The 58749-nt window shown below is 41.8% G+C and overlaps 2 protein-coding genes across 6 annotated transcripts; both read left to right on the top strand.

Moving 5' to 3' along the window:
* Positions 1-8659: 8659 nt before the first annotated feature.
* Positions 8660-29928, top strand: BLM (BLM RecQ like helicase). Of its 2 annotated transcripts, none has more exons than XM_072148787.1 (22): positions 8660-8851; positions 12605-12703; positions 13284-13846; positions 14465-14612; positions 14754-14842; positions 14932-15058; positions 15337-15977; positions 16490-16678; positions 17063-17181; positions 18014-18127; positions 19252-19350; positions 20874-21022; positions 21911-22017; positions 22427-22587; positions 22686-22881; positions 24289-24479; positions 26684-26819; positions 26918-27117; positions 27918-28107; positions 29036-29158; positions 29248-29455; positions 29559-29928. In XM_072148787.1, exons 2-22 carry the CDS (start codon positions 12606-12608, stop codon positions 29764-29766), a joined length of 4056 nt encoding a protein of 1351 aa, XP_072004888.1. In that variant the 5' UTR covers positions 8660-8851; position 12605; the 3' UTR covers positions 29767-29928. The 2 variants fall into 2 exon arrangements, with proteins under 2 accessions (XP_072004888.1, XP_072004886.1); XM_072148785.1 differs by lacking the exon at positions 8660-8851 and adding an exon at positions 9198-9309.
* A 1593-nt stretch (positions 29929-31521) lies between these two features.
* On the top strand, positions 31522-54546 carry WDR76 (WD repeat domain 76). Of its 4 annotated transcripts, XM_072148783.1 has the most exons (18): positions 32857-32996; positions 33495-33774; positions 35233-35475; positions 36043-36213; positions 36921-37094; positions 38163-38238; positions 38323-38453; positions 38591-38680; positions 39196-39245; positions 40797-40914; positions 42521-42625; positions 42714-42754; positions 43372-43522; positions 45286-45438; positions 46648-46865; positions 51598-51753; positions 52603-52659; positions 53879-54546. In XM_072148783.1, exons 2-18 carry the CDS (start codon positions 33565-33567, stop codon positions 54120-54122), a joined length of 2388 nt encoding a protein of 795 aa, XP_072004884.1. In that variant the 5' UTR covers positions 32857-32996; positions 33495-33564; the 3' UTR covers positions 54123-54546. The 4 variants fall into 4 exon arrangements, with proteins under 4 accessions (XP_072004883.1, XP_072004884.1, XP_072004885.1 ...); XM_072148782.1 differs by lacking the exon at positions 32857-32996 and adding an exon at positions 31522-31567 and having other exon boundaries at positions 38163-38453; XM_072148784.1 differs by having other exon boundaries at positions 38163-38453; positions 46648-46772.
* The last annotated feature ends 4203 nt before the right edge of the window (positions 54547-58749 follow it).

Below are 58749 nucleotides of genomic sequence, written 5' to 3'. Positions count from 1 at the left end.
AAAATTAAACTATTTTATGACCAGTCACAGTCAGCAAGAGGCTCCCTTTAGTATGGTAAAACAAACTGTAATTTTGGAGAATTTTATTGGAGATAGATAGCTGATAGGAAGATTGATGGGCAGCACGGTGGCTCAGTGGTTAGCACTACAGCCTTGCAGCGCTGGTCAACATCTGCAAAGAGTTTGTATGTTCTCTCTGTGTCTGCGTGGGTTTCCTCCGGGTCCTCCGGTTTCCTCCCACACTCCAAAAAATTACTGGTAGGCTGATTAGACTTGTGAGGCCCATTGGGAAGAGGGACCGATATTTTCTGAAAGCAGACACTTGCCCCATTTTCAAAATAGCATCAAAGAGTTTATAGACACCTTCATGCAACTTTGATTCGAAATAAAACATTTTACAAAAAAATACTTAAAATTTCCCTTTGATGGCAAAAAATGTGCTCCAAACAGAAACTATTTACCTTCACATCTCCTAAATGTAATAGATGGACATGTGTAGAGTTCACAAATTTCCCATATTGATCTGTACACATAAATAAATCATCATAATATCACTAACACTGTAATAACTAGATATCTGCTTTTCAGCTAGAAAATTCACACAAATCTATCATTGTATGTTCCTTACACAATGGTCACCCAAATAAATAACTATATATCCATAAACCGAGCTAATGAGATAATAAGTCACTTTTAGATGTCGCCAGTGTATTAGCTGCACAATAACAGAACCCTCCGCGCTTCATAAGAATGAGAGTGAGAACGTCATAACATAGGTGTAAATAATGGAGGATGATGGGAAATAAAAACTTTATTCCAGAACATGTGTGTGTTTTTGGTGTTACATATAACTTTATGGACATGTTCTGGGTTTGAATGTTTATTGTATCAGTCAATTTTCCCAACAACAAAAAACTAGCACAAAATAAAAGGGAATAGGAGAGAAAGTGTGTTCTTAGATAGTTCTGCATAGAGAAGGGTTAAAAACATGAATATTAGTTGATATTATTCCTTCTCAAAATGTAGTAACATATAAAGTGAATATTTCCATTATCTGTGAGGTGCAGCAGCTCCTGTGTGCAGCAAATTCTCCCTGCAGCCTGATGGCTAAGAATCTGGAGGGGGGGGTACACTTCAGGGGGCTGTATCTCTGGCTCTGTGACACATAGAACCTCACTTCTTTTTTTCCTATGAAAGAACAGAGTCTCCTATTTTATATGAATCTAAAATTGTGTTTCTAAGTTTTAGGAAAATGGAGATACTAACTGTTGAACTGCCGTTGGGAGTGATTTTTATATATAAAAATGGCACCTGATATTCTCACTTTAAACCTGAATATCTCTGAATCCAGAGCACCTAGAAACAAAATTCAAGATTCATTTGAAAGAAGAGATTCTCCCCTTTCAGGGGGCCTACCCATAGCGCCGGCCCTGTGTGTGATCCTACTTTTCCAGGAACAGGGCAGCAACATGCCCATAAGTGAAAAACAGACTCACATTACACTACAGAACTGACCACTACAAAAACCTACAATATGCAGATTTTTGCTGCAGAATTTCTCTGCTCCCTCCTTGTACATTGCAATGGTTAAAAGGAATCTATATACTCCCATATAACCCCCACAGTTAGTATACTAGGGTACAGCACTTCATAAGCTTTCCACAAATTTGGGGGAGATTTATCGGAAGTGTCTGAGAGCAGAACTGTTCTAGTTTCCAATGGCAACCAATCATAGCTCAGCTTTCATTTTTCCACAGCTGTTTATAAAATAAAATTTAAGCTGAACTCTGATTGGTTTCCACTGGCAACTGGAACTGTTAAACATCAGACACTTTTGATAAATCTCCCACAATTGGCAGCAGAAATAACACACCCTGCAGCCTTATTTTGTACATCTAAGAAGACAAAACCAGATAAAATGAACCTTCCAGATTCATTTTAATATTGCATTAATATGGACACAAATGGAATTTTTTTCATGTGAATCTAATGCACATGATTTCACATGGTCTTCACATCCAGTTGTGTGAATAGGGTCTAAGAGTGGAGAGTCTATTAGAAGAGCAAGTGGTGGTAGAAGTATGTGCAGAGAATCTGACATTTATATGTAATGTAAAAGTCATTTATATATTGTCCACCACAAATATATAATCATAAAACCTTTTAAAAGGTGTTTTCTGGTTTTTAAAAAAATTATTTTTAATCCCCCAATGTACTTTCAAATGGGAAAAGCAAAGTACTTAATAATAACATAAATTAAACAAAAACCAAATAAAGGACACTATGATAAGCGTTCTTACGTTATTCTTTCTGTGGTAGAAGACACTACGGGGGGCATTCATCAATTGTGGTCCATGGTCCATTTTGTTGGCACGCGAGTTGTGCAGTAATTTATGTTGGGATGTTAGATTTTGGCGCAAGGGGTTAATAAATTGGTGCACAACCTAAAGGGTTCTGAATTGTCTCCACATTCATGAAGTTGAAACAGAACTTGGTAGACCTGTCTTTAGCTAATCTATATCTCTGCCAAAAGTTGTGCCAATAAAGTGTCGGGGTTACCAAGCTGCGCCCAAATTAAGCAAGCAAACATTTAAAAAAAATGTATGAAAAGGACCAATATTGTAGCACCTACACTCCATAAATATAGTGCCCAAGGCGCAGCAAGAGAAAAAAACAACAACAAGAAACTTGGGGAAAGCCAATAATGAATGCCCCCCCCCTATGGGTATCCAGATGCAGTCATTCTCACTGCACTATTAGATGCTATGGATATCCAGACACAGTTATTCTCTTGGCGTTGGCAAACTCTATGGTTATACAGACGTGGTAATTCTCTCTAAAGGATGGAGTTTAACAGTATGAGTATAGAAATGAGTAACCAGAAAACATTTATTTGCACTTTGAATTACATTGACCAATGGCATACAATGACAGCGTCAAATATACATTATATAAAAAATAAACAGAAATGGGGTCAAGGCAATATGTAAATCGAAGAGCACATCTGAAAAACAAGCATGTAAACCAAGAAAAAGAGAAAGGCAGATGTGATGAAAATTATTGTCGATCTTTATTGAATACAAATATGCATCATAAAACCAATTAAAAATCCCTTATAGGAAAAGACAGAACAAAGATTCCCCTCAGCCCAGTTAATGTAATAGAAATGAATGAAAAGCGATGTAAAATGTAACAAAGATAATTACTACCCGACTAAGGTAATGTTGAGGTACAAGGTATGCTACAATCGGTAAGTTCCCAAATACAATGAAGACAATAGTGCAAAAAAATTAGGTAGGCTACATTTACCAATAGGAGTCAGGCTTGGGAAAACAGGAGATCACAGGTGCCCCACGCGTATCGCCCGCCAGGCGGGCTTCCTCAGCGGATGCTAGGCGAGACAAGCTCACCTCCTTAAAGGAAACCTACCACCACAAATCTACCTATAAAGGTAGATCGGGTGGTAGGTGAATCAATGGGACGTGAGGATAGCCCTTTTAAGGGCTAATCCTCACGTCCCCGCACTTTTTTGTAAACTTTTATTACCCTGATATGTTAATTTTGTTATGCGGCTACTTGGACGTGGAGTAGCCGCATCTGAGATTACACGAGGCGGCTACTCCACGCCCCGGTAGCCACTTTACCCTTCCTACTCACCATGTTCGGCGCGCAGCTGCTCGTAGCTGCGCGCCCTCGTCCGCCGATCCTGCCGTCTGCGCATGCGCAGAACAGCAGGCCCGCGCCTGCGCGGTCACTGCTCCGAAGCCGGGGCTGCACAGGCGCGGGCCTGCTGTTCTGCGCATGTGCAGACGGCAGGATCGGCGGACGAGGGCGCGCAGCTACGAGCAGCTGCGCGCCGAACATGGTGAGTAGGAGGGGTAAAGTGGCTACCGGGGCGTGGAGTAGCCGCCTCGTGTAATCTCAGATGCGGCTACTCCACGCCCAAGTAGCCACATAACAAAATTAACATATCAGGGTAATAAAAGTTTACAAAAAAGTGCGGGGACGTGAGGATTAGCCCTTAAAAGGGCTATCCTCACGTCCCATTGATTCACCTACCACCCGAGCCCTTTAAATGTGTGTGTCTGCTCTGTCACGGCATGGACGCTGAACAAGGATCCGCTCACTTCCGTCCGACCTTTACACCATTTTTTTTTTCTGAAGATGGAGACTCACACTCCCCGTAGCCCCATCCTTTGCAATACAGTTTGAGTATGACACACCTTGTGTATAAGAAATAATTGTGTCCTTCTCCGTGCCACATTCAATGACAATAAAGAAGGTGACTCCAACACTTTACCCCATTCCTCGTCCGTAAGGTCTACCACCTCTACTTCCCACTTCCTTCGTGTATCAGCCATCTGGTCCCCCAGCACCTTGTCTGATATCACTTTGTATACCAAAGATATCAGGCCCCACATATTCTTTGCTTTCACTGCCACTGCACTATTACACAGTATGATTATAGCAATGCAGTTACTATCACTGTACTATAGGACGGTATGATTATAGCAATGCAGTTACTATCACTGTACTATAGGACGGTATGAGTATAGAAATGCAGTTACTATCACTGTACTATAGGACGGTATGAGTATAGAAATGCAGTTACTATCACTGTACTATAGGACGGTATGAGTATAGAAATGCAGTTACTATCACTGTACTATAGGACGGTATGAGTATAGAAATGCAGTTACTATCACTGTACTATAGGACGGTATGAGTATAGAAATGCAGTTACTATCACTGTACTGTAGGACGGTATGAGTATAGAAATGCAGTTACTATCACTGTACTATAGGACGGTATGATTATAGCAATGCAGTTACTATCACTGTACTATAGGACGGTATGAGTATAGAAATGCAGTTACTATCACTGTACTATAGGACGGTATGAGTATAGAAATGCAGTTACTATCACTGTACTATAGGACGGTATGAGTATAGAAATGCAGTTACTATCACTGTACTATAGGACAGTATGATTATAGCAATGCAGTTACTATCACTGTACTATAGGACGGTATGAGTATAGAAATGCAGTTACTATCACTGTACTATAGGACGGTATGAGTATAGAAATGCAGTTACTATCACTGTACTATAGGACAGTATGATTATAGCAATGCAGTTACTATCACTGTACTATAGGACGGTATGAGTATAGAAATGCAGTTACTATCACTGTACTATAGGACGGTTACAGTTACTGTTAAAGTTACAGTTACTGACAAAGTTCTGCATTATGTTTGGCCAGGTGTAGAACTGCACCATAGCTTATGCCTGAATGGATGTGAGCTTGTCATGTAGATGGCATAAGGGGAAAACCAGGAATTGTGCCGATTTCAGGGCCTACAGGCTAGTTTTTAGCCATACAATCCCTTCTTAAAGTGCCCCATAGTTTTTCAAAAGGTTCTTGCAATTGCTGCCACATTTCTTTGTGTTTTGTGTTTGCAATTTAATTTAATGGCGATGATCCACTCCCTCTCTGCATCTTGGCAGTTAAGTGCTAAAACAAGTCATCATCAGGATACCAGTGTTAAGAGGCTGCTGCTAGGTGTGTCTAGACACAGAACAACCCAAATTATGACAAATGTCATACCTCCCAAATTTTGGGCAAGAGAAAGAGGAAAGAAAGTCCCTTCCCCTTTTTTCTAAGCCATTTCCACTGCCCCACCCGCATAGTATAATATTGACCTTAATGGCTCCCACATAGTATAATGCCCCCTCCCCTTAGCCAACTGCCTGTAACCCCCCCCCCCCCCCCCCCATGGACCCATATAATACAACCCTAATTCAGCTCGGCAATGTATAATACTCCTCTTTAATTTTATCCCTTTATATTTCGTCCCCCACTTTTATTTATCTCCCCCAACTAATAATGCCCAAGCTTTATGTACTCCTACCCCCACCCCTCCTCACATAGTGGGGTCCCTGTCCTCAATCCCCTTCATAGTGTGGCCTCCTGTCTCCCATCCTACCCCATATCATAGTCTCCTGTCCTCCATCTCCCTCATATTGTGGCCTCATGTCTTTTACCCTCATATTGTGGCACCTGTCCTCCATCCTCCTCATATTATGCCCTCCTGTCCTTCATCCTCCTCATATTGTGGCCTCCTGTCCTCCATATACTGTGACCCCTTATCCTCCATCTTCCTCATATTGTGACATGCTGTCTTCCAACCCGCTGTCCCCCTGCAGCAGTCCCGCTTCCTCTTCTCCCGGGCTCTGACTGTGACTCTGAGGAGGCGCTGGGCCAGCCGAATGGAGGAGCTACCTACTCACAGTACTCCTGTACTCGTGAGGAGTTAGCAGGGAGCTGATCCCACCACCTCATCCTGGCCCCCGAAGCTTTGGATGCTCTGCAACTGTAATGTACCTTGAGGAGACCAGACATATCGGCGGAGAGAGGGGTGGCCGAGGCGGTGGGACAGTGGTGAAAAACCTGGACTGTCCTGCTAAATCCGGGATGGTTGGGGTCCCGCTAAATCTGGGATGGTTGGGATCTAAAAATGTTAACAATTAAAAAATATAATTCAAAAATGTGTATGCCCTTCCAGTAACTAATGTTACCCTCTACATCACCAACTTACCCTGAAACAAACATGTGATATATTATAATGTCTGATTTAGGGTAACACTTTGTTACAGTCATAAAAAAAAATTCTGAAATCGAAAATAAAACATACACTGCACAAAACAATAAAGGGAACTCTCATATAACCTTAGATCTGCATGACCAAAATAACAAAAAAAATCATCAATGGAACTCAAGTTTATTAACTAATGGAGGCCTGGATTTGGAGTTACCCACAAAATGAAAGTGGAAAAACACACTACAGGCTAATCCAACCTTGCTGCAGATGGTCTCCTGAGGGATCTTCTCCCAGACCTGGACTAAAGCATCCGCCAAATCTTCGGACAGTCTGTGGTGCAATGTGACGTTGATGGTTGAAGCAAGACATGATGTCCCAGATGTGCTCAATCGGATTCAGTTCTGGGGAACTATTGTGTCAGTCCGTAGCTTCAATGCCTTTATCTTGCCACATGAGGAATAGCATTGTCCTGCATTAGTAGGAACCCAGGGCCTACTGCACCAGCATATGGTCTCACAAGGTGTCTGAGGATCTCATCTCAGGTTACCTCTGGCAAGCACATGGAGGGCTATGTGGCCCTCCAAAAAAATACCACCCCAAACCGTTACTGGCAGCAGATCGCTCTCCGCAGTGTCTCCAGACTCTGTCACGTCTGTCACATGTGATCTGTGTGAACCTGCTTTCATCTGTAAAGAGCACAGGGCGCCAGTGGCGAATTTGCCAATCCTGTTGTTCTCTGGCAAATGCCAAGTGTCCTGCATGGTGTTGGACTGTGAGCACAACCCCCATTTGTGGACTCATACCATCGTCATGGAGTCGGTTTGTAACCGTTTGTGCAGACACATGCACATTTGTAGCTGCTGGAGGTCATTTCGCAGCGGTCTGGCAGTGCTCCTCCTGTTCCTACGTGCACCAAGGGGTGGGTAGCGGTCTTTAAACGGCCCCCTCCACGTCTTCTTGTGTAAAGGCCTGTCTCCTGGTAGCACCTCCAGCCTCTGGACACTACCAAACACATACAGCAAACCTTCTTTCCACAGCTCTCATTGATGTGCCATTCTGGATGAGCTGCACTGCCTGAGCCCCTTGTGTGGGTTGGAGAGTCCGTCTTTTGCTACCACGAGTGTGAAAGCACCTCCAACATTCAAAACTGCCCAAAACATCAGCCAGAAAGCAATGGTATGGAGAAGTGGTCAGTGGTCCCCTACTGCAGAACCACTTCTTTATTGAGTGTGTCTTGTTTATTGTCTGTGAAATTTTCAATCAGTGCTGCTTCCTAAGTGGAGAGTTTGATTTCACAGGAGTATATTGTGTTGTTTATTTCTTGAGCAGTGTACATACCTTCCCAATGGTCCCAGAATAGTGCAGCAGGACAATAATGTTTTTTGGGCTCTGCCCCACTGTCCCGGCTTCACTTTCATATAGCAGAAGGAGAGCAGGGAGGCGCTGCTCCCGGGGGAACAGGGAAAGGTGAGTATCTGTGTTCATTATTTTACTGTGGGTTCACAATTAGAGGAAGAATTGCTGGGGGGGGGGGGTGTCACAAAAAGAGAGGGCACAATTTGAGGGGGAACTGCTTGGGGACAAAATAAGAGGGAAAGCTGCTGTGGAGGCACAATAAGAGGGGGCTTATGAGGGGAGGGGTGCTACAATGTGACAGTGAGCTTGGGGGACACAATTTGGGAGGGAGATGGAGGTAACTGAGGGGGTAATTAAACTGTGTGGGGGTGGAGTAAGGGGCGGAGCAAAAAGTGCGGCATAGGGCAAAACAAAAATGATCCCTCTTTTTCTGGTTGGGAGGTATTTTTTATAATAAAATTCAGACCAAAAAAATAATTAAATAAGAATCACGTATTTGTCTCTGAAAAAAGCTGCAACAATCTTGTCATCAGCCTCCCAAAAAATAAAAAGTTATATTTAGAGAGCACATGCAAAAATAAAAAAAAACAGTAAGATTTTGCCCCCCAAACTGTATAAAAGAAAAAAAAAACTATATTTTAATGCAAAAACATATCTGTATTAAATAAAGGTGTATCATGTATATGAACCCTCTCTATGTCACTATCAGGGGCGATATGCTATAGTCAGGATGTGATGTAGATGCTGTGCGCCGTTGCTATGTCGCGTTGCTGCGGACGGAGTCGAGGGTTGATGACGTCATTGCGTTTGCTTGGAATCGGCGGGAAAACAGAAAGTGGAGTGTGGAACCCGGTGACTGGATGTGCGATGTGACAGGACCGGAGCGAACCACAGGTACCGGGAGAGGGGGGAACGCTACTGTACATGGCACAGCAGTGTGACTGTCACGCTCTGTACACGGGGTCAAATATTTCGGGCGTACAGAGCAGACCCCCTTCTATACCTCCCTGATATTTCCTATTGTTATTGTAAATATACGCGTCTCTTTCTTCTTTGTCATGTTAGAGGGGGCTACTATGCATTGTGCTGTGACATATATCCATATTACAGGGGTCTATGTCACTTGGAGCATGTGACACGGTGCTGAATTTCGATTGGTCAGATTGTTTAACACTTTATAATGGTTGTGTAGTTTATATAAACAGTAAATATAATAATAAAACAATTGAGGGTCGCAATTCCAGCAGCCACTGCAACCAATCACTGGCCTTGTCACAAAGCTGCGGATGTCACATGACTCAGCAGTGGTCACCTGACCATGGACAGGACATGGCTTCTGGAGGGGCTGAAGGGTAAGTTACAATATGTCTGTACCTATCTTTGTTTTAGCCTCATACATGGACATTTCTGAGGTAACAACTGCAAGCAGCACAAATGTGAAGGCAGGAGCAGACATATTGTCTTCTGGGAAATATTAATCATATGGAAATAAATGTTTACATCACATTGTTATACATATTACATAAAGAAATTAAAAAAAAAATTACTGAAAAGCATAGCTATGTATTTTAAGTAAAAAATCTCCATTTTATTACAGTTCAATTACCCAAAAATTCATAAGTATATATCACATTATTTGGGACAGTCTAAACGCAGAGTAAAAATGTCCTCAGATGGCATAGGGTGACCAAAAAAATACATAAGCCTCCCCTAGTGCGGGGGGGATGCTGGGGTGTGAGCCGAGGTCTGGACAGGAGGGGGGGATGATGGGGCGTGAGCCGAGGTCTGGACAGGGGGGGGGGGATGCTGGGGTGTGAGCCGAGGTCTGGACAGAGGGGGGGATGATGGGGCGTGAGCCGAGGTCTGGACAGGGGGGGGGGGGATGCTGGGGTGTGAGCCGAGGTCTGGACAGGGGGGGGGGGATGCTGGGGTGTGAGCCGAGGTCTGGACAGGGGGGGGGGGATGCTGGGGTGTGAGCCGAGGTCTGGACAGGGGGGGGGGGATGCTGGGGTGTGAGCCGAGGTCTGGACAGGGGGGGGGGGGGGGGATGCTGGGGTGTGAGTCGAGGTCTGGACAGGGGGGGGGGGGGGATGCTGGGGTGTGAGTCGAGGTCTGGACAGGGGGGGGGGGGAATGCTGGGGTGTGAGTCGAGGTCTGGACAGGGGGGGGGGGATGCTGGGGTGTGAGTCGAGGTCTGGACAGGGGGGGGGGGATGCTGGGGTGTGAGCCGAGGTCTGGACAGGGGGGGGGATGCTGGGGTGTGAGCCGAGGTCTGGGGGGGGGGGATGCTGGGGTGTGAGCCGAGGTCTGGACAAGGGGGGGGGGGGATGCTGGGGTGTGAGCCGAGGTCTGGACAGGGGGGGGGGGATGCTGGGGTGTGAGCCGAGGTCTGGACAGGGGGGGGGGGTGGATGCTGGGGTGTGAGCCGAGGTCTGGACAGGGGGGGGGGGTGGATGCTGGGGTGTGAGCCGAGGTCTGGACAGGGGGGGGGGGGGGGGATGCTGGGGTGTGAGCCGAGGTCTGGACGGGGGGGGGGGGGGGGGGATGCTGGGGTGTGAGCCGAGGTCTGGACGGGGGGGGGGGGGGGGGATGCTGGGGTGTGAGCCGAGGTCTGGACAGGGGGGGGGGGATGCTGGGGTGTGAGCCAAGGTCTGGACAGGGGGGGGGGGGATGCTGCGGTGTGAGCCTAGGTCTGGACGGGGGGGGGGGATGCTGGGGTGTGAGCCGAGGTCTGGACAGGGGGGGGGATGCTGGGGTGTGAGCCGAGGTCTGGACGGGGGGGGGGGGATGCTGGGGTGTGAGCCGAGGTCTGGGGGGGATGCTGGGGTGTGAGCCGAGGTCTGGACACGGGGGGGGTGCTGGGGATGACGGGGGAAGGAGGTCTGGGGCGTCAGCCATAGTCTGGTCTGTAGGTTGAAATTTTTTAAGGAGACAAAAGAAAAGAGATTATGCCCCATTATTTAATTCATGATGTCTAATTAATATAATTGTCTCAATTGGCTATTTATTTGCATTACTGAAAATTTCATACTCCTCCTCACCTATAAATAATCCTCAAAAATGGCCAGAGGAATATTATTACCCTTCTGGAAAAATGTTAGTGCGACCTCTGGTGGCGTCCATGCGCAGCTGGCTTTTACTGTAATTGGCGTCGATCGAAAGGTTAAGGTTGCTAGCACCGATCACTGGTGTTACTGGTGGGTGTTTTCTGCATATTGCAACAAACACCCAGCTTGTATGGAGAGGGCTCAGACCGTGAGCCCTCTCCATACACCCGCAGCCGTTGAATAACATACTAATGTATCCAACTCGCATTGTGTACTTGCTGGAACGTCCGTCTCGAACACTCTGCAACCAAACCTGAACTAACATGCTGAGTTGACTTCCGGTTGAAGTGTGTTCAGGCCGGACACTACAGCAAGCAGATAATGCAAGTTTGATGCATCAAACTCACTTGTGGGCTGTAGACCTTAATCAGACGCAGTACTGCTCTGCCCCCACAGGGGTTTGTTTCTCCCTATATCGATGTTACAGTTGAAAACTTGTATATAAAGAAATGAATAAATCTTTTATGACCTCACAGGGATTAAGAAAAAATGCACACTAAATAAGAATGAATATATAGAAATACACAGTACCCCTGACCACCAATACGGGTTCTTAAGTCTGTCTCCAAGGGTCCTCAGGCTAAGCCGACGGGTTTCATCTCATGGTTTATATAGCAGAGACATTTGCGGTTGAGTGTAATTTAAAATCATGCGGTCATTGCTTTAAAATGCCATTTATTTAGATTATTGTATGTAGCCAAAAACTCAAAACTCAGTTTACACGTTCACAGATGAGGAAGGATGACTGATGACGGTCCGTTTTTTTTCCCTGGTGATGATGGGTGACCAGGTGTTATATTTTCTTACCCATGTTAAAGGGAACCCGTCACCAGGGACCTCATTTTCACTAAAGACAGGTTGCAGAAGCCCATCACACCTGCAGTGCAAATATTACTTTTCTAAGAATTTGCCTTATAATATAATTGTGTGTTATAACTCACCTTGCATCCTGACATAATCCTAAGTCACAGGGGTTGGGTTTTGATTTGGATTCACATAAAATACATGTGACTGTCACTGCTCAGCTCTTTGCCCCCACCTTTGTGCTCCTGTACAGCTCCTCCCTCCCCTACTGATGTCTGCTCACAAGGCTGTAACCTCTGTGAAGGAGCAGGAGGGAGGAGCTGTACAGGAGCACAATGGAGGGGGCCAAGAGCTGAGGTGTGAGTAGCACAGACAAGTCACATGTTGTTTTTTGAAATGCATCCAAAACAAAGCCCAACCCCTGGGACTATTCTATTGTAATCCCAATGCTTAGAGAAAGCAGAAAGGCAAATTTGCAATGCAGCTGTAATGGGCTTCTGCAACCTGTCTTTAGTGGAGATAAGGTCCCTGGTGACAGGTTCCCTTTAATCCTTCAGGTTTATTTTTTTGCAGACGTGATAAGAAAACGTAAGAGTGGAAGCATAAAGGATGTGAAAAAAAAACTGATCTATTGTCAACGGACACATCCTGTGTGAATTAGCCCTTACTCTGAAACATTATTAGTTATTGCTTGCATGATTTATCTTTTGCTCATGTGTTGTCTACTTCTTTCCAGCATGGCTGCTCTACCACAGAATAACCTCCAGAAGCAGCTGGAATTATTCTCTAACAAGGTTGCCGGGAATAAGCTTTCTCTGCAGAAAACTAAACCTGGGTGAGTATAACAAGAATATTACAGATATACACATACCAACGTAACCTGCTACACAACCACACAGCACATTATCTTTTACATTTGCTTTAAGTGTCACCCCCTTTTTTTTTTTGACAAATCAGAAAACTGCATGGAAATAGTCCGACTTCCCGAACTGCAAATGATAGAATAGGCCCCATGACTTCCTATGTTTGCAGCTCAGGCAGTCATCTTCTACAGTGTTCGACTAGCGAGCAGACATCATACAACACTGACACGCAGACCACGGACCTATATTTGTGGCCTAAGAATGATAGTGGGCAGTTAGCCTAAGGCTACATGCACACAAACGTATGCCTGCCCATACAGCCGGGCGCAGTATAGAGAAGGGGTGAGTGCTGCTCTCCTCTCTCCATAGAGAAGGGCGTGGCCAGTGCCGTAGTATGGCGAAATATATGACATATCCTATATTTTTCCATGCATAGTAACCGTGCAGTGAGACAACATGTGCTCACCATACTGGGACTGGGCACCATAGATATTTATGGGGACTGATATCTAAATGTTTGTCTTCTTCTTTTTTTTTTTTTTTTTTTTGAAGCGTTTTTACCTTTAAAAAGAAGAGTTCTCCCGATGGATCCACAACTAGTGTCATTCAGTCAAAGCAACAGGTTCCTCTTAAGGACAAAAATGTGTTTATTACAGTAGATGACCAAATAAAAAAGCAATTACCTGTTTCATCCTCCAAGGACAGTGGTAAAATCAATGGTTACTTTGCACCCAGCTTCCCAAAAGTGTCAGAATCCACCCCAAAGCCAACCTCCATTTTCCATAATGCAAACAATAGGAGTGAAAGTGTTCCTCAAGACACCTCAAAGACAAAAACAGACTGCAATACCTCCATCAGCTCGGTTCTCAGCCTGGAGGATTGGGATGACATCAATGATTTTGACACTTCTGTCTCGCCTCCAATAAGTCATACAAGGAAACTGGGAAAGACACCACAGAAATTTGGCAAAATTCAGACTGTGACATCTTCAAAAACACTTTCTCCAGAAGTGGAATCAACGATTAAGAACTCAAGTCCTGATAGATCTGTTTCTGTCTCTAAGAAGCCGGATGTTGTATCTCCTCCAGTCTGTAGAGATGTTGTGGTGCACGCAGGTTAGTTCTGTAAACTAACATTATGGTTTCTCTGATCCAACCAGCCTCACAATATTTTCACCGTTGGATTGTTTCTATCTTGTAACACAAGAAAACATTTCTACATGTCAAATAGTTCCAAATTGCTAAGTATAATGTTTATGTGCACTGCTTTAGATGATTAAATTGGACCTACTAACCAATACTTACCAAAGGGACATAATCCCCCCTCCTTCCCCATGGTCAGTGCCATATGAAGGTATTAATAAGGTAGATGTCTTGCCCTGCTCTACCTACCTGTTCTATATTATAGACAGATCGCTTGCTATCAGCGAATGAGAATAAATCTTTACTATCCTAATGTGTGCCAACAGGTTCACCAATGTTTGCCAAATATATAGAGTTCATTGCACATTTCACACCTGCATACTGAGTGAGTTATTCATATTCTCCTGCAAGAATTGTAACATTGATTTAGATTTTTGAAGATTTTGGACTTCAGCCTCTGACTGCAATTTTGAATCAATTACATCTAAATGATAATGTTATGGGAGCTAAAAAACTAAGCATATCCACCACTTGTAAATAAAAGGCAGAGACATATCTGTTGACACCCTTTGTCCTATCCATTTGTATTAGATGACAATGAAAAGGATACGCTGGATGTCATTTCTGATGACATTGATGAGGAGGTGATACCTGTTGAGGATGAATGCGATGAAGATTTCGTTCCTCCGTCTCCAACAGAAAGTAGCGTGTCCTCTCCACCTGTGCTCAGGGGTATCTGGTAAGTAGTATCGGTTGCTGTGTGGATGCAGCGATTATAGTAAGATGTATAGTAAAAAGTATTTCATTTATTCCTGAAATAGAGGAATGCAAACATTGACATAAAAGCTTTGGATGTTTTGAACCTGTATTTTCACTGTAGTTCTTTACGGAAGTCATCAATAAGCCCTGGAACTACGGAGGGGAATAACACAGAACATCTACGTAAGGACTCTGTATCCTCAACACAGGGTATGTAGCATCCTAATGCTGCTCCCATTATTTAATGTTCTTTTGGTTGAGATCTAAGTTATTTTTTTTTTTTTTTTTTTGTGTTTTAGGACATTCGGTATCCCCTGAACTCTGCGCTGTCATGCTTGATATTTGTAAGCTAGTTGATAGGATTCCCACCACTGAGCTGCTGCTCCTGTCTTGTGGCAGAGAACTGCAGAAACACAGGGACATTTGGTATGTATTCAATAACCTCACTGCTCTGTCCTTCACCTTGTGCCTCCATCTACCCTCACGGCAGGGTCCTCCTTCTGCATTTTTTGACCGCTGTAGTTTTTGTGTTTTGTACTTGCATTTGTTCTGGTCTTAATGTAATGTATATGAATTCCTTATTGATCAAACAACACCATGGAATTAATGGTGCTCTATAATAAATATGTTAATCATATGATGATAACGACATTCATGTTATGTATCTGTTTTATTAACCTTTTTTGTGGCCTTTTATTTGGCAGGAAAAGGCTTTCTTCAAATGATTCTTTGCCAAAATCTTCCCCTGTTGAAGCTCCTGTGTTATCTGGTGGTCCAAAGACATTGTCCTCTAAAATAAGTGACTTGACACAAGACTGTATGAGTACTCCAGTATCAGATGTTTCATCTCTACGCCCATTGGGAAAAGTTTTTAAATTTAACTCTCTAGCTGCTGAAAAGCCCAAAGCAAAGGACTCATCTATGGATTGTGGCATTGTGAGTGAACCTCCGGGAGAAAACAAAGGCAGATTTTCCTTTAAGACAGCAAGTTCTATATTAAAAGATTCTAGTTTCCAGGACTCTGTTTTAAGTGTCAGTTCTTTTAATACACCATATAGTGAGAAACCACTCACTTCTAGTACTTGTGCCAAGCCCTCGTTACCTCAACCAAATACCAATGCCTCAGATATTGATGACATTTACTTTGATATTGACAATTTTGACATTGAAGACTTTGACGATGACTTGCAATGCATGGACAGCCCAGGACCACCACCTGCTAGTAAACCATTACCATCAGCACCATCATCTTTCCCCGCAATACGGGAAGCACCACCCATTACTAAGAGCAACAGAGTGTCTTTACCATCTTCTGCTAACAACTCCAAAACCTCTGGAACGTCAGGTAAATTATTTTTATTTAAATGAAAGTTATAAGTGGGGGACAGGTTTCTGATACCCCAAAGAATGGAGGAAGAGTTATGGACTGCTATGAAGGACCCCCTATATACATGTGCTAGTTTATTGGACTGTATGTTCACTTCAACAAGCTATGCACCATCACCAGCAGGGAATGATGTTAGGCATTTTTTAGTTATATAATTTTTTTTTTTTTTTTACAGAAACTTTTTTTTATGATTTGCTCATCTTCTTTGCTCCTCATTAGAGATGAGCCGGCCAATGTTCCCATACTGTTTCCGTTGCATGAGCTTGACACTTTGGAAGCCGAGCAGCCAATCCACTAAAATGATGCAACTAGCCATGGCTATGATTGGTCAAGGGTATATCCCTGGGCAATCAAAACCATGGCTAGTTGCTAGTGGCATAAATTTGCTGTATCCACTCATCTCTACTCCTCACCTAATTTTTACATTCTTGTTGATCTGGAAATTTTATGTGCTCTCATTTCTTTCATAGACTCTTTTATAAAGCCACCAATAGAGAACCCTGCTCATGAAAGATTCCGGGGCTTCAACTTTTCGCATTCAAAAGAAATGATGAAGATATTCCATAAGAAATTTGGGTTGCACCGGTTTCGAACAAATCAGCTGGAAGCCATCAATGCCACCTTGTGTGGAGAGGATTGTTTTATTCTGATGCCAACAGGTATTTTAATATATTATCCAGTTGTTTGAAATTTGTGGCTTTAACTATTGGGTAACCCAATGAATCAACATTTTAATCACTTCACCGTGTGGAGGTTTCATTCCCTACTATTTAAACTTTCTTAAAAGTTTTAACCAGAGACCAATTGATTAGAAAGTAATTTTTCTATGACTTTTCCAACCAATTTGCATTTAACCAGAATATATAGATTTCATAATCCATAATAAAATAGAGGCCAGTTCACATATAGGTTATTTCTCTTTGTTGTAGTCATTTGTTACTTTATTATTCACAGGCAGAGCTTTGTTATTTTGGTAGCAGACATTGTTTTAGTTTTAAGGGATGTTGTGCTTAATTTATATTATATCACTAATTTTCTTTCAGGTGGCGGGAAGAGTTTGTGCTACCAGCTGCCCGGCTGCGTGTCTCCTGGTGTTACTATTGTCATCTCTCCCCTCCGTTCCTTAATAGTTGACCAGGTTCAGAAGCTTACCACGTTAGATGTAAGAATCTTGTCTTTTTAAACATTAACCTCTTACAATGAAATTTGTGTAATGCGCTAATGTGGCATAATGTAGCATAATTTACATCCATGAATAGAACCACCAAGTTGCCAAAGGTGGGGATGATAAGAAAACACTTCCTCATTCTTTGGAGACACATCATATGATTTCAGAGAGTCAGAAGCTCTATGGTGTAATGCAGTATGTAACTAATGCTTCAAAGGGATTTTTTGGGTCTAGGGCATGTGATCCTTTTTTAGAAATGTTTCCCTCAACTTCACAAAATTGTTTAACACCATATTGAAGTAGAAGAAATAAATGGGCTAGATGTTGTACTACACATGACTAAAAATTTTTGGGGTGTGGAACAAATCATCTGCCTTTCAATGATTTCCTATGGGAATTACTATACTGCTTGCTTTGCTACATGAGCGATTTTGGATTGCAAGCATGTTCCCAGAACAAATTATGCTTATAATCCAAGGTTCCACTGTTATATGTATTGTAAATTTTACATTCATTACCCCAGCTCCACAATCATTTTACACACTGAGATATCTGGCATTGGGATAACTAAATGTCCGACTTTTTTTTTTTTTCTTCCCTTTTTTTTTTTTTTTTTTTCTTCCTCTAGTGGATTTGTGGGTCAACTAATGCAACTAATGTCTATAACTTGTTTTAACTGTGACATCCCAGATTCTCTGATTTATAAATCTCACAATTGCTTAGACATCCCAGAATAAGGATATATATATATATATATATATATATATATATATATATATATATATATATATAGTTGTTATATTAATGTTTAGTTGGTCTTTTCTAGATTCCAGCCACATATCTCACTGGAGATAAGACAGATGCTGAGGCTTCCAGCATTTACTTGCAGTTATCTAAAAAGGATCCCATTATAAAGCTGCTGTATGTCACTCCCGAGAAGGTAAATGTGCATCTGTACAAATATTGTTGGAAAATAAAACCTGTTTAGATATTTATTATTATTTTTATATACTGTATGTATTGAAAACAACAAAAATGCTGTGTTTTATTATGTTTTACCTTTTTTTTAACATCTGTAGACACAAGTTCTAGCAAAAGAGCTCTAGAAGCCCTAGTGCTGGCTGAATTTCCCCATCCTTGTACATATAACAATAATGTATATTAAAGGGATTTGTCCCAAGATGTTATCATAGGGAGTCCTGACTGCTGAGATCCCACCGATTTATACAAATGTGTGTCCTGAAGCAGTAGGTCAATAAACAATTAGGACTCCTACCACCTACCGTATATACAGACCCAAGTATAAGCCGAGGCCCCTAATTTTACTACAAAAACCTGGTAAAACCTATATTTTTTTTTACTCGAGTATAAGCCGAGTTTGGGGTTTCAGCACATTTTTTTTGTGCTGAAAAAGTAGGCTTATACTCGAGTATATATGGTAATTGTTTATTCATTCTCTATTCTAGTGAATATCTAGAATAAATATGGCATGATGTGGAAGGACACCTGTAAAACCTGCTGCTTCATCAATTAGTTTGAACAGGACCCCCATTATCAAGATTAGAGATGATTGGACCAGGTTGACGGCCAAACAGCCAGTTCAGCAAATTGATGCACCTAGCAAATAGCCTTGGCTAGGGGTGCATCCTAACCAGTTGTAGCCATGGCTTGTAGCTAGGGGTGTCCATTTGGTAAACTTGAATGCAAATGTTGGGTTCGCTGATATCTATTCCTATTCAATGGGGTTCCCAGCCGTCAGATGGGCTGTAAGGATGAGACAATGGAATAAAATTGGAAGTGAATTAGGAAGTTGTTATTACTGGTTAGCAGTACAAATCTCCACCGTCAGAAATGCCTCCGAATTCTGTATTGTTTCTGTACCAAAGTTTAGAGCAACTTTTTCTTCTTCATTGTATTTGGTTTTTCAAAAACACTACAAAGTAACAATTACAATGTACATGCTTACATGAGAGTTCAGAATTTTTTTTATTTTTTAAATAAAATGAGTCAATAACACTGTGAAAGGTGTAATTTAAAAACATTACAACTTTGTCTTTCTTAAAGGTGTGTGCAAGCGCCAGGCTCATAACCACTATGGAAAACTTGTATGAACGTCAGCTGCTGGCACGTTTTGTTATTGATGAGGCTCATTGTGTAAGCCAGGTAAGTCGTGCTTACAATTTAGCAAAAAAAATTTCAAAGAAAGAAGAGTCTCCTAGTTACCTTATACTCTCTGCTTCATTTGAATGGGGTCTCTTTTTCTAAATGATGAGCAGGACTCTGTGGGGACAAATGATTTACCCCTTGCAGTAAGTTTTGGTGAGCTCTGGCAGCACTGACCTCTTCTTCCCCCAAGTTATAGAGCCCTGACCTTGAGGCCTCATGTACACGACATCAGCCGAAAGCTAGCCACACAAACTACAGCTAAGTCCCTGCTCTATTGGGCACTTTCATGGTGAGGGCAGATGTATGCCAAGCAGTCTTTTTTCAGGTGACATCGGCGGTGTGAGCTGATGTCAGGCGGGATGCAAACAGGTTGTGTAGATGAGGCCTTAGGGTACATTCACACGGCACACGGGTGACCCCCTCCATAGAAAACAGCGCCGCACGTCTGCACACACTGGGAAAGATCTAGCTTTTCCCGGTGTACGGTGCGGAACGGTGAAATGCACCCTTAGGCTTCATGCACAGGAGTTGCTTACCCCCACCCCTGCCCATAGGGATATATGGCGCACGTTGCCATATGCCGAGAAAAGATGGGACATGTCCTATGTTTTCACGGCTACTCTTTCAACCAGCTCCCATGCGGCGCCGTGCGCTCATTGCCTGCGTGTGGGGGACGTATACCTGATGTATGTACGTCACCGTATATTTGTCCCCCATACGGCCCTTACTCTGTACTTCTGTGCATCTGACTACTACTTTAGTGCTCTATGCCACTCATCAATGGCACCCGTCACGTTTATCAGTTGCCAGGAAAAGAAGTTAGCTGCTTTTTTTTTTTTTAATTTGCAATTTTGAATAATTGAATAACCTCTTTAGCTGCATCCTCTAAGGCAGTGATGGCAAACCTTTTAGAGACCGAGTGCCCAAACTACAACAAAGACCCGCTTATTTATCGCAAAGTGCCAACACAGAAATTTAATTTGTGATTTATACTCCCTTCTCTGTCACAGTTTTCATTGATACCAGCCCCTGAGGACACCAATAAAGCAGAAAATAGTCCCAGGTAGAGCTGTCACTTTAACATACCTCTGTGCACAGCAAGTCCTGGGCTGTCTGGGACTGCAGGAAGATACCTTGAGTCATCTCTGGTGATGGCCTGAGTGCCCACAGAAAGGGCTCTGAGTGCCACCTCTGGCACCAGTGCCATAGGTTAGCCATCACTGCTCTAAGGCAAATTTACAAAACTTGGCCGTAGCTGTTCTTCTCGGTGTTTCTCCACTGCGTTTTAAAGGGCAGACCAGGAGCAGTCAAAGAAAGAGGCAACTCTTATCATTGTACTTTATCTTGGTATTGTTTTGTTTGTAAATGATATATTCAGCTTTGCATCTTTAGTTACGAAATATGACAATAGGGTGGGATGTTAGGAAAGAGGTTATTCATTTATGAGATGTCCGGATCAATAAGAAAATTTGACAGAGAAATTGAAATTGTAAGAACCTTGTTGTGTTTCCCTTTAACAGTGGGGCCATGATTTCCGTCCAGACTACAAAAGGCTGAACATGCTGCGTCAAAAGTTCCCTTCTGCTGCAATGATGGCTCTTACAGCAACGGCAAATCCTCGTGTTCAGAAAGACATTCTCAACCAGCTTAAAATGACCAAACCTCAGATGTAAGGCTGGTTACGAATTGGAAATTATATGTGTTTGCTTGAAGAAAGAAGTGGGACCCAGACTTTTTTTATTTGTGTTTTTGTTATTTGGTTTTGGACGTAGTAGTAGGGTATGACATTTTTCATGTTATCATTTTAAGGTTAGCTCTGTGCCTAGGTTATAAGAAAGGGGGAACTTCGAAAGGTTTTCACTTAAAGGGGTTGGCCACTTTCAATAAATCTGTTCCACTAGACATGTCTTTACAGGTGTATGTATACCACTGTATCTTCTCACAGTCTGTTCTTACTGAGAGACTCGAAGAGGGAAGCCGTAACTCTCCTGCTACAGGGTCTGCACACAGTACAAATGAAAGAGTGGCCAACCCCTTTTAAGAAATGTTATACAGAGCCTTATGAAAAGCAATAAAGGTTTTGTATATAGAGCCTTATGAAGTGCATATTGTGTATCCCTGTGCAGGCAGCAGCTGCTTCTCCAGAGACAATGAGGGAAGTGGCTGCCAGGAATTCAGAGAAACTCATGGCACACAACCCTTAGGCTACTGTACATTCACACGAACGAATGCAAACGTCTACCGTGATGGAGAGGAGGAGTGGTGACCCCTCTCCATAGCGATGCACGACGCTTTATCACAGGGAAAGATGAGACATGTCCTATCTTTTCCCCGTGTACGGTGCCGCACCGCATCGCTCTGTTCGCCCATGGCCAGCCTATGGGGGACGTATGTACAGCCGCAAGCTTATGGGCGTATATACTTCCCCCTATGGTTGTGTGAATATAGCCTTAGAAAGTTGGCTTTTTTTGCTTTGCAGGTTAATTCATTCTGTGTCAGATTTTATAAATATCATCTCTTTTTGTGTGTTTGTTTTTGTTTTTTTTTTAAATTATAGATTTTCAATGAGCTTCAACAGAGACAATCTGAAATATGAAGTTTTGCCCAAAAAACCTAAGAAGGTGGCTTTTGACTGTGTGGAATGGATCAAGAAAAATCACCCCAGTGAGTGTCATACTGGTTATGTCATAGTAATTACTCTCTCTTATAAGACCACAATCACACAGCGGTGAACATTGTCCATTAGGTTGCCTTATACCTGTGTTATGTAGTCACATTCCCTTTGCTGTGTACAGCTCACCAGTTGAGGAGGAGGAAGAATTAGTTGTAGGAAATGAGTATAGGTTCTCCGTATCTAAACCATGATGTGAAAGATGAGATTCGGTAAAATATGATTTTATGGATAGAAATACTAATTGATGTAGAGTGTGAAAATATTTTTCGTTATCAGTTCTGTATAGTTAAAGGACCATTAAAGTTAGTCACTTTACTTAGGAAATAATACTTCAGTTCTTAAGATGTATGTAGGATGAATTACTTGTATTTGTTTTGATGCTTACTTTTTATTTTTCAGATGAATCCGGGATCATTTACTGTCTGTCACGACATGAGTGTGACACGATGGCTGAAATCCTCCAGAAGGAAGGCCTGGCAGCACTGGCCTATCATGCTGGTCTCAGTGACTCCAACAGAGACTATGTGCAACATAAGTGGATCAATCAAGATGATTGTCAAGTAATTTATTTTATATTTCACATTAAAAAAAAAAAATTCTGTCATGTGAATAAGCCTCAATTTTTACAATGCTTCTTATTTGTGTCTCCTGGCTGTAGGTGATCTGTGCCACCATTGCTTTTGGAATGGGCATTGATAAGCCTGATGTTCGATATGTTATTCATGCTTCTCTGCCAAAGTCTGTGGAAGGATATTACCAGGAGTCTGGAAGAGCTGGGAGAGACGGAGAAATGTCTCACTGTCTCCTCTTCTATAGCTACAGTGATGTGACCAGAATCCGCCGTCTGATTCAAAGTACGTATGTTACCTATGTTACATTTCCTTTCCTCATCCATTTTATAATGAGGAAATTATTTTTCCACGTGTGCACTTTGTATATTACTCCTATCATGAGATTATTGGCATTAGCTGGCTTAAATATGCACAACATTTTTGAAGTGTAATTTATAATTCTAAGCTGATTTGAAATTGAGTTATATTCTTCTGCTTGGACAATATTTGAAGACGCCTAATGGTATCTGGAATAAATTGACCATTGTGTTATGGCTTTAGCTTTTGTGTGTGTGATAAAAAAAAAAGAGAAAAAGTATTGCTCTCCTAAGAACCCATTTTGCATTACTTGTGAAAGAAGCTAGGTCACACCTTCTAGCTGTCACTGTAGGTCTCTGTACTTGGGCTCCCAGTATGTATTATTAGTGGATATATCTAGTTTATTTATTGGCTTATATGTATGATCATATTTAAAGGGGTTGTCAGCAAATAATTGATATGGTTTTTGTAAGGAATAGTTATACAATTATCCAATATACTTTCTGTATGAATTCCTTGCAGTTTTCTAGATCTCTGCTTGCTGTCATTCTATGGAAGCTTCAATTGCTTTCTTCCAGTGGATAGAAATCTGTACATTGTGATGTGATCTCACGCAGGTGCATGAGCCATTGGCATGACACAGTAATCAGAGCTGTGTGGTATAATGAGCTTCACCTGTGTGACATCACATGACTATGGACAAATTTCTATCCACTGGAAGCTTTCTATAAAAGGCCAGCAAGCGGAGATCTAGAAAACCATGAGGAATTGATACAGAAAGTTTATTGGAAAATTGTATAACTTTTCATTACACAAATAATATCAATTTGTTAAAACTTTCCTTTTGTTAAATACTACCATCAAAATCCACCATGATACACCAGGGACACCTACTCATAGATCCAGGCATCGTGACTGTGGTAATCTTATATTTGTTATCCATGGCCTCCTTCCTTCTAAAATCTTTAAAAAAATATGCTAATGAGACAGAAGAACTAAGGGAGGCATCATTACAGCCACTTCGTGCTGTAGCTTCACAAACTGTTACACTCTGCAGAAGCACAAATCACCCTCCCCCATGCAAAGAAAGTTCGGTTGCACAGTGGAAGGAGGGAAGTGCTCCTGCACATTGTAACAGCCTGTGAACAGCATGGAGAGGCTCTGGGCTACTCTGGCTAATTAGCATAATATTAAAAGTAGATTTTAGATGGAAGGAGGATAACAAATATAAGATGATTACCATAGTCACAGTGCCTGGATCTATGAGTAAGTGTCCCTGGTTTATCATGATGGATTTTGAGGGTAGATATTTCCTTTAAAGCACTTTTTAAATTTATTAAAATTTAAATTTTAGACTTAAACTTTAAAATTATTGTTTTGCTTTTCTATCAGTGGAAAGGGACGGAAACAGTCAGACAAAACAGACCCACTTCAATAACTTGTACAGCATGGTGCATTACTGCGAGAATGTGCTGGAGTGTCGTCGGATGCAGCTCCTTGCTTATTTTGGTGAAAATACATTCAATCCAAAGTTCTGTAAGGAGAATCCTAGAGTTGCCTGTGACAATTGCTGCAGAACAACGGTGAGAGCTTTTTATTTTGTTTTCATCGTTTACATTTTTATATTTTGCCAAAATAATGTTGGAGTGTTAGGCGGTTACCGTATATACTCGAGTATACGCCAAGTCTTCTTCTTAAACTTGTTATCCATGACCTCCTTCCGTTTAAAATCTGCTTTTAAAATTGTGCTAATGAGCCTGAAAGGGCCCTGGGGGGTGTCACCAGATCCATGCCATGCTACAGATTCACAGGCTATTAGTGTGTTCAAGGAGCACTTCCAACTCCCAATATGTGCTGAAATGACCTGCAGTGAAATGACTTCATGCTGAGGGGAGACAGTGTAACATGTGAAGCTGCAGCACAGAGGGGCTCTGGTAATGCCCCAGTCCTTCAGGCTCATTGGCATAATTTTAAAGTTGATCTACGAAGAAGTGTCCCTGGTTTATCTTGATGGATATTTATGGTATTTTTTTTCTTGAAAAATCATTTATTAAAGTGAGATAAATAAGAGGAAATTATAGGGACGTTTTTTTTTTTTTCTCTTTTCCATGAGCTACAATTTATTCACCAATTGCTGGGACCCTCAACAATCGGCATTCCCAACAAGTTCTCCTAATCTGCCCCATATATCCAACCCTGATGTCCCATAGGAATCCTTGACAAACCCGTATTGCAGCCTATTGACCTCCATTGGACTTTTAGGAAGAGTTAGGATGTGTTTAAAACGTGGTATTAACATTGCGTTTTGAGGCGCAATGCAACAGCTGAGGAGAGGAGATTTGCCTGATCACATTGCTATTAACTTTTGCATTTACAAAACACTATTGTGTTAACATTCAAACTTTGTTAAAATGTTAATGTAATTAGGCAAATTTCTTCCCCTCAGCTGTTGTATTGCACCTCTGAACACAATATAAATGCCATGGGGAAAGGCAGCCTAACAGGACAGCCATTCACAGAACTCCCATGTAGTGTCTGACAGCTCCCCCATACTGCTGAGCACCTACTTCATTATCAGAGCTTTATCCTGTTGATAGGGAAAAAATGTATTGGAACATAAATCCTCTTTTCCCTCAGTTCGCTCACGGTGTCCTGCTCTGACAACTTCTGGCGGCCTGGCGCGCCCATCTGTCCCTATGTCCAAGTGGCTGCTACAGGGCTCGGAAGTGGTAACTGGCTGCCACAAGGAGACAAAATAGATTGTCCTAGACAGCGGACTGTTGCCACATTTAGGCGATCTATTTTGTTCTTTTGGATAACGTGGACACTATCAGTGTTACTCACAGCCTGGCCCCGCTGCATCTGCCTGGCAGGGAGATCTCTCCTTGCCGGGCAGTTTAACCCCTCAACTGCCACGATCAAGCATGATAGCTGCAGCTAAGGGGAGAGACCGAGGGAACAGCACAATCGAGGGGTTGCCATGGCAGCTGGAGGTATGACGAAGTCCTCCATATCCGCTATGTACGGTGGCCTATTAGACCTAGTCCTAAGCAAACTGTTAGTAAATCGCTGACCGATACAATATATTGCAGTACAGAAGTCCATAGCGACCTTGGCCAAGCAGATAACATTACTAAACCCGTATTGTAAAGGGTATTGAAAAAAATGTAAAAACCCTATTACAAATTGCAATTTTAGTGCTTCCTACTGCTCAAAAAATGTAATAGAAAGCGATCAAAACATGAGATGTACCCTATAATAGTACCAATCCAACATTACTTTTTCCCGCAATAAAAAAGCCCTAATAATCCTCTTTTGATTGAGGAATAAGAAAGTTTTAGCTCTCAAATTATGGCGACACATAGGCAAATGTGTTTTCCTTAAAAAAGTGTTTTATTTGCTAAAGTAGAAAAACATAAGAAAACCTGTACATGTTTTAATCGGACTAAGCTATAGAATAATTTTATCATGTTTATTGTATTGTGCGGTGAACTGTGTGAAAGTTTTAATTAGTGGCAAAACAGCTGTTTTATTCTGTTCTGTTGCAGAAAAGAGTTAATAAATTTTAATTGTCATGCTATTTTTGACCATCAAAATTAACCCACTGGAAAATACAAATCGTACCACAAAAAAACAGCCCTAATGTGTCCATGTCGGATAAAAAATTATGTCTTTTGGAATTTGAGCAGGGAAAAATGTGAAAAAAAAGTTATGTATCCTGAAGGCCCTTTCAGGCCGTGTCCTTAAGGTCTTAAGTTTAAATTTCTATGTTATATATTGATTTTAGGAATACAAGTCAAGAGATGTGACGGATGAGGTGAAGACTATTGTGAGGTTTGTCCAGGAGCATTGCACTGCTCAAGGGAGGGGAAAAGGAGCCAAAAATCGTTTGACTCTTAACATGATGGTGGATATATATTTGGGTAACTATCCTGGAGGTTACAGACTTTTACAGAGTTTTAAAGCTGAAGGGGAAGATATAAAGATATAATTGAGTTTTATTTTTTGTTTATGTTACCAGGAAGTAAATCTGCAAAGATCCAGACAGGATTATTTGGAAAAGGAGCCGCATATTCCCGTCACAATGCAGAACGATTGTTCAGGAAACTGATTCTAGAAAGAGTCCTGGATGAGGAACTATATATCACAGCTAATGACCAGGCTGTAGCATATATGAAACTTGGAGAGCGATCTCAGTCCGTGCTGAGTGGGTTCTTAAAGGTATGTGCCTAGGGTAATGTTACATTGCATTGTAGCATTAATACATTGAAGGGAACCTGTCATCAGCAATTGACCTATGAAACCACTACCAGAATATTGTTAAGCAGTGTAACACCTTCTAGTTAATGTTTCTTTCATTTCCCAGGGTGGTGGCATCATCCAGAAAATCAACTTTGAAGTGAGCGGTAAATTGGTTGTGCAAAGTCAAGGAGGAGGAGAGCTTAACACTGAAGTCAAGGTGCAGAGCTCTGAACGCCTCCTCTTTATACAACCGATTTACATCTCACTTCAAAGTAGATTTTTTTGGATGGTGCCACAAACATGATCTGGAGAAACATGATCTGGAATGTGTTCAGCTGCTTGACAACATACTGGTAGTGGTTTATTAGGTTCATTTCTTCTGACAAGTTCCCTTTAATTAATGGGCTATGAGACATCCCCTGAAAATAAGCCCTAACCCATTTTTAGAGTTAAAGACTTATTTTTTGGAGAAACACGGTACCCGATTTACCATCTCAGTCTTTTGACTCGCAACTAACTAATGCTGTTAAGGTAAACCTAGCTGATAGATCAAATCCTGTCCTTTCTACTTGTCCTATTTTCCTAAAAGCATTGTAACAGAGAATACATGAGGGGCATGAGTGAGACTTAAATCGGTAAATGTTGTCTAAATTATTTCTTATGATGTGCACACATGCTTATTGATTAGAAACACGCAGCCAACGCAAACTAAAAGAGGATGTTTTAAATCCTACCCCAACAATGCAAAACTAAGATGCAACTTTTTATTATTGACTCAGATTCAGTTCCAGGACACTGAAAATGCAAGTAGCCTCAGGAAGGCATCTGTTATGGCAACCACTTCCAAGAGAGAGGAAATGGTCAAGAAATGCCAGGCTGAGGTGACCGAGCTATGTAAACGCCTGGGAAAAATATTTGGGGTTCACTACTTCAACATCTTCAATACAGCAACCATCCGTAGGATTGCAGGTTTGTGTTATATGGCATATGTAACTTCACTTATTAAAGGGACAGTCCCTCATTAAAGGGAACCTGCCAGCAGAAACTAACTAAATAAACCACCACAGGTACATCCAGGGGTACATATAGGTTAGTTTCTGTGAGTGTTTTCTTAAGTTGAATTTGTATGTAAGCTGGAAAGGAAATATTTTACAAAAAAAAATTGCTAAATTTTGGGTTGTTATGGGAAAAAGGATTGAATAAAGCTTCCTTGTAGACACCTTAAAGTTGATGATTGCAGTCTGGGATAAAGTTTAGTAACTTACCAGAATCCAGAGAGCATCACCTGAGGTCAGAATGGACAGAAAGATCAGCCTGTAACTAGGGATTGTCAGTAAATCAGGTGTCCTTAAGTTGAGAACTGCCACTTACACACACATTAATGAAAACATGAGGTTGTGGGGGGGGGGGGGGAGATACTAGGTAATTTAGCAATCTACATCATATAGACACATAGAGATCACATGACCCTCCATCTGCAGCCATTTTATGGACCGGAAATAAGGAGGCTTCACTTTAAATATCAAGAAAGTGCAGTAGAATTTTTAATAGTTTGGTAAATTAGCTAATAAAGAGGTTGAGTGGCCAACCCCTTTAAAGAATGTAAGCCTTCATTTGGGTCCATTAACAAAAATAGTTATTGATGTTACAAAGATTTTTGGCAAACAAATGTTGGTGTTTTAAATCTTAGTAAGGATTGCAACAAATTGTAAATTTGCCTCCACTATTGTTTCTTCTGATTTTTAGAAGGGTTTGTAACTACCTATGCATAAATCGGGCACCATTGCCAGGTTGGGGGCACTCACATTCCAATATTCTAATAGTATATAGGGGCAATGGTTTTTTCCATACATCTAATACTGTTGGTTCACAGTTTGTCTATTTTTGTGCATTTCAGAATCACTGTCTCCAGAACCTGAAGTTTTACTTCAGATTGATGGAGTGACGGAAGATAAGCTGGAGAAGTACGGTGCTGAGCTAATAGATGTTCTCCAGAAATACTCAGAATGGACACTGCCAGGTGAGACCCTTTATTGTAGCACATGGATGGGTGCGTGTTCCCCGTTTCTGCATGTTTACATTGTCGTCTCAATTTGTTTATGCTTACAGCAGAGGAAACTTCCCTAAAGGGTAACGGCTCCACAAACCACACCGCCAGGATTCATCATAGCGACGAGGATGAGGAAGATGCAGAAGCAACTTCCTCTTATTTTAACTCGTCCCGGAAAAATGGCACAAAGAGGAAAAATTCCACATATACCCGTAAAGCCAAGAAAAGAAAAACGTGGGGAGACGGTCAGCAATCCCGGGGCAAAAGGTAATTGTAGCAAGAGGTCTTCATTTAGTGTCATAATGGGCTTAAACATATGTTTCTAGTGAATTATGTTCTGTTATTCATGTTTTTTTTTGCTTTTTAATAGTGGAAGTAACGCATCATACGGCAAAAACAGCGGAGGTAGCGCTTCATACGGCAAAAACACTTCTGCTGCGGCTAAAACTGGCAAGGGATACAATGCAAATTCCAGCAGTGGATCCAGACCTGCAGCAGTAAACCGACCAGGCTTTATGGCGGTCCCGATGCCACAGAATAACCGGCGCTTCCTGAAACCCACCTACAGTTTTCTCTAATAGCGACAGTCTTTGTGAATACGTTTTTATTCTTGTTTGTAATAAAGTCTTGTAATATTTTTTTCATAGATCCAAATATGTAATTATTTAATTTTTCTTACATGTCTAAGTTTTTTTTTTGTATACATTCTGACTAGTGCAAATATATATATATATATATGTTCTGTTTGTACAACTTTTTGTGTATCGTTTTCCATATTCCTATTTGCGTGCTGCCTATGAGAGGGACAGTGCTGTGAATTTTTGTACAGTTCACAGCCACATCTGTATATACGTCATACATTATTTACACTGAGCTTCACTATTCCAGGAAACGCACCAGATACACAATACCCATTGACATTTACTTTCTATTACTTTCGGCCTCTCCAAGGCTAAAAGTAATAAACAGGTTTCCCCAGGAGAACCATTAGATCTACACTGGGACAACCAGGCTGCTGGCCTCGGCTCACGTGAGCTGAAATGTCCCAGTGCTTATACACTGATACACGTTGATTATTTTATTTTCCACGTGGAAAAAAGTGCAGTCTTCATTACTTAAAATCACATTCTCTCGAAAACCACATTGATATTTCCAAAAGAAAATCTAAGCAGAAAATCCATTATTACTAATCTGAATAAAAGCTGCCCCTTATAAAACCAAAGACCCACTTTATGACCACAATTGCATTGAAAGACCAAGTTGGCCCCTGCTTATTTGCAGATTGGTGGGAGTCTCAATAATGGAAACCTCATGGATCAAGTTGTCCAAAAGAGTGGAATGGCCAGCCGCACATGGTTGCTGCTGCTCCATTCGCTGCCTATGGAACTGACAGCTCAGCTATTTGTCAGCTCCACAGAGAGGAATAGGACAACAGGTTGCATGTGCGACTGGCCGATCCATTTATCTGGCGTACAATGAGGTTACAATAGTAATGAAACACATTTACTGTATGAACGAGGGCTTACACTTATTTCTGCAGCAGATTTAGAGTTTTTTGAGTAACCAAAAGCTAATCAGGCTGTCAGATGGTTGGTCCTGGGTGGGAGCTGATAGCCTGTTTCTGCCCATCTTATAGTAGTGATCAGAAAATGCAACCGTGTGGGTGAAAAAGAAATTTCCAACTGTGCCAGAATCCTTGAAATGGACCCTATGAAATGAAATCAAATACATGGCTATAGTGGTTTTAACCCAAGCATACTTACATACTGGTATGTGTCCCCTGGAAAAGGATCTTTAAGGCTTACTTTTTGTGTAAAATGAGCCTCAGGGCCACAGAACCCCTTTCTGGCTCTGTTGACTGCTTAATATTCATGCCTTCCTTCTTTGCTTATGCATCCTCCCCTCCCCTGCAAGAGAGCCAGTGACAACCCACTGAGCCAGAAGGTGCTTTTGGCTCATATTTATAAAGCAAATCTACCATTTCATTTCATACAAAAACATCTTGTTTAATCTATGATTTGAGTGGTTTTGCTGAAAACACGATTATAACATTCAGGACCTTGGGAAAGCTGGATTGCTTCAGCCTGCCATTGATAAACACATTACACTGAGCTTTCTAAACAGTCCAGACTGGACTAATACACAGCAGCTGGGGGATGGTGCAGTGATTGATTACTTCTGCCTTCAGGCACAACCCAGTGATTACATCATTCTCTGGTGCAGTGCATACTTAAAGTAAGAGGAGAAGCCCTGGAGCCAGGCACAGAAGTGACCTAATTATCATAATTTTATAATTGTTTTTTTTTTTCAGTAAAACCACTCAGGTCAGGGGTTAGCCAAGATATGATCCTGCATCAGTGTAGCTACAGCAGTCTCAAGGTATGTTTGCTTCATAATGCATCACATCAAATGGTAGGTTTCCTTTAAAAGTCTTTTTACACGAAAAATAAGCTGTTAACTAAATGAAGAACAGATCCTGTTTCACAAACTGATTCCCAACTGTAAGTTTCAATAATTTTACATCTCCTCAGTAGTGTAGGGAACTGGTTTAGCTAAGAGGCTTTTGACTTGGGTCAGGAAATAAGAGTTCTTCTCTACACTTTACATGAAGACATGAAACAGTGCTTCTGGAATAGATCTACTGGTTTAGCTCTAATCCTGCATCATGTCATTAGGCCTGGTGTTGAGGGGCTGACATACACTAAAGCAGTGATGGCGAACCTATGGCACGGGTGCCAGAGGCGGCACTCAGAGCCCTTTCTGTTGGCACCTCGGCCAGCACACCAGACAGGACTCATAGATTCTTCCTGCAGTTCCAAGCAACTTAAAAGATGCTGCTTTCAGTCATATTTTGATACCTCCATCGCTACTTGGGACTGTGGGAAGAGGGAGAATGAGTAGACAGGGCTGAATTACCTTTGGAGGACCTCCTGCTGGCCCCATGATTCTCTGTGTACAGAGGGCCACTGGAAAGTAGTTAAAATAATGTAAATTTTCCATATTTATACTGTGTTGCTGTCCTCAGGAGGCCAATATGATTCAAAGTTGTTGAAGAACAGGGAACAATAAGTTACTGCTTTAATTTTTGGTTGGCACCTCGCGATAAATAAGGGGGGTTTTGGGTTGCTTTTTGGGCACTCGGCCACTAAAAGGTTCCCCATCACTGCACTAAAGCAAAAAGAAGCGTGAACTTTCTATATCCCATCCTGGAAAACCTATTTGCCCATTACCCAACATTAGTTTAGTGACTTTAGTGAGAAGCTGCGCCATACTGTGCATCACCCTTCACTCAGTAAATGCCAGGGAGACGGCTACAAATTTTTTAATAAAATAAAGCAAAATGTGTTGGCTCAGTCTATAAACAATGTGCTATTCCAACTCCACATACATTATCAAAAATGATTTTGAATCATTTATTTATTTTTCCGAGTTTTTCAAGGGCTAAAGTTGAGGACAAAATTGAGCGTTCTGACCGCTCCAAAACCGTCCCGACTATGAGGTTTTAGAAGGACAAGCTATCAGAGGCAGGAAAGAGGATCATACATTTGTGTTGAATGTGAAAAATAATAGCGTGAAAAATCGCACAACAAACACCGCTGCGATGAAATGACATGTAGTAATGTATATAAACTTTAACTACGACTCTGTGACTAAGCCCCGCCCTCGTACTGGTAAAGCAGCCTCTGGCTTCTTACTGGCGAACGTCACTTCCGCTCTGGGGAAATGACGTCATTACCTGGGCGGGAGTCCGCTGCTTGTCGGGGTTCACTCCTTTGCTGTGTGCGTGAGGTGTTCGGCTCTTTTTCGGGTAAGTGTCCCGTGTAGTGTTATATACAGAGCTCGCTGTACAGTGCTGTATATACAGTGACAGACTGGACTTCTCAATGGAGCATGTAAAACCTCTGTTATTTCCCCTGAAAATATAGGATAATTAAACAAATGGGCGTTACCATTAGGGGATGGGCGGTCCTTACCCATGTCGGTAGCACAAGGGGAACGGTGACACCTACTTGTCAACATACATTTAATAGGGAAAATTTTCAGAACTGTCTGAGGTAAAACTGTTCAAGTTGCCCAGAGAAACCAATCAGAGCTCAGCTTTCATTTTAAAAACAGCTGTGGGAAAATGAAAGCTGAGCTCTTATTGGTTGCAATGGGAAGGTTTGGCACAAGACCTCTATTCGCCCCATATTTCACTTGTCTTCCTAGCCAGGGCTATTGTAATTGTATTGGCATCTTAAAGACATCCATACAGTTGATTATTAAAAGACATTTTCGTAACTAATACAGTGTTTTTGTTTCCCAGGATCTGAAGGTGACAGAACCTCCTCATCCTTCATATTTCTTCAGTACATCATCCCGGGCCTGATAAGATAATGTCTCATCGCAGGAAGCAACCCTTAGAGCAGTATCACAAACAGGAAGAGGCCACGGCCAAGAAGAAGCGCTCGTCCCTAGTGTCAGACTGTCTCATGAAAGCTCCGATTGTTCTGCTCAATGACTTTCAGTTGGAACTTGTCCATCAGAGTAAAAAACCGAAAGAAAAGAATCCTGGGATAGGAGAACACTCTCATCAGAAGAAACAGGTTGGAGCAGTTTTTTTTTTTTGCAGAACTGTCAATATTCTCATAGTAAGGGTTCTTCCCACCATTCGCGGCCAGATATCAGTCCTCATTGATGCCTATGGTGCCTGGTCCCTGTGCAGTCAGCACACTTTGTCTTACTGCACCATGACCGCGTATGTAGGATATGTCCTCTATTTCACGGTGTTACGGCACCGGCACTGCGCATAGCTATGGAGAGGGGAGCACTGCTCATCCCTCCTTTGGTCGGGCAAGCACAAGTTTGTGTGAATGTACCCTAAGGCTATTTACTATGAGAGCACACAGAGGAGGAGTGAGCACTGCTCTATCTTTTCTCCATGCACAATGCGATGCCACCCATTTGTGTGGCACCGTACCGCCACTAGGTGCTATATAGTCATCTATGGGGACGTATATTCGCCGCCGGGTATAAATCCCCACAATATCAGTGTAAATGGGGCCTTAGGGCTCATTCACAAATTTATATAATTGGCAGATTTTGGTTTACTCCTTGTATTATAAACATTCTTACCTCAAGATATCTAAGGAGGCTATAGAAAGGGTTATTCTTCCCTTATCCATAATTGGCTAAAATGAGAATACTTGCTGTTAAATTGTGGTCTGGGTCAAACAATGGTGGCTGAACATTGGGTCACTGCTGTGGGTTTGGACCCTGATGAGCTCTATCCTAAATATTGGGGCCGCCTGCAGCCGTTTCGATGTTCAAACTGTGTTCTAAGCGGACACAATGCTCATCTTATTTCTTTGTTCTAATTATAGATCAGAAGGGAACCTGTCACCAGGAAAGTCATCTTTATCTGGCGACTGGTTCCAATGGCCTATGCTATGTTGATTTTAAAAATGCTTTTGTCAGCATTCTGATTCAATTATGTACTTTATAACCATATAATTCTACAAAACTGCCATTGGCAGGCTGAATATCCCATATCCGGACAGAACAATATATACAATAAAACGTCACTTTTATTTTTCAATTTTAAGAGATTGTTCGTAAAAAATAGAAGAAACTGCTTAGTGCCCAGGGAGATGTGTGTTAAAAACACAGTAAAAGTGTATCTGAAGTTATTGTCAGCTATCCTTGATGTAAATTATGGGGCTTTAGACTATGTAAGCCTATAGTGTGGATAGAAGTATCAAACCACATCTAAGCAACAGGGTTGGAGCCACTATGCAAGTGATATCTCCAAAGTGTTATTGTATATATTGTTTGTCTGGATATGGGATATTCAGCCTGGTAGTTTTGTAGAAATATATAGAGAACCCCCTGCTGAGACAGTGGGTCCATTTTTGTGTAAAAGAAAAAAAAATATATAACCATATAATTCACATTACCTCGTTCCCTACCAGCAATGTGTGGCGAGTCCCTGGGGGAAGGGCCAAGTGCAGCCTGTGTTTGCCTGTGTCATAAAGATTCTTATTCTGATTTCACTCACTAAACAGGGACCTAAAACAGATGGTGACTTCTCTGCACCTCCTCTTGCACAAAATGAACTTTCTGAGCTGAACATCACAAGTAAAAAGCGCCAGCAGCAGGTGACTATAGAGTCCACAAGCTGCACATCACCGACAAAGGAATGTTTAAAGATTCCTGTAGTCAAACTGTACCGCTTGGATACTCAGCCTGAAACTTGGGAACGAGGATCCATGAGTGACTCGGACAGAGAGCAACATCATCTCCACCAGGTATTAGGTGATTCTGTGTGTGGGACAAAATGGGGGCTTCATAAGGCTTTTATATTTGAATGACACTACAGGAATTGTGAGCAGCAGTGCAAGAGAGATAACATGACACTGTCTGTCACCATAGTTTACGGGAAGGTGTTCTACATGTGATGGGATCTGCTCTACTGGTAACCTTGAGCAAAATTCTATTCTTTATTTTTACAAGTATTACAGGTAGTCAGTCCCCGGGCTACGTAGAGGATAGGTTCTGTAGGTTTGTTTTAAGTTGAGTTTGTATGTAAGTTGGAACTGTATATTTTATAATTGTAACCCCAGCCAGAAATCTTTTTGGCCTCTGTGACAATTGGATTTCAAAAATGTTGGATTGTCATAAGAACCAAGATTAACAATACACCTGTGATAACTGTTACAGCTGATCATTGTAGCCTGGGGCTAAAATAGAGTAAATGACCAAAATCCAGAAGTCTGTTTGTAACTATGGGTCGTCTGTAAGTTGGGTGTTCTTAAGTAGGGGACTGCCTGTATTTTGATAAAAAATGCTTACCTTTTGACCCTCTTTTCATAAAGGAGCTTCAGATGACAGACCAGCAGGAAGGTCCACATACGAGAAATTCACCCACATCCCATACAGCGCTCTGTAGGAGTAAGCAGCCGGTGGTTAAGTTATCCCGCTTGAAAAATACACCGCTTCAAGACAAGCAAATGAGGAAACCCAATAGTGTTGAAGATTCAGATCAGGTATGGGTCTTGCACTATATACAATTCTGTTGCTGTAACCTGAAGGCTAATAACAATAACCTATGTACGTTATTTATTTTTGTCAGTCAGTTTACAGAAATATCAAACATGTAATCGTTTTTGTAAAGATAAATTTATATATAATAGGATTTTACTCTTTTGGCCACATGAGATCTGTAACTTGAGTTTGTGAGGGGTAATTGAACACTTTCCATATTGGCTACAGATTTTTGTTACACGTCCAGAGAAGGTGTAAATGTTGCAGATGTTTTTAGTGTAACTTTATGTGGTATGAATTACTAAACCTGCAACAAAACGAACACGTGTTTCATGTGGATAATCTACTTGTCATTCCATACGGAAAATATACATCACATTCATTACTTTGTACACTTTACTCTCATTTTTGGCATTTGATTAAAGTCTGTTGTCCACAAGAAAGTTTATTCCTAGAAACTTGCTCCGTGCACTTGTGGGATTGACCAGAATGGCTGAACTGAATTCGGCATTTCTGTTTAATTCAGTGATTCAAGGTTCAGTCTGGAAAGTTCTGCAAATGCACAGAGCATGTTTCTAGTCCCAAATTACCTTGTAGATATCAGGATTGTAAATTGACTTTTCCATATCCAATGTATTTATTGCCTAGCAGTTATCCACTTTGTTCCCTTTTGACCTTCTTCTCTTGAAATTATACTTTTATGATGAAGGAGCTTCAGAAGAAAGACCAGCGGGAAGACCCATGTGTGAACAATTCAGACACATCCCATAAAGCCATGTGTAGGGGGAAGCAGCCAGTGGTTAAGTTATTCCGCTGTAAAAATGCCCAGCTCCAAGAAGAAGAGCGAATGAGTAAACCCGACAGTGATCAAACTACGCATCAGGTATATAACTATGAATCATGATTTCATTCCTGCACTGCTATTCTGTGGGGAAGCAGGGACTCTTTGTATCATGTATCACTATAATTCTCCTGTCCTCTGTACTGTAGTTCATCCATGAAATACACCCGCCAACCAACCAACCTCTGTGATTCACATCTTGACCACGATTGTATGAAAGCCCATAACGATATTTTTATATTTGGCTATTTTTACACAATAAAATGGTTTAATCAACTTTTTAGATTTTTACGTGTAATAAAAAAGGTGATTTTGTAATAAAGAGATGGATATACAGGCAGTTCCCCCCCTGTGCCAGGGAGACCAAATGTCACTGTGGGTTGGCAAATGTCACTAGCTTGCTCAACCCCAATATCTCTGGATACAGCTTGGATATATGACAGTGTATGGCACACAGCTGTATTCAACGCATATTTTAAATGTTCCTGGAGGTTTCTATGGTTTGTACAGGAGAAAATAGGGCATGCGCTATGTGTGTGTGTGTGTGTATATATTAGTGCAATATGGCCATTTAAATGAAAGGCCGCAATGGCTAATTGTACTGAATGCTGTGCTGTACGGTATAGTACATGACCATTTTAATACATTTGTGTGAAAGGGGCCTTCTCTGCGTGACATGGACAAGATCGTACCAGCCGGTAAGTATAGAAGAGAGCCTGTACACCAACACTCACAACCTTGGCCTATGAACAGGGAAATTAATTTACATGAAGCTAATACGAAATTGTATTTTCTGTAATGTGGTAGATGCAGATTATATTTGTGGTTTAGTTGGGAGGTAGTAGACAAGCTTTGTCCAGAGTTTGAAAAAACATGACTGCTTTCTTCCAAAAACAGCATCACACCTGACCATGGTCTCAGCTGGTATTGCAATTCAGCTTAGGAGGGGAATGGAGCAGAGTTGTAATACTGGCACAAACCATGGTCAGGAGTGGAGCTGTTTTTTTTTTGGGAGGGGGCCCATATTCTTCAACCTAGGGTGAACTCCTTTTAAAGTATAAAAATAATACTGATTGAAAGTTACTTCTAACCATATTATTATATGAACAGGTAGCAAGCTGCAGCCAGACTCCTGACAGAACACATCTGTCTCCGGTACAAGAATCAGAGTCTACACTGAAGAGTGGTAAGCACAAAGACCAACTGGAAAGGGACACACTGTCGGCCTGCTGGAAGCAACCCATAGTTCGTCTTATTCGCTTAAATGTAGAACCCAGAAATCGATCAGAAAAGCAAGTCATGAACAAAGAGAGTTCTGAGCATCTCGGGGATCATTTACAACCTGCAAGTCCACAAGAGGACCCCTCCGATGACTCTGACAGTGACCAGTTTGATGAGAAGGTACACAAGGGGTAGACCCCTCCATCCGCCAGTGACACAGCTATGTGTATGGAAAAAGCCTTTAAACTAAATTCCAGAAGAGGACTACAAGTAAAAAAAAAAAACAAGCTGTGAAATTTCTTTTTTGCCTTTTTCAGGATCTTGAATTGTTTTCTGAATATGAGCTTGAAAGGCGAAGGAATATAAAAAAGAATGAAAAGTTTCTAAAGTCCCTGAAGTTACTTGATGTATGTTGTGGTTTCTTCTTCTTCTTCTTTTTTTTGAAATATATAGTATTGCTATTGTTTGTTCTAAATGTTTGGTGGTGTGTAAAGAGATATACATAAAACTGTAGTGACCGAGATCTCTTGTGATTGAGAATAAGGAAGCTTTGTCTCCATACCGGAATGGTGAGCATTCTACAACACCATTACATGGTGGATTAGTTACCAGATGTGATCTGACCCTGCAAAGACAAGAAATGGGGCTTTTTGGGAACTATACAAAATGTCACAAGCAAAATACGACTGAGAATTTGGCTGTGTTGCTGCCCCCCAGCTTATAAGCCCTTACTTCACACCACTGTATGTAATAGACACATATATATTCCTTGCTCTGTGTCTCAGGCTGTCAGTGTGTGACACAGCCACAGAAAACAAACCCTAATTGTAACCGCATGATAGAGCTGTAGATCACATGCTCCTACACTAAGGGGATGATATAGTCTTAACATGTTCTATTGATATGTCATAATGTTTTACAGATTGCATCAAGTCTTTCTCGCCCACATAAAAGTAGGCCGTTAGGCAAAAGGTAAAGTCCAAAACTTTGGGGATGGGTAGGAGGGTAACTATATGTGCCCAAGTAATTTTGTACTCTGACAGAATTTCTTAGCGGGATTCTGGTAATAAGCAGTTACTGTAATTGAGAAGGATAGATGTAGACATTAAAAGAGAAACCCACCACCACCCAAACATTACACACTTTAGGACTTATTCACACAGACCTGTATGTTGCACCTCCTCTAGAAAAAAAATGCATCTGGTTGCAGTCCGTGTTGTATCAACATCCATTTTGGCAAAAAAAAAAAAAAGAAGGGTTGTAGAAATAAGGAGGCATACCTGGTTCCCCAGCATCATATGAAGAAAAAAAAATACTGTATTTTTTGGACATATAAGACGCTACTTACTATAGGACACATCCCAGATTTAGGCTTCCAAAAAAAGGAAAAATATATTTTACACCAATTAAAATATCCCTGTTGGTCGCACTAAAGCACAGCACACACAGCTCTGCAGCATCCATACAGTTACACACAAGCACACAACACTTGTCCTGTAGGACACCTGGGAGAGGGGAGAGCAGTGCAGAGGCTCTCCTCTCTGGGAGATCAGGGCATCACCTGATCTCTGTTTCAGCGGTCAGGAGGGTCTGGCAGCGCTGGATCCTCCTGACCTTTCCTCTATAATACGCAGCCACGTTTAGCAAGATTTTTTTCTTGCTAAAAACTGCGTCTTATAGTCCAAAAAATACGGTAACTTTCACATGTCATCTTGTTTCAGTTTTTTTTTTCTTTTATGGACCCATTGACTTCTATGGAAGCCTATGGCCTGCAATTAAGGAAATAGCACATGCTTTTCCTTGCCGAAAAAACAAAACGGACATGTGAATAACCTCATTGAAATAAAGGGAAACATGACTTATCTGTGATGACTGGTAGGAGGAGCACAACACCCACAAATACAAGTGTAAAGATTGTTATGCAGATTACTTTGAAATTCCTAAATTGAATTGGGGATAACCCTTTAAAGGGGATGTCCACTTTCAGCAGATAATTCATATTATGTGTATAAAGAAGAGTTATACAATTCTCCCATATACTTTCTGTATCAATTCCTCTGAGTTTTCTACATCTCTGCTTGCTGCCCTACGGTAGAAAGCTTCTATGTTTATTTCCAGTGGGCAGAAATTTGACCATTGATAATAACTACTTGTGCACCTTTATGTCCATGACCATGGAGAGATTTAAGAAGTAAACAATGAAGCTTACTATAGCAGGACAGCAAGCAGAGATGTGGAAAAAAATGAGAAATTTTCCAATATACAACCTATAACTTCTCACTACACAAACGATATCATTTACTTTCTAAAAGTGAACAACTTTTTAGGATCAAAAATTGACCTTGTTCTTTGCAATGGTTGAATTTTACACAAGGATCCTCAGCAAAAACAGGTGACATATTCATAATCCTTCAGAATTCTGTAGCGGGAATACAAAATTTATTTTAATTGGCTGGTGACAGATAATTCTTAGCTTCTTTGACAAGACATTTAAAACATTTTTCCCCCCCAACGTTTTACAAGAGTGAAGCCACCAAGTGACATGACTAGGCGCCGGTCCATGAGGCTGCAGGGGATCGTCGTGCCTTCACCTCCAATTGTGAAAGTTACAACAGCAGCTGCTAATCCAGTAATAATAAGAGTAAGTAAAGATCCTCACATTACTATGTGCACACGTGGTATAGTCGGGTCAAACTTACTATGGGCTCCAGGTGGTCATTGTACTAGTATTACCTGTGTCCCATCACTGCTGGCCTCTGTTGGTCAGCACCGCTCACTTACTGCATATGCATCCAGGCTACTTGCAGATTTTATAGTAGGTGCACACTGAGCCTCTGTATACCAAGAGGTGGACAATGATGGGTGGTGCTGCACTGGACTGGAGGTACCAACCGAGGTAAGTATTGCTACTTTACTGTAAGATCACCCTGAGCCTATAGTGCAAAAAAATGGATGGAACCAGACATCCCCTTTAAGGTTTATGCATCGGAAAATGACCGGGTCAGACTTCCCAGCTATTTTTGAAAAGTCCATAAACACATATATCTAGCGATCTGCTTCCTCTCTTAACATGTGATGTCCCTTCTATTGATAGGTTGTAAGAAATGGGAGCTGGTTCTATTACTTAATTTCAGCGTATCATTTGGATATGCCATTAGCCCACCATGACTGCACATGTATAGACAATATGAAAAAGGCTCTCTTTATATATCTATATATTCTGAATCATGGCACCTAGAAATACAGTTCTGGTGTCATTTTAAAGAGAATTGTTCCTGGGTGCTATGGAGATGTTCTCTGTTACACCTGCCGTCAGAAATGTGATGTTGTATATAAACATCTAACTTTGGATATCTCCAGTTCTGTGGAACCTAAAAGCACAATCCAATGGTGTTAAAATATTCCCTTTTAGCAGGACAGAAGATAAAGCTGTGTGACTTTGGAATCTGTCAGCTGGAGGCAGAATGGAGCATGAGCTGCAGGGAGACACAGCTGATAGTTTGCAGAAGTACATGCACCCTCGGCATCTGTAGCTGAACCTGGGAAGGGCGATAGAATGAACCTGTACATGTTTTACAATATTTTGGTAAAGGGTTATTAATCTTTGCTGGTATAATAAAAACACAGAAAACTGAAAAATACCTCACCCCGTGTGGAGAGCTGGATGGCTGGAGCAGAGACTTTGTCTTGGGCTACATTCACACTACAGTATGGGGGACGTATATACGGCCGATATACGTCACCCATAGACAGCAATGGGCGCATGGACCTGTCCTATCTTTACGCGTAATACAGCGCCTTGCGCCGTGTATCCCTATGGAGAGGGGCGGGGGTGAGCAGGGCTCTCCCCCTCCTCCTCTCCCCGCGCGCTCCCGTGTGCCCGCCGTGCTACGGTACGGCGGGCACCAGTCGTGTGAATCCAGCCTTACACCACGGTACCAAGTAAAGAAGCCCCTCGCAGAACTGCAGAAGCTGTGCTGGACACTCAGGTTCCTTAGTTATTAATTGGATATAGTAGTCGGTCTTGCAGATTGCGGCATTACCTGACCTACCTTTAGCGCTCATTTATTTGCCATAGACATTACATAGAAGAACAGGGGTTACTCCTCCGCAGTGTAGTGTGAGGTGTGATGTGATGTGCCAACCATCATTTATCCAGAAACAAATCTAACAAATGAGCTTTGGATCATTTCTCCTTATGAAAACCTCCCAATCTTCCTGATGTGCAATGTCTGTGTTATTTACAGGCACAGATTCCTCCAGGTCCTATCAAGATGATTCCTACAAATTCTGCGGATGATCATTCTTGGGAATCTTTTCAGAAGACGTGGAGAAGCATCAGCAAGGACACGGTACATATATAATAATATGATTTCCAATATGGCTCCTCTGTGTAATTTACCCCAATCATGACTTTTATCTCTTTCCTCTTTATTTTAGTTTCCTAAACCTACAAGTTTGACATGTACAGATCTGACAAGGTGGGAATAGTTTGTCCTTTGCATAGAATTCTTTGTTATATTGTACATTAGACACCTAAATGCAGACGGCGCTGTGATCATGTACTTTATAAGGGAAAGCAGAAGAGTTAGATTTTTATTGGGAAGGGGACAGGGCTGGTTTTAGACAAAGTGCGGCCCAAAATTAAACTATTTTATGAGCAGTCACAGTCAGTAAGAAGTTCCTTTATCCCTGCACATTAATAACACTTTGTAGCTACACACAGTAGTAGGAATATGGTGCTGTAGGAGAATGTTATAGGACAGTGATGGCAAACCTTTTAGACACAGAGTGCCCAAACTACAACCAAAACCTACGTTTATGTCGCAAGAGGGCCAAGATGATAATTTAAGCAGTGACCTATAGATCCCAACTGTATCATAAGTCTTAATTGTATTGAAGTTCTGAGGTTCAAAAGTCCACATGCAGGGGGCTCTTGGCAAATGCCCAGTTTACGGCCCCCTAACATCGGCCCTGCAATGGGATATTACTTTCTATATATACAGCCGTTCCCCCTATGCCTTACTTACAGACGGCTCCAAGTTACTGACGGGCCTCGTGGATTGATGTCTTATAACTTCAGCTTTTTATATTTCAGCTATAAAAACCGCCTGAAATCCTTGACAATGGAGGAAAGGGCTTTTACCCATGTAGTTCCTGGCGCTCTATCTGTAGCATTTCATCCATCAAATACACAAACCATTGTGGCAGCTGGAGGCAAACTTGGTCATATTGGGTTGTGGGATGTGGCAAGTATCATTACCTTTTTTAATTTTTAATGTTGGCACTCCTTTTGTGTGATTATAGTAGTAAACCCCAGTAAGAGGAATAGTGTCTGTCAATTTTCAGTTTCCACTATTGATATTCACATTACAGACACAAATTATATGTGTATTTTGTTCTTAAAGGGAACCTGTCACCAGGAATGTCATTTTTATCTGGTGTCCGGTTCCAATAGCCTATGCTATACTGAGTTTATTTTGAATAATACCTTATTTTGAATAATTTCAGTAGTTTATAATAGTTTGATTCACATAACCTGGCTCCCTGCCAGCATTGTGTGGTGACTCCTGGTGGAGGGGGCAGTCCTCACGTGTTCTTCCTCTACTACATACCATCCCCCACCTTCTCCTGCCTGCAAAATGCACATGACAGGAAGTGGGGAGGGGTGAGGAAGTTGCATGACTTTGGAGAACACTGAGACCAGTACAGACAGGCTGCTAGTGATGTCCGGCTCTTCTTAATGAGCTGGCTCAGCTCACTAAAAAGAGTCAGCTCATGTGGCTCCCCAGAGACTTCCTATAAAATGTATAATTTTATAGGTCCAGTGGTTCACCCCTCACTACACCACTTTTAATCCAATTTTTATTGGGTTAAAGGCATGTAGTTACCCAATTGGAGGCGGGGCTAAGTAAGCCATCGGCTCACTGCAGGGAGTTGACTCTTGGTGATTGGACACTACGCTACAGGTTGCAGCTATCTTCCCTCTTGGACTTGCCAGCTAGGTAATATGAAATAAACTATTATAAAGTACTGAAATCATACAGAATGCTGACAAAGGCATTTTATTTTTAAATCGGCATAGCATAGGCCATTAGAACCTGTCACCAGCTAAAAGTCATGTTCCTGTTGACAGGTTCTCGTCAACTGGTTCCAGAACACGCATTGTAGATTTACAGCCAGCAGTTTGAGCCCATACAGGGGGGATAGAAGGTAATCTTCTTATATTTGTTACCCACTGCCTCCTTCTTCTAAAATCAGCTTTTAAAATTATGCTAAGGAGTCTAGAAGGGTCTGGGGTTGTTAGAAGAGCTCCTCTATGCTTTAGCTTCACAGGCTGTTAGATTGTCTAACCCTCCCCCTGCTTGGACTTATGAGAAAATGGATTTTGATGCTTGATCACCTCTTGATCTGAATTAAAGTGTAAATATATATATATAAAAAAATATATATACATATATATATATATATAGACAGATAGATAGATAGATATAGCCCAAAAATGTGTTCTCCGTTCCAGGCACATCCAGTTCTGTTTTAGGGTAACACTTAATATTCATATATTCATGAATACTATCATAAGGTCCTGGCAGGGTGATTGTTCATGGACAGATAAGATCACATGACCCTCCATCTGCAGACATCTTATGGACAGGAATGTCTGACTGATGAGGTAAAAGACAGGAGCAGAACTTTTAATCAATTTATACTGGTAAATTACCTACTGTCCTCCTCCCCTCCCCCCCTACTAACGCACACATTACAGAAGACAAGAGGTAAAGTGGCCAACCCCTTTAAGTGATTTGACATTACATAAATACACACACACACACACACACACACACACACACACACACACACACACACACACACACACACACACACACACACACACACACACACACACACACACACACACTAGATGTTCTTGGGGAAAGTTTCTGTCCTGTTTTATATGGTATGGTTGCAAATGGAAAAATATTCTCATTACTCTTCTTTTTTTTTTTTAAAGGAAAAAGGGTCTGCGGGAGTCTATGCATTTCCAGTGCATTCAATGAGAATCTGTTCTATTGCCTTCTCACCATCCAATGCTAATCATCTGCTGTCACTTGGTGCAGAAGGGACGATACAATGTGGAGACTTCTCTCACTCTGTCTTCTCTGAGGTATCTATCAAACGGATCCATGTTGTCTGTGTAACACCGCATAGAGGATAACTAGCTGATCAGTGAGGGTCTGATTTCTGGGAGAATGGGACCCTCGAGTCTCCAAAGAAAGAGGATCCTGTTCTCACTAATGGGTGGAGTGTGGGGGGAGTATCCCCCTACCGCTCTGTGCAATCTGTGGGAGCAGCCGGAGTTATACAAACTATGAATGGCGCGGCAGGACACATGCTCGTCCTGCTGCTACACGCGGTAGTAAAAACAGGATCTTTGTCCTACGAAGAGCAGAGTCCTGTCTGGTAGGCGTCCTAGCAGTCAGACCCTCACTGATCAGCTAGTTGTTCCCTATCTACAGGATATATACTTGATTTGTATGGTTTGTAAACCACTGCAAAATTTTATGGCTTTTTTATTTATTACTTTGGACAACCCCTTTAAGACCTTAAAGGGGTTAACCAGATATTGCGCCTTATTCCAGCCCGTTTTCAAAACTTGTATATTTTAATGTATTTTATACAGCACTCCATTTCTCCTGCATATCTAAGCAGTTCTGAAGCTGATTATTAAGTGTAAAAACACATCGAAATTCTTCCATTTTCACAAGTCAGAGCCCCCAGGAAGCCAGAGAACATGGGCCCCGTTTACACTAATGGGTGGGGCAGCAGGTCAATCCACTCAATAGTATAGAAGTGATATCCGAGCACTGTGCTCAGCAATTTACGTCATTCTCATGCATTTTAATGTTTTCACCCATTACTACAATTGAGATCCCTGTTCTCCGGATTGCTGGGACATCTGTTCTTATAATCTGTGAAGGTTTGAGCAGTTGTATCCGCTACGTTTTCCCCTACCATGTGGATAACTTGAAATTTGATACAATCCCTTGAAGGGAGATTTATCAGAAGGTAAAAGTGTTCGAGTTGCCCATAGAAACCAATCAGAGCTCAGCTTTATAAAATGAAAGCGCTGTGGGAAGATGAAAGCTGAGCTCTGATTGGTTGACATGGAACACTATAACAGTTTTACCTCAGACACTTCTTATGAATCTCCCCCATGGAGTATGTGCTTGTTTTCATGTGTATTGTAGGAAGTTTATTTACTGACGTGTTTTAATAAATGTGACCTGCATTTGTTATTTTAAGTAAAAATAAGTTCTGCAATGTTTTCCTGGTGGTGAATGTTACTTAGTAAAACGCTGTGTGTATCTCTCAGGTGTACCGGGAGGAGGACACTGAACCCTCTTCCTTTGACTTCCTGTCAGCTGACGGCTCTGTCCTGCTAGTTTGTCACAATACTTCACAGCTCTCGGTGGTGGATCGCAGGACACGGACAACTAGGTGTGACGCTCGAGCTCGTCTAGCTGCGCATTATCCCCATTGTGTTAGTGTGCATCCTCTCCAGAGACATTTCTGTGTAGTGGGAGGAAGGGGGTGAGTTTTGTCTTTTCTTCATTCGTGTATCTTTTGACTTGGATGCCAATTCCCCCCATGACATCATTGGAGGGTTCTGTTTGGGTGCCATGACAGCTGGGCTCCCAAAAACGTCATTCTGCAAGAAGCAGACTGTAATACAGAAGAAGTATATTCACAAAATACTGCTATACAGTTGTATATAGGGTATAGTGGTATATAGGGGCCCTGAAAAAAAATGTTTTAAAAATTATGTAAAAAATTAAAATTTCAGGTTTAATGTAATTAAAATCCTATTAATTAATAAGTCATCCCATCCCAAAAACGCATCTCCCAAGACTGAAGTATGTAATGGTTACGGTGATGCAAGTTTTTTTACATTTACCGTATATACTCGAGTATAAGCCGACCCGAGTATAAGCCGAGACCCCTAATTTTACCACCAAAAACTGGGAAAAACTACTGACTCGAGTATAAGCCGAGGGTGGGAAATGCATTGGTCAAACCCCCCCAGTAGTATACAGCCTGCCAGCCCCCAGAAGAATACAGCAGCCCCTAGTAGTATACAGCAGCACCCAGTAGTATACAGCAGCCCCCAGTAGTATACAGCAAGCCCCTAGTAGTATACAGCAGCCCCCATGTAGTATACAGCAAGCCCCTAGTAGTATACAGCAGCCCCCATGTAGTATACAGCAAGCCCCTAGTAGTATACAGCAAGCCCCTAGTAGTATACAGCAGCCCCTAGTAGTATACAGCAGCCCCCATGTAGTATACAGCAGCCTCTAGTAGTATACAGCCTGCCCCTAGTAGTATACAGCCTGTCCCTAGTAGTATACAGCCTGTCCCTAGTAGTATACAGCAAGCCCCTAGTAGTATACAGCAGCCCCCCTGTAGTATACAGCAGCCCCCCTGTAGTATACAGCCTGTCCCTAGTAGTATACAGCAGCCTCTAGTAGTATACAGCCTGTCCCCAGTAGTATACAGCCTGCCCCTAGTAGTATACAGCCTGCCCCTAGTAGTATACAGCCTGTCCCTAGTAGTATACAGCAGCCCCTAGTGGTATACAGCAGCCCCTAGTAGTATACAGCCTGTCCCTAGTAGTATACAGCCTGTCCCTAGTAGTATACAGCCTGTCCCTAGTAGTATACAGCCTGCCCCTAGTAGTATACAGCCTGCCCCTAGTAGTATACAGCCTGTCCCTAGTAGTATACAGCCTGCCCCTAGTAGTATACAGCCTGCCCCTAGTAGTATACAGCCTGTCCCTAGTAGTATACAGCCTGCCCCTAGTAGTATACAGCCTGCCCCTAGTAGTATACAGCAGCCTCTAGTAGTATACAGCCTGTCCCCAGTAGTATACAGCCTGCCCCTAGTAGTATACAGCCTGCCCCTAGTAGTATACAGCCTGTCCCTAGTAGTATACAGCAGCCCCTAGTGGTATACAGCAGCCCCTAGTAGTATACAGCCTGTCCCTAGTAGTATACAGCCTGTCCCTAGTAGTATACAGCCTGTCCCTAGTAGTATACAGCCTGCCCCTAGTAGTATACAGCCTGCCCCTAGTAGTATACAGCCTGTCCCTAGTAGTATACAGCCTGCCCCTAGTAGTATACAGCCTGCCCCTAGTAGTATACAGCCTGTCCCTAGTAGTATACAGCCTGCCCCTAGTAGTATACAGCCTGTCCCCACGGCCCTTAAAAAAATAAACTTAAATACTCACCCTCCGATGTCAGCGCGGCTCCCCGATGTCGGCGCGGCTTACCGATGTCCCTGATGTCAGCGCGTCCCGTCTTCTTTCTTCTCCGCGGCTCCTCTTCACTCTTCTCGCGCCCATCTCTTCTTCTAGCAGGCGCATACTATGACGCGGCCGCTGCTGACGTCATAGTATGCGCATGCTAGAAGAAAACATGGCCGCATCGATGATAGAAGAAAGAAGAAAGAAGAGGAGCCGCGGAGAAGAAAGAAGACGGGACGCGCTGACATCGGGGACATCGGTAAGTCGCGCCAACATCGGAGGGTGAGTATTTAATTTTATTTTTTTAAGTGGGTAATTTTTTGGGGGTAATAGACTCGTGTATAAGCCAAGGGGACGTTTTTCAGCACATTTTTTGTGCTGAAAAACTCGGCTTATACACGAGTATATACGGTATGTTTTTTAAAGGTATTAAGACATAACTACAGTAAATAAATTTGGTTTCTCAGTAATTGATTAAGCACTAATTAAAAGAAGAAGGGGGAGGTGTCAGCTCAACCGCACATTGAAAGCCGTGAAAAAAAAAATCATTTTTTTTTCTTTTGACCATTAACCACCATATTGAATTATTTTCCAAGTACACGGCACAGAATATTAAGTGGGGTCAATGGAAATTACAATTTATCTTGCAGATAACAAACCCTCATGTAGTGTGTGTGTGTGTGTGTAAACAAAAAAAATTAAAAGGATAAGGCTTGTGGAAGGAGCAGAGTGAAAAAAGGAAACACAAAAAAAGGGAAAAGAAAGTTTTGCAGGGGTTAAAAACTGAGCATTTCTTTACCTTGTTTTTAATTGTCTTTTTCCGAAATCCATAAATTTTTATTTACTTTGCCCTCAGTTTTATTGGGAGTTGTTTTTTTTGCAAGACCAGTTGCGTTTTTTTTTTTTAATTGCACCATAGCAATCACTGAGCAAGGAGGGACAAAAAAAAAACCTTTTGATTCCATCTTTGTTTTTTAAGATGCAGCCGCAGCATATGTGTGCCTGTATCTCCTCATGCATTCTTCCTGTCCTGCACACTGTCCCCCTCCCTCCCCTGCCTGCTCAATGCACATGGCAGAAAGTGGAGAGGGGGAGGGAGCTGCACGAGTGCGGAGGAGAGGAGACTGACCACACGCTGCTGGCAGGGATCCAGGTAATAAAAAATAAACTATAGTAAACTACTGAAGTGCTTCACATTGCTGACAAAGGCATTATAACATCAGCATAGCATAGACTATTGGAACCTGCCACCAGCTATAAGTCACATTACTGGTGACAGGTTCCCTTTAAATAACATTTTACATTTGTTCTACACGGTGGCATAATTATGGTAACACCAAATATGTAAAAATTTGGGGTTTTTTTGTGTTGCTACTTTCTAATGACCATAACTTTTTTAATTTTTTGGTCCTTGTAATTATACATACCGTATATATATGTATATATAATATTGGAATCATTGATTGTCTTTTATTTTTATTTTTACACTGTTGGTGAAAGGAAAAATGTAATTCTTGCGGGTATTTTTTTTACTTTTTTTGCAATTTATGCCAAGCAAAAGTGAATCCATGTCCCTTGAGTAAGTTGTTACTTACCAACTTCCCGCACCAAACCTGGGTACCAGATTTTTTGCTCAGCTACACCCATTCATTCACCCGCACAGTTCAGCTACATCCATTCATTCGTCCGCACAGCTCAGCTACACCCATTCATTCGCCCGCACAGCTCGGCTACACCCATTCATTCATTCGCCCACACAGCTCGGCTACCTCCATTCATTCGCCCACACAGCGCGGCTACCTTCATTCTTTTGCCCGCACAGCTCGGCTACCTCCATTCATTCGCCCGCACATCTCGGCTGCCTCCATTCATTCGCCCGCACAGCTCGGCTACCTCCATTCATTCGCCCGCACAGCTCGACTACCTCCATTCATTCGCCCGCACAGCTCGGCTACACCCATTCATTCGCCCGCACAGCTCGGCTAAACCCATTCATTCGCCCGCACAGCTCGGCTACACCCATTCATTCGCCCCCCGCACAGCTCGGCTAAACCCATTCATTCGCCCCCCGCACAGCTCGGCTAAACCCATTCATTCGCCCCCCGCACAGCTCGGCTACACCCATTCATTCGCCCGCACAGCTCGGCTACACCCATTCATTCGCCCGCACAGCTCGGCTACACCCATTCATTCGCCCGCACAGCTCGGCTACACCCATTCATTCGCCCGCACAGCTCGGCTACACCCATTCATTCGCCCGCACAGCTCGGCTACACCCATTCATTCGCCCGCACAGCTCGGCTACACCCATTCATTCGCCCGCACAGTTCGGCTACACCCATTCATTCGCCCGCACAGCTCGGCTAAACCCATTCATTCGCCCGCACAGCTAGGCTACACCCATTCATTCGTCCGCACAGCTCGGCTACACCCATTCATTCGCCCGCACAGCTCGGCTACACCCATTCATTCGCCCGCACAGTTCGCTACAACCATTCATTCGCCCGCACAGCTCGGCTAAACCCATTCATTCGCCCGCACAGCTCGGCTACACCCATTCATTCGCCCGCACAGCTCGGCTACACCCATTCATTCATTCGCCCGCACAGCTCGGCTACACCCATTCATTCGCCCGCACAGCTCGGCTACACCCATTCATTCGCCCGCACAGCTCGGCTACCTCCTTTCATTCGCCCGCACAGCTCGGCTACCTCCATTCATTTCTCCATCTCTCCATTGGTCAGGAGGGTCTGGAAGTGATGTATCCACCTGACCTTTGGACTATAAGACCCAGGCTGTTCTTAGTAAGGCTTTTTCCTGCTAAAAAGTGCGTCTTTTAGTCTGGAAAAGTATCTGCAGCCAATAGGGAGCGACCAGAGAATGCACAAGGTTTCACATATGCAAAGACCCTGCCGCCCAACCAATAGGAAAGTGTTTTTTTTCTTTCTCATTAATGTTTTTCACCTTGTTCTTATATACGGGTTGTGTGTATATATATATATATATATTTTTTTTTTTTTACAGCGCTGCACTAATCTATGATGTCCGTAAGTTTAGCACGGAGAAGACCCTACCAGTAATGAGATTAAAGGGGACAAAAGGAAGATATATCAGGTCTGCTTACTTCTCCCCCGGCACAGGAAAGTGTGTGGCTACCTGCTCTAATGATAGACATTTGCGGTAAGAAGGAACATTGATTCTCGCTCTGAGTTGTGTGTTTTATGCTTTGCAGTGTTATGACTGCTTATGTACAATCTGTTTAGCTCCCAGTATGCTGGAGGGGTATAGCAGAGGAGCTAATACTCCTGACTTCAGTGTCCAGCTGCTGTACCAAAGTCTGTCACCCAATGAATTTTATAGGTTTAAAGGAGTATTATCATCTGGCATTAACATTTAATTTCATTCACCTGCCTTATATACATACATCAATTGGATATTATGTTACAAAAATTATATATACTTGTGTGAAGACATTTTCTCATAAATTAAGTCACATCGTCCCTTAGAAACTAGATTGTTGTCCTTGGAGACGACCACTGCTGCTGGAGGGATTTCACAAAGAAATAAATTGTTTCTGTATATAAAATGTCTAGGAGTTACTAGTTGTTACTGTAGTTGTCCTACAGCTGTCCTGTGGTAATGAATGCTGAATCAAGGTGCTCAGGCAGGACTCAATAGCGCATGTCTTAGCTGTCCTTGGATACGACCAGACCTCTCATTTCTGATTGATAACATGGATACATTTGTGAGAATTTTTCTTCACAGAGGTAGGTTTCTTTATAACATGCAATTGAAGAAATATATCTATATATGGCCGATGGATTTAATGAAATGTGAATGCCCAGACAAGACTATCCCTTTAAGTCACATAGTCCTATTACCATTGGTGTTAAGAAACCCCATTGTAGGCATAGCGGTGATGACGGTACAGTGGCTGCAGTCACTTCTTGTTCTTTTCCACCGTTCTTTTACTTGCTGGAGTGTTTTTATATATGTGATGCTGAAGTGTTGGTTTTGTTTCTCTATCAGGGTGTATGAAATGACAAACTTTGAGCAGAATGAGCTCAAGTCGCTCCGACGATTCAGGTAATGTAAGAGGACGGTGAAGGAATTTTTGCTCTGCTTTAGACTTGTTCTCCTTTCCTAATATTTAATCCAGTTCTGCTCTCTTTAGGTGGGGAAAATACAGAGAGTATTTTAGAGTCCACTGAAGTCCTACTGATCACTTCCCCTTTGGGAAAAACAACACAGGAGAATCTGAAATCAGGGTCTTAGCTTTAAAGGGAATTTATCAGCAGTTTTGACCATACATAGCTGCGAGGAGTGTTGGGTAGCAGCTCTTGAGATCTGTGGAATCATATCTTTTGAGTATGTAGTTGGTAGCAGCAGGACTGTGAAAAGTGACATTATAATCCAGCGCTAGCAAGGGCTCTGGGTGGGTCTATCAGCCTGAAGAGCTTTCTGCTATGAGTAGGAGCTGTATCAGGATTTTGTTTGGATACTTACAGCACTCAGTCACAGAGGAGCGGTTGTGGAACAGTTAATTGCAAAGAGCAGAAAGCTCTTCAGGCTGAAAGGCCCATCCAGAGCTGCAAACCTCCATTTAAAGTTAATTTCTCATAGTCCTGTAGCTACTTACTAAACACGCAAAAGTTACACAGCTCTGCAGGGCAGAGACTTAGAACTGTCTGCAGTTTATTATGGTCAAATCTGATAACTAATTCCCTTTAAAATTAGCACATGCTTGATCCTTCCTGGAAAAAACTTTATGCAGGACCCCAGACCCCCAGGATGGCTGTTGCCCGTGGTGCTGGGGATCCCTCCAGGGGCACAGTCTTGTTATGTAATCATAATTTCTATACAGGATGGTAGTCTTGTAGGCCTCACTCATTACTATAGATGACTAGGATGCTAGTCCTACTCTCTGCAATGTTCAGTCAGGGATGTATAGCTGTAGTGTGGCACACGTCTCTCATACTAATTATAGACACATTGGGGGAGATTTATCAGAAGGGTCTGAGGTAAAATGGTTCTAGCTGATCATGGAAACCAATCAGAGCTCATCTTTAATTTTATAAACTGCTGTGGGAAAATGAAAGCTGAGCTCTGATTGGTTGTTATGAGAAACTAGGAAAATTTTACCTCAGACCCTTCTGATAAATCTCCCCCCCTTTATATGAAAACCAATGTGGACAACAACTGGATACTAAAAGCTGTAGCCAGGACAATCCCTCCAGATCTGGTTTTACCTGAGTTTCCGGGTCCGGGATCTGTGTCGCCTCAGCAATCTGCTTTTCTTTTTCAGCAATGTAGCAAATTTCCATATACCACTTGTATGGGACCCGAAGCAAGAAAACTGCTTTGCTCAAAGTGTTGGAGCCAATAGCAGGATAGACATCATCCACCAGGACGGACAAGTGGTTCATTCGTTATCCAGTGATTATGTAAGTAGTCGGATGCTGAGCATTGCCTTCCATCCCACCAGGGACATGCTGCTTGTAGGAAGTAATGCTGGAAAGCTGCACGTGTGGAAGAAATGGGAAGACTAACTATATACCTCTGGTTTCTAATCTATTTATTATGAGGTGGAAATACTAGCCACAATGACTTCTGCAAATTTTAGGAATTTTTTTTTGTTTTGTTTTCGAGTTGAGTCAAATGAAATTGTGGAAGGGGCATCTTTATCATACACCAGCGCGCAGAGCTCCAGCATATGGTACTTTTGGACCACACAAATCTGTATTAGATTCATAAAGATTTGTGAAATTGCTTCATTTTTTTTATTGAACGAACAAAAAAACTGTACAAAACCTGAACATGCAAATGGATTCATTTTTTTTTTTCATTGTGATGGATTGTAGCAATGGAATTTCCAGCAGAGTTGGTTGCAGGGGACACACCGGGGACATTTTTAAGTTGTCCTTGTCTTTTTGTATATGTTTTGATCTGTAATAAACCATATATTTTCAGTGATTTCCTGTTCTCTGTATTTGATTCCCAATACTGCGGAGAGCTTTGTGAATCGTGCAGATCCTGAACCATCAGGTAATTTTTGGAGTTTGGGCGCTCGGCACATGGCGGAATTATAAGTGCAGCTCTAACTTGCAGAAGAGAAATTACAAAAAGTGAAAAAAAAAAAAATCAACTCTCGTTAGCAAGAACACGTTTAGCCCCCTCATATGCTAATCTACTCATGGGGGGCTTTTAAAGATATCTACATAGAAAGCACAGATAACCCTTTTTTTTCATAATACAGGCATTCCCCGGGTTACATACAAGACAGGGTCTGTAGGTTTGTTCTTAAGTTGAATTTGTATGTAAGTCAGAACTGTATATTTTATTATTGTAATCCCAGCCAGAACTTTTTTGGTCTCTGTGACAATTGGATTTAAAAATGTTGGGTTGTCATAAGAATCAATATTAACAATAAAGCTTCATTACAGACACCTGTGATAACTGTTACAGCTGAGCATTGTAGCCTAGGACTAAAGTACAATAAATTACCAATATCCAGAGGTCCGTTTGTAACTAGGGGTTGTATGTAAGTCGAGTGTTCTTAAGTAGGGGACCGCCTGTATCTCACTATACAGGCGCTATGTATAGATGATCTGTTCCTGTTATTGAACGGAACCAAAAGAAGATATCGTTATTAAGATATTTGTAGAAAGTAACGATAACTTGGGAATTTCTTTTACCCTTGAAAGCAGTCACACAGATATTGTTTTTTTTAGATTCAGCGACTTATCATGAGGAGGATGCTTTTGAAACTAAAACTCATTTAAAAAAAAGTTGATTCTAACAACTATCTAGAATATACAAGCTCCCACTACAAAAAATGGATCGACAATGTCCTTTACTTAAAATATCAAAGAATAAGGAAAAAATTGTACTAGCACTGATTCTTTCGATTAAAGAAACAAAACTATTGAAGGAACGTTTTACTGAAAAAGGCTATCCGAAATACCTACTCAAACGAGCTTACCACTAAGCCAGATAGAACAAATAAACGATAAACCTAATCTATACAAAACAAATTTCATCACCCGTTACAATACAGAATTTAAAGAAATAAAAAATATTATGCAAAAACATTGGCGCATACTGATACATACCTAAATAACTATCTGCCGAAACATCCAAAGATCACCTACAGAAAACCTCCCAGTATAAATAATTTTCTAGCTCCTAGTATATTGAGACAACACAAATCAACCACAAACAATAAAGAGAATGAATATTTAAAAAAATGTGGCAAAAAAAAAAAAAAATGCTTATGCTGTAGATCTATTAAACCGGGGCCATCTTTCATGTCTAACAACCCAAAAGAAGAATTAACTGTGAAAAAAATAAGAGGTCTTGCTAAACTAAATATGTAATATATTTATATACAGGCGGTCCCCTACTTAAGAACACCCGACTTACAGATGACCCCTAGTTATAAACGGACGTCTGGATTTTGCTAACTTGCTGTACTTTAGTCCTAGGCTACAATAAACAGCTGTAACAGTTATCACAGGTGTCTGTAATGAAGCTTTATTGTTAATCCTGGTTCTGATGACAATCCAACATTTTTAAAATCCAATTGTTACAGAGACCAAAACATTTTTGATTGGGGTTACAGTTATAAAATATACAGTTCCGACTTACATACAAACTCAACTTAAGAACAAACCTGCAGAACCTATCTTGTACGTAACCCGGGGACTGCCTGTATTTGTAGGAAGAACCGTTCAGTCGCTGAAAAGCTGTTTGAATAAACACAGGGAAAACATAAAGAAAAAGTTTCACTTACACTGAGTATCAAAACGCTGTGCGTTACGGCATCCTAAAATGACATTTCCTATTTTCATTATGCCTATAGACCATATACCAGATCCAATGGCGAATAGCTTTCAGATGCTTTGTAGACGCAAAGTCTACTGGATCTACAAACTGAATACGCTGTCACTGAGTGGTCTAAATAAAGTTAACGAAACCATTCTTTAACTTGTCAGATGGTAAAGTCAATATCAGATATCTTACCTTTCAATATCAAATATATCCCTTAATATGCATACAACAGGTCCTCATCTTCCCTGCCAATTTGACCATAGCGCATTCTCTCACGTCTTTACCTTTTTGGTCAAAATCTTCTTCCTTAGCTGTAGTTCCACTGACATCCTTTCTGGCCATAGCCAGCTTTCATAGATGTAGTTTCATGGAGTTCCGTGGAGCCAAACTGTTTATTAAAATCTGACCATGTTTTAAGTAAATTATAATATTAAAATAATACTTTACATTTTCACTTTGCACAAATTTACTAGTGCTTTTCCTGCTTAGCCGGTTTGTAATAATGTGTTTGTGACCTCTCTGATACCAGTGAACAGACTTTTTACATAGCATCGTGTTGTTTCGTCACAGTATGAACCAGATGAAGCGCTCAGTCCCAGCGCAAAACCCGTAGTTCAGAAAAATTATCTTTGTTTTTTATTACAACATATTTTAAGTTAATAAACCGTGTTTTAAATCATTTTGAAAGTCAACCAGCGCTGTGGAAACGCTCATCTCCTAACGCTGTTGAAAGGGAATTTAAATGGCTTGTCCATGACTCCATTTGGATATATGTGGAAAAACATATTCTATATATTCAAGTATAAGCCGAGGAACCTAATGTTAATACAAAAAAAAAAAAACACATCAAGTCCAAGAAGTTCAGAATAATTTTTTTATTTATTTAAAAAATACTGTCCACCATCAGGACGGTTATGCAAGTCACTCCTCCATAGCACATAGGGGGCGCTGTGGAGAACGTGACTAGGTATTGGCACAAGGACGTCATTTTATTTTTGTCTATGAAGCCTAAAGATTCACAGTTGCGGTATGTTTCCCCCTGGCAAATCCATCATGCGGTCCTAATGACTCATGCTCGACCGCATTATATGTGCGCAGAACAGGAAACGGGCAAGTATGAGGAAAACACATGATGACCGCTATGCCAAAAAGATAGCCACGGCACGTGCCCTGGATGGCAGCTTTTTACAGTCACAAAGCAACTCAGCACCAGAATAATATCAGATGTTTCTAGATCGGGTTCTAGAATGAAACTGCATAGAAGGGTTTCCGCAGACCATGAATATGACTCTACTGCCTGGCTGTCAGATGGCAGCCGCCTGTCCAGTGTGGGCACAGGATGGGGGGAGGCATAGATACCAGCTATGCGTGAGGAGGAGGAGGAGATGGTAGAATGGAATGTTACACAGGTGATGGCTCCTCTCATCTATGTGGCTTTAGTTCCTAAGTCACTTGAGGGCTTTTCTGGAGAAAGTTACGTGCTGGTTGCTCACCATTCCTCTATTTACGGTTTACTTAAAGGGAACCACGTTACCAGGACAGGCACCTTTTAATTATAGCAACTGTAGGACGCACGATTTTAATATCTCCAGCACCACCGACCCCGTAGCTGCTTGGTACCACTTGTCCACTTTCTGTAAATCACTGATAATTGTATAACTTTTTCATTATATAAATAATATCAATATATTTTCTGCATCCCTCAGTTTTCTAGATCTCTGCTTCATTGATTACTTGCTGTGGATAAAAATCCATCCATGCTCATGTAATGTTACACAGGTGCACAGGCAGTTATATCCCTGGTCATGTGATGTCTTACAGGTGCACAGCTTGTTACCAGAGACATAATGGACCGTGCACGTGTGTGACATCACATGACGAGGGACATAAGGAAGTGTGCACCTGTGTGACATCACATGACCAGGTATATAACGTGCACCTGTGTGACAGATTTCTATCCACTGCAAGTAAACAATAAAACTTCTTATAGAAGGACAGCAAGCAGAGATGTAGAAAACCGATGAAAGTATATTGAAAAATTGAAGAACTGTTCATTACACAATCTATGGTTGCTTAAAGTTGACAACCCCTTAGGGTGAAGACACGCATGGCGTTTTTAGCCCGTTTTTGGGCCGTTTTTAGTTAGTGCATTTTCAGATCGTTAAAAACGCATGCGTTAAAAAATGCATGCGTTTTTTGAAAACACATGCGTTTTTGACCAGTTTGGATTAAGATAATTGGTCAAACCTGTCAAAAACGCACGCGTTTTTCAACGATCTGAAAATGCACTAACTAAAAACAGCCCAAAAACGGCCTAAAAACGCCATGTGTGTCTTCACCCTTAGC

The sequence above is a fragment of the Engystomops pustulosus genome, chromosome 4 (genome assembly GCF_040894005.1).
Source record: "Engystomops pustulosus chromosome 4, aEngPut4.maternal, whole genome shotgun sequence".
NCBI classification, from domain to species: domain Eukaryota; kingdom Metazoa; phylum Chordata; class Amphibia; order Anura; family Leptodactylidae; genus Engystomops; species Engystomops pustulosus.
This window is presented reverse-complemented; position numbering and strand designations above follow the sequence as displayed.

Coding starts and splice junctions, on each gene's coding strand:
- BLM (XM_072148785.1), top strand. CDS start 9,251: ATGACTCAGCAGTGGTCACCTGACCATGGACAGGACATGGCTTCTGGA. Junction 22,018..22,426: donor GATCAAGAAAAATCACCCCA/GTGAGTGTCATA, acceptor TTTATTTTTCAG/ATGAATCCGGGATCATTTAC. Junction 29,456..29,558: donor CAGCAATCCCGGGGCAAAAG/GTAATTGTAGCA, acceptor GCTTTTTAATAG/TGGAAGTAACGCATCATACG.
- WDR76 (XM_072148782.1), top strand. CDS start 33,565: ATGTCTCATCGCAGGAAGCAACCCTTAGAGCAGTATCACAAACAGGAA. Junction 43,523..45,285: donor ATATTGGGTTGTGGGATGTG/GCAAGTATCATT, acceptor TTTTTTTTAAAG/GAAAAAGGGTCTGCGGGAGT. Junction 51,754..52,602: donor TCTAATGATAGACATTTGCG/GTAAGAAGGAAC, acceptor TTTCTCTATCAG/GGTGTATGAAATGACAAACT.